At 38.3% G+C, this 72,089-nt stretch overlaps 5 protein-coding genes across 5 annotated transcripts; 1 reads left to right on the forward strand and 4 right to left on the reverse strand.

The window, feature by feature from the left end:
• Window positions 1-31,933: 31,933 nt before the first annotated feature.
• Window positions 31,934-34,784, forward strand: LOC121801591 (mitochondrial substrate carrier family protein B-like). Its single transcript, XM_042201112.1, has 7 exons — window positions 31,934-32,364; window positions 32,632-32,808; window positions 32,901-33,050; window positions 33,395-33,496; window positions 33,592-33,662; window positions 33,746-33,813; window positions 34,163-34,784. Exons 1-7 carry the CDS (start codon window positions 32,188-32,190, stop codon window positions 34,399-34,401), a joined length of 984 nt encoding a protein of 327 aa, XP_042057046.1. The 5' UTR covers window positions 31,934-32,187; the 3' UTR covers window positions 34,402-34,784.
• A 1,983-nt stretch (window positions 34,785-36,767) lies between these two features.
• LOC121798596 lies at window positions 36,768-38,668 on the reverse strand. The gene is made up of 6 exons (XM_042197672.1): window positions 38,526-38,668; window positions 38,395-38,442; window positions 38,261-38,318; window positions 38,060-38,188; window positions 37,289-37,456; window positions 36,768-37,180 (listed from the first exon to the last, which is right to left on the reverse strand). The coding sequence occupies exons 1-6, from the start codon at window positions 38,603-38,605 to the stop codon at window positions 37,100-37,102; spliced, it is 564 nt and encodes a 187-aa protein (XP_042053606.1). The 5' UTR covers window positions 38,606-38,668; the 3' UTR covers window positions 36,768-37,099.
• A 4,918-nt stretch (window positions 38,669-43,586) lies between these two features.
• LOC121799726 (protein MIZU-KUSSEI 1-like) lies at window positions 43,587-44,986 on the reverse strand. Its single transcript, XM_042199180.1, has one exon. The coding sequence runs from the start codon at window positions 44,629-44,631 to the stop codon at window positions 43,780-43,782; it is 852 nt and encodes a 283-aa protein (XP_042055114.1). The 5' UTR covers window positions 44,632-44,986; the 3' UTR covers window positions 43,587-43,779.
• A 480-nt stretch (window positions 44,987-45,466) lies between these two features.
• LOC121799169 (protein RETICULATA, chloroplastic-like) lies at window positions 45,467-48,161 on the reverse strand. Its single transcript, XM_042198510.1, has 8 exons — window positions 48,016-48,161; window positions 47,257-47,882; window positions 47,071-47,169; window positions 46,639-46,859; window positions 46,454-46,523; window positions 46,274-46,353; window positions 45,977-46,041; window positions 45,467-45,822 (listed from the first exon to the last, which is right to left on the reverse strand). The coding sequence occupies exons 2-8, from the start codon at window positions 47,812-47,814 to the stop codon at window positions 45,629-45,631; spliced, it is 1,287 nt and encodes a 428-aa protein (XP_042054444.1). The 5' UTR covers window positions 47,815-47,882; window positions 48,016-48,161; the 3' UTR covers window positions 45,467-45,628.
• A 1,406-nt stretch (window positions 48,162-49,567) lies between these two features.
• LOC121799170 (uracil phosphoribosyltransferase) lies at window positions 49,568-52,696 on the reverse strand. Its single transcript, XM_042198511.1, has 13 exons — window positions 52,442-52,696; window positions 52,251-52,343; window positions 52,080-52,158; window positions 51,923-51,981; window positions 51,593-51,670; window positions 51,381-51,462; window positions 51,054-51,102; window positions 50,762-50,823; window positions 50,342-50,409; window positions 50,181-50,236; window positions 50,057-50,104; window positions 49,850-49,958; window positions 49,568-49,739 (listed from the first exon to the last, which is right to left on the reverse strand). Exons 1-12 carry the CDS (start codon window positions 52,511-52,513, stop codon window positions 49,907-49,909), a joined length of 798 nt encoding a protein of 265 aa, XP_042054445.1. The 5' UTR covers window positions 52,514-52,696; the 3' UTR covers window positions 49,568-49,739; window positions 49,850-49,906.
• Between the last annotated feature and the right edge of the window lie 19,393 nt (window positions 52,697-72,089).

The following is a 72,089-nucleotide window of genomic DNA, read 5'->3' on the forward strand; positions in this document are numbered from 1 at the left end:
TATCGAGCCTCGACTGGTCAGTCGGGTTTCACAACATCCGACGGCGAAGTATATCTGGGATGCGTTGGCCGTTACATATGGGAGCGGAAGAGATAAAATCCAGGTGTATGATCTTCAGTTCAAAGCAACCACACTGAGACAAGGAAGCAGTTCGTTAGAAGAAATATGGAGCCGGTTGGGAGAAATCTGGATCTCAATCGACCAAAAACAGACGAACCCAATGAAATGTCCACAGGATATGGAAATTCACAACAAATTCCTACAAGATCAGAGAGTATGTCAGTTTCTTTATGCAATCGATAGCATATATGAAACAACCAAGAGGGAGATACTGAAAATGGACCCGCTGCCCTCCGTCGACTATACGTACAACCTGATTCAGCAGGAGGAGACACGACTCCAAGTATTACAACAGGCAAACACCGGCGGAGCAATTGCCACAGATGGAATCGGAACAGGCCTCGCCATCCGAGGGTGGCAAAACCCTACCGGCGGCTCTCGAGGTGGCGGTCGCAGCAGCAATGGTCGTGGTCGCGGCGGCGGCAATGGCAGAAATCGGCGAATTGATGAAGAAGACAAGTCAAAAGTGGTGTGTTCTTACTGTAAACGGAAAAGACACACAAAATATTCATGCTTTGAACTTGTTGGGTATCCAGATTGGTGGGAAGAGAAGCACGACAAGCCGCCGAAACCGCAAACACCCTGGAACCATGGCGGGCACGCCGCCGCAGCAGTTGGAGGCGACGGAGGTAACGCCGTGCAGGGAGTTGCGCAAACCGTCGGTGCTGGCCAGCTGGGAGGCAGGACCGGAGGTGAAGCTGCTCAGCTGGCGAACAAAACCGGGGCAGCTAACTTCGTCGCTGGCGGAAGTGGGAGTGTGATTCACGGTTGGAGTGAAGAATTGATGAGGGAAGAGGCGGCGCCCGATTCAGGTAGATTAGGGTTATGGTGCTCTTTTATTAGAGGCCCCCAAATCTTTGGAAAATTGCAGATTTTACCCCACTAAAATTCGCAGCCTCAATTAACCCCAAAAACTTACCCGAAATTGCAAAATGTACCCCACAAAAATATTTTATCCCAATTAGCCCCCAAACCTCCTGAAAATTCCATAATTTCTCAAACTTGCCAAAATCGATTTCAGCCTCTCGAGAAATTTGGAGTTGCGTGTGCAGTACCTAATGGCCATGAAAAAAATAATAAATGGATTTTTGACTGTAGGGCAACCGATACCATAACATATGATGCCTCAGACATTACCGACCTTCAGAACCCTCTAAAATCTCATATCCAAACTGCCAATGGAGAATTTACAGTGGTTGAGGGGGCTGGAACTGTTAACATTTCACCAACTTTGCAGTTATCGAATTGTCTCTATATTCCTTCGATGTCTCATAAGTTATTATTCATTAGTCATGTCACAAAGGAATTGAATTGTACCTTACCAATGCAGCCACAATTTTGTCTGTTGCAGGATATCCGAACCGGGGAGATAATTGGGCGTGGCACTGAACGTGATGGGCTTTACTATGTGGATGAGATAGCTCAAAAAGGGACTGCCATGCTAACTCACGGATCACCTGACCGGAAAGCTTGGCTTTGGCATCGGCGCTTGGGTCATCCATCTATCGGTTACTTAAAATTGTTATTTCCTAGTATTATTCCTAAGCATGACATGTACTGTGAAACTTGCCTTTTATCCAAAAGTCATCGAAGTTCTTACCCATTAAGTAATACTCGTGTAGAAACCCCGTTTGCCTTAGTACACTCTGATGTTTGGGGGCCCGCACCAGTTATTGGGGGACAAGGTTTTCGATATTACCTAGTTTTTGTGGTTAATTGCACTCGCATGACCTGGATATATTTCATGAAACAAAAATCTGAAGTTTTGTCACACTTTACCCATTTCTATAACCTTATCCAAACTCAGTTTCACAAAACCATTCAGGTCCTTCGGTCAGATAATGGGGGGGAGTTCGTCAATTCTAACATGAAACAATTCTTCCAAAACAAGGGCCTTATACACCAAACCACATGTGCTCATACTCCCGAATAAAACGGTGTGGCTGAAAGGAAAAATCAATCTCTCCTCGAAATGACCCGTTCTATGCTTATAGAGTCAAAAGCCCCGAAACACTTCTGGCCAGAAGCCATTGCCACCAAAGCCTATCTCTTAAACCGATTGCCCACAAGCATTCTCAAACACAAAACTCCCCTACAAGTCTTGTCCACCTTCACAAAAATTCCTCCGCCCTTGACTCTTGAACCTCGCGTCTTCGGATGCTCCGTTTTTGTCCACATTCCTAAACATGAAAGAACTAAACTATCCCTATGCGCTATTAAATGCGTATTTGTAGGATATGGGGTAAATCAAAAGGGGTATAGGTGTTTCGATCCAAAATCCAACCGGATGTTCGTTACAATGAACTGCAACTTTCTTGAAACTGAGTACTTCTTTGCCCATCTTAGCGGTCAGGGGAAGAGTAGTGTTAGGGATAACAATGATACAGACCCGCTAAGTTGGATCTCAATGCCACTGCCAAGTAATCCTGATGCAGATCTAACAAAGAAAGCAGTAAGCAATTCCGTTGAGCAAGTCTCTGATGTGGTAGAGTCCATTGTGGAAGGTGACATCGCCTCAAATATTTCTCCGTTAAGGATATTCAATGTAAGTACTCCTGTGGATACAGATAATTGTTTGGCTAACACTATAATTGCAGAAGAAAATTCAATTGAGGTCAAAGAAAGGGAAATCGAGGAAGTCGAGGTCGAAGGAGTTGACTCTGACACTGGGAGATACATACTTTCACCAAGGTCAAACAGAGGAGTTCCACCCAAAAGGTATACACCGGAGAAGATTGACAGGAAAAAGTGATACTCTATTGTGAACATAGCCAAAGGTCATTTATCAGAGATGGCTCGGGCTTTCGAGAATGCACTATATGAGGAAGAAGAAATACCACAGACATGGGAAGAAGCTATGAAATACAAGCATTGGAGGGAAGCAATGAAGAAAGAGATTGATGCACTGATTCGAGAAGGAGCCAAGTTGGCTGACCGTAGTCAATATCAGCGACTAGTTGGAAAACTCATATATCTCTCGCACACTAGGCCAGATATTGCCTATGCAGTTGGGGTCGTAAGCCAGTTCATGCATAAGCCGCAAACAGATCACATGGAGGCAGCACTTAGGATTTGCCGGTATTTGAAGGGAACTCCAGTGCAGGGAGTGTTGTTCGCCAAAAATGGGCATCTTGAGATTCATGGTTATACAGATGCTGACTGGGCAGGAAACCCAAATGATAGAAAGTCTACAACAGGCTACTTTACCTTTGTTGGAGGTAACTTGGTAACATGGAGAAGCAAGAAACAGAAGGTGGTGGCTCTTTCGAGTGCTGAAGCAGAATTTCGTGGGATTAAAAGTGGGTTGACCGAGATTTTATGGTTAAGGAGATTGATGAAAGAGATTAATCTCCCTCCGAGCAAGTGCCAGTTGTACTGTGATAACAAAGCCGCTATAAGCATCTCACAAAATCCTATACAACATGATCGAACGAAGCATGTGGAGGTTGATAGACACTTCATCAAAGAAAACATTGAGAATGGGATTGTTGAACTCCCTTTCGTTCGCTCTGAGGATCAACTTGCCGACATCCTAACTAAAGCAGTCAACTTAAGGTGTTTTGAACATGTGCTTTCCAAATTGAGTTTTGGGGATCCCACCACTCAATTTGAGGGGGAGTGTTGAGAAAAGGAGAAGCATTAAGAATAATAGAGTTCCAATAAGCATTAAAGGAGGATGAAGTTCCAAGAATAGAGTTCCAAGATGCATTGGGGATTTGAATGCCTTGTTCCAATAATAGTGTAGTTCCATGAATATACATTTATTGTAGGATCTCAAAGGTCACCAACATCCCTATAAATATATGGGTGTTGAGTACCATTTCATTATCAAATCCAATACAATTATCTTCTCCTATTGCTTTATTCCCTAAATATGTTGTCTGTATCATTCAACATAACTCACCTAACACAATTTTTCTTAATCTCCGTGCCGAAAAGAAACGTCTCCATTACTATGGAACGGAGGGAGATTTATTTTATCTAAAAAACTAAAGAATACGTATATTTTCTTATACTCATAAAAGAAACAACTTAAATTAAAATATTTAAATCAAATAATTTTGGTGCATGTTTAGCCTGGGGATGGATCCCCTGCTGTGATAAAAAACATAGCAGAGGGTGTTGTGCATAAAACGCATGGCATAACTCTTGAAACACATCAAGGGGATGAAGAGGGGACCCACATACACATTAATCTTTTACTCCCTCCGTCCCAACTTAAGAGTTCTATTTTGCCATTTCCGTCTGTCCCAACTTAAGAGTCATATTTCACTTTTACCATAAATGGTAAGTAGGCCCCACATTCTACCAACTTATTCGACTACATTTTATTATAAAAGTAATATATATATATATATATATATATATATATATATAAATAAGACTCATATTCCACTGACTTATTCAATCCACTTTTCTTTACATTTCTTAAAATCCGTGCCCTAACTAATTAGGACTCTTAAGTTGGGACGGACGGAGTACTATATTTATGAATTAAGAATTGGAATATATGCAAGGAACTCTATGGATAATATATTCAATAAAATTCATGTGATAATTAGGGTTGCAATTTCACGCCCGAATCTAAAATCGGGCTATTTGGGCTGTCCCGGTCGGGTTACGGGTCAACCCGTCGAATTGAAGGCTTCTGGACAGCGTGCAGTCTCTGTAACGGGCATAACTTTCTCTACAAAGCTCTGATTGAGGCGTGCAAGATACTCACGCGAAGCTCATTCGAAAGCGAAGAGAATGATATGCATTAGGGGCTTATCAAACTTCAAAATCACGAGAAACATTGACTCGAAAAGGTTGTTGCACATCAACGTATTTTGTGTGCATTTTTCTAATCCATTTTCTATCAATTCTCAACAAATATGTAAATATACCAAAATATATAAATATAATCAAAATCATCCAAGACAATTCTCTGAAACCATGCAAAATCCAAATACGTCAACCGACTATAACATCCCAAATTTTGTGACATTTATTTAAGATATGTCGATTGGAAATTTCATTTATGAAATTTAAATTGTTGCTACGTAATTGAGTTTGATTATGTGGAATAAATCGTCATGGGGAAATTGGAATGAAGTGCTAGTTATATTTAATGTGGGAAATCAATTTAAATAAAGATCATGCATCTTGTTCTAGCCAAATAAAGTGGCTATTGTCGGCCCCTCCAATTATTGGAAATTTTCTTGGATTTAATTAATTGTTTTGGGATATTCATCCAAATTAATCCAAATCAAATTATCCCTAAATTGTGCTACATGAAACTCGAACTCTAACCTAATATTTTTGTGAGTTTCGGATATCCTCTACTTGAATTAAGATGATGAATTAGTTTCTTTGATAAAATTGGTACCTTGTTGATTCCTTCATTTATTTTAAATCCAATTAAATCTTGCCACATTTTATTCCCTCACCCCAATTAAATTAAGAGTTGCATTATTTCCTTGTGGCTAATTAAGCCAATTTTCACCCCCCTATTTGTAGAGGAGAATATATTTGTTTCCTATTTTGTGGAATTCCCTTTATTCAATACCAAATTAATACCTAAGCCAAATTAACTAGGGATGTGAATATTTTCCTTCTATTGTGTCTCCATCCCACACTTTTTTTAGCTTAATTTCCTTGGGGTAAATCTATTTTATTGCTGCCTATTTTATGAGAGTCTTTTCCTATAAAGAAATTACCAAATTTAAATCTTATTCTATTTAATTGAGGATTTAAATAATTTCCTTATGCACACCATCAAGATTTTCGCCCCTTCCCTCATTATTTCCTACTTGGAGATTTAATTTATTTTGTTCCCTTGTTTATGGAATATTCAATGACTTATTTCCTAAATTGGAAATCTATTGCTCTCCAAGTAAATACCAAATAAATTCCTTATTGAATTTATTAACCTAATTTTTTAAATTTTGCCTTCTTTTTAATTGTGGGATTATATTTATTGGCCTCTATTTTATTCCTCCATAATTAAATAATTAATTAATTAATGGGATTAAACCTAGGACTATATAATCACCTAAACTAAACCCTAGCCCCCATTCTCCCTCATAATTCTCGTGCCTCACCTCTCCTCCCTCTCTTCATCCTCTCCAAAATTTCTTCCATCATTGTTCTTGCATCCATTGAAGTTTGATTTTCAAGAGTTCCCAACGAATCACATCAATCTTTGCTTCTACCGTTTGGTTTTCGATTCAAGAAGGTATAACTAAATATTTTCCTCATCTTCTCCATTGAAACCTTGTTCTTGATTCCTTCATGCATATAGTGAGTGTAGGAATCATAGATCGCAAAACCTTGTTTGTATGAGAAAAACTGTGAATATGCGATTGTGAATTAATATGTGTAAAGTTTGAATGATTCATTGGTGAATGATGTGTGGTTATATGAGAACATGATTGTGAGAACCTTTTGAAGCATGTTTGTGTGTGCGAAGCATGAAAAATTGTGTTTGGTTGAATGAGGAAGAAACCTTAATTTCGAAATTTTGAGACCTGAAAACTGTGGTGTTCGGACAGTGGATTCCGACGTGTGTTTGACTGACCAAAGGATCTTTTTTGGTTCAAATTTTTAACTGACTAAACTTCAAGGTGTTTTCTGTGTTGTGTGTAAATTTCAGCTTCCTTTGAAAAAAGATGAATGTTTAATAAATTTTTGAAGTCGACTGCGCAATTCTGCCAGAAACATATTTTCTCGCCCAAAAAGTTTCGTTTTCTATTTGACCGATCAAATGGCCTCATTTTGATGTGAATTTTGAACTGGATGAAATTCGAATTGTCTTCTGTACTTTGTGAAAATTTCAGCCTCATTGGGCATCGGATGAATTTTTGGTGAATTTTTCAAATGAACTCCGCAGTGCTGCCAGAATTTTTATGTTCCGACCAGAGAGTTTCATTAATGTTTTGACTGAACAATCGACATGATTTGAGTGAGAAATTTTAACTGGATGAACTTGAATGTGTGTACTATGTTGTGACCAAAATTTAGCTTCATATGAGGTCGGATGGATTTTTGGTAATTTTTACAAACAAACCGCGCAGTTCTGCCAGATTTGTTGTTATGTGGAAATATCACTTGTTGCCAAGTTTTAATGAATTATATGATGCATGTATGATTTGGGAAGGTATCCTGTGACGTGATTATGTGTGACACGTTGAAAAATATTATGGCATGTTATTCCTTAGGTTGATGAATGTTAGGATGGGTAAATTAAGGGAATGATAAAAGGAACGATATGACATGCATGGTAATGTGAATTTATGGAAGGCTGATTTGTGTTGTGATGATTGGCAAGGGTTATTGTGAGTACGTTAGCACAAGGAACGAGTGTTGCCTTAAGTGGATATTGAATTGATTAAACCAACGAGGTGGGTTTTCCTTATAAATCTTTTTATTTTCCGAAAATATGACGTGGTGTTATAAGGGTGGTTTAACTTGTTATGTCATGCCATGATTGTTTTGATTGAGATTGTGTGACTGATGCCTAGTTCGTCTGAGTTTACTCCGTTAGGCTATATGGCTGTGTTGTGAAACGAATTCTGGTCTGAGTAGGGCCGCAAACCCTATCAGACTGTGTACACTGGTGAGATCAGGAGCCGTCCTTGCTAGTCGGCCGGTCTCGTGGGCGAATAGTGTGGCCACACTTTTGTCGCACTGTGGATTGATGATTGTGATTGATGGATTGTTGAGAAAATGGGGAGATTATTACACTGGCCAGTCTATGAAACGTTTTTGTGTTCTCGATGATATTTCTTTACTACGTATAAAACTCGAGATCACTGGTATGGATGACATAACTGTATAAATATTTTCGGCATGAGCCCATTGAGTACAACAAGTACTCAGCCCTGCATATGTTTTTCCCTATGTGCAGGTTGAGCGGGATGTTGCGGTGGATGTTGAGTTGGCCTAGGAACTTTGGATGCGTTGTGTCTTCATACATATACGTCATCCTTGACTCTCTTTAAACCTTATTTCCGCTGCTATATTTTTGAACTATGCCTCATGACTTTAATCTGTTTCGTACTGTGCTTGAGCATGTTTGATTGTGTTAGGCGTTAATCTGATGTTTACCCTGTTACTCTGAAATGGTTTTTCGTGAACTAAACCAAATGTTTTCTTTTGGAAGTTAATTGGATTTTAATATTTATTTTCTCCGCTGCTTCTTTTGAAAAATCTTTTGTCATAAGTCGTTGCTAATTAATAATAAATTTATAACATTAAGTTTCTTTAAACTAAAAATTTGTTGTCTAAACTTTTAATGAACTAAAATATTATTCCTTTAAGCTAATTAAGTTTTCATATAAAATGTTATCCTTAAATGTTGTCTTTAATGTTATCCTGTGGTCACGATCGCCTCGTTTGTAGTACCCCTAGTTTGGGCGGTCATGACAGAGTGGTATCAGAGCTTTGTTCTTTCGCTCTGGTCCGAGAGTCTCCTTTCACTTTAAGTCTAGATTAGTGAACCCTTATTGACTAGAAGTGTCACGAAGGCTCAACATCCAAGCATCACGCTCAACCAAGGAAAGTGAGGTATGTTTTAAGTTGTTGATGAAATATGAGAACGATGTATAAGATTGATGATATGATGAGGATGGTTTAGGCAAAAGAATGCATGAGCATGTAATTACGTGATGATGTGATGTGATTCTAAATTCGTGAATAAATGATATGAAAAGGATGTAAATGTGAGCATGATTTGCGTGATGATCTAAACACGTGTTATATGTGTGAAAACGATATTGTGATAGTGTGATTATGTGGAATATGAGCATGATTGGCAATATGATCTAAGCACGTGTTGTATGTGTGAATATGATATTGTTATGGTATGATTATGTGGAACATGAGCAAGATTGGTATGATGACCTAAGTATGTGTTATATGTGTGAAAGTGATGACGTAAGCATGTGAACATAGGAAGATGGAGTGTTTTATACGAAAGATGAATATTGATGAGTTGTTTTGAGAATGTTGTAACTTTTTTTAAAAAAAATGTTTGTTTCAAACATATAGGTGAAGTGCATGGTGTCTGGTTATGTGGGAAAAAAAACTTTGAGGTTGATGTTTTACAATGGTAAGGACTAGTTGTTCATAGTGGAATTTGATTGACAAAACTATAACATGTTATGGGAAATTGTTGAAAATTTTGAAAAATCTTTGAACCTTGAAAGCATGTTAGTTCGTTTCTTTTGGGAAAATTTAGATCTGGAAGTGAATGAGGAATATGACGTAGTTATGCATGGCGATATACGTTTATGCATGTTGAATCTTTTGGTATGTGAATCACGTTTTAAGTGATGAATTATGAACGTAAAGGTGTGAGGTAATTTATGAAAGTGTTGCACTACTAGAAAATTGGCTTTTTATGGCACTTCAAAATGCCACCAGAATTTTATTAACGTTACACTTAATCTATAATGGCACTTAAAGCAAGTGTCAGCCCCAACACATGTAATAATGGATCAAGTGCCATGATAGAGTGTGTGTTACTTCACTGAAAAACAACATAAAATACCTTATGAAATGGCACTTCAACGTGCCATTAAATATCGTCTAAAGCTACACTAACATAATACAAGTGATAATTTACAAAATACCCCTATAAATATTAATAATAACAATAATTCTTATAATTGTTTGTAATGTACATTATAGCCCACAAATTTCTGTAATTTACATATTCATCCTTATTTTATTTATAAATTATAATTTTCTTTAAATTATATAAGTACATAATACATTTTTTATTCCAAAGAACAAAATCATTCAACAAAACTTCATAAAGAACTCATACGTCAAATTTGAACATACAAAAATGTAAAATATCTAATCATAGATCTTATTTTGACTAACTTTGTAAAAAATCTAATGGAATTGTCACTGGATGTATGAGAGAAGACATAATTTGAGGTCTTGATTGCTTGCTTATCAGTGGCTCGATCATTGCAGTGCATGTCATCCAACACTAATGCATAAGGGCCGTTGCTCATTATCACTGACACTCGATGCTGCAATTAATAAAATAAGTTCATAATCATATACACGTTCGATTCAAACATAATCATATGCATCATATACTATAACTCAATCTGCCACATAGAGAGACGTACAAGGGAATTAAAAGCTACGGCGTTGAAGCGGTGGGGATGGGTAGGCCGATTTTCAGTTACATTCATAAGAAGTGGCAGTCTAGTCTGATTATTGCTTCTTCATATTCTTCTTATTATCATTGGTTGCCTGGAATGCAATAGTCAATGAAGAACCATTTGAAAAAGAAACTACGAGAATGCATCATAACATCAAAGATGCAAAATTAGTCTCTGCTCGTACTTTAGTGTAATTGAGAAACTAACAAATAGAAACATGATAAATAAACTTTCTAAATTTTACTAATTTATGGTCAAGATATAATATATTACCTCAAAACGATGAGGTATAGGTCTATCATCTTTGATAGAGTCATCAATTTCAGTTGCCTTCTCGACATTTCTCCTGAATACATCATATTTTCACTGCATATAGAGTGTAATTAAATATGTAGCCATTAGAAGTAAAGTTTGCCAATCAACAATATAGTTCATGTAGAACAAAGTCAGCTGTAGAAGCTAATACAATATTCACTAGAGCCACGAAGTGGTACTACAACAAAGCTTGCTTCGAAGATTCTCAATTGGGTTATCTATATTTGTAAAGTCTAATACAAATTGAATCCATCTTCAATAGATATAAAACTAGCAACAAGTTAAATTTTCAGGCTCATTATGTTAAAAAGAAATATCATCAAATTCCAGAAAGTGCAATAGAAAACGAACCAAATAAAACAACTTCATGGGTAAGATTTGGATCTATGCATTTCAGATACCAAACAGAACCATTAATAGTTCACAGTCCTTAGCATGTCAAACACACTTCTAAAATTTGACACCAAAAACAAAATTCATGAAAAGTAAATTAACCAAATATAATAACCTTGTCTATGTAAGTCTCACTGATATTGGAAGGGTTTGATCCTTAGTCCTTTCCAAACTCATATTGAACTAGATGAACCACATACACAAAAACACCATAAAAATATACTCAGTTAAATTAAATACGAGGAATAAAAGAAGAAGATTAAAGATTGAGCTTAATCCAAATGAGCATATTTACCATAAATTAACCATCTACCAAAGTCAACAATTACACTGCAATATTCAAACAGAGACTAAACTCAGGTAAGACAATGTCAATTACTATTAAACAACAGCCATAGTCACAATAAGAAAACTTGCAAAAGAATAAAAAGAAAGTAAGAAACAAATTACTCTCCCAATTAATGAGGTTTAATCCTTAGAGATAACTTCGACCTCACAATTTTTCAACAATTTTCAACATTTGTAGACAATTTACCTCATGCAAATGCTTGATATCCATAAACATGTCCAACTAAATAATTTATACAACTCCAAGTCCAATTAGATCTAACAGTCTTTAGAAACTTAACCTGCACCAAAATCATCTAAATTTTTAACTTGAAATTGCAACCTAACTAAAATTCTAAAAGAGAACTTCAAAATAAAGGCACCAAGATCTAGAATAAGGAAATGATAATTTTTAGGAGCGTTGTATATAGTGAGAGAATAACGAAGTGAATTCGAGGGTCGTAGTATTTCGCCTTGTTTGGCTACAATATTCACATAAGAATCGAACAGTTGAAAAATATCAATTACACCACAAAAATTAGAGAACTAAAGATAAGATCTATAAATACCTGTAGATAGAAGATGGCATTCTTGACTACACCAACATACACTTCTCACCGTTGTAGATTTATTCGAGTCTTCCATGCTTCTTCGATTTTTTTCCCGATGAGAGAACGCTAGGAGGAAAATGGTTTGTAGGGTAAAGGTGAGGGGATTAGTGGTAAAGTCGTGGGTAAATTACAATAATAGATCTGCATTTTTTATTGTTATTTAATATTATTATTAACTTTTAGTGTGAATTTCGAAATATAATGAATTAAGGTTTTAGTGGGAATGTTTCCGACTCTTCTTATTAATTTGACAAAGTCTAAAAGTGTAAGGAAAGAAGCTTTATTATGGCATCTATTTGAATGCGTAGCATTAATATATGGTAGGAGTGCAGCAACATACTAATGTAATGACAAAGGATTTATGCTGACACCTTTTAAAAAGTGTCAGAAATAAAACGTAGTGAAAGGCCATATTTTTAGTAGTGTTGGTAGAAGAAAGTATGATACTATGAACTTTGTTGCAAACCTAGAATGCCCAAGATGTCTGTTTGATCGAACGATATCGAACTTAGTTGTTACAACTACAATATCACTTTTCTGAGGGATAAGATAAATGGAAATATGTAGTGCGAATTCAAACTCCATTAGATGATTACAAATTCACTATCGTTTTTCCTGAACGATAAGAATAAAGAGAATACGAAGTGACATTACGTACAAAAAGAACTTCAAGAGGAGATGCTAAATGATTTAATCCTACAACGGGGAGAGATCATACTTGTGATCTAAGATGTAAACTCATTCTTGCGTCAAAAGTGGTGGTGCGACGAAGATGACTGTTATAGCACGTTGGGAGCGCGAATATAATTGCGATGTTTTAAGAGAATGGTTTTTATGAGGTGCAAAGAATATTATGAAGATATGGATTCCGACTATCATTATTAGTGGCAACGATATGAAGAATCTCAGCGTGGAACCCACAGCTCCTTGAGCGATGTTACCAGTTTCGGCCCGCGAAAGATGAATGAGGAGGTGCGATTTTAAAAGCTAGAACGAACTTTTTAATCAACAGTTCTTACTTGGATTCTAAGGAGTTGTCTTTCAGGACCTTTCAAATAATCGTGAGCCCCTGTCTATTTAACATCTTGTTTCACTCACTTTTTGCAGGTAACGCTTATTATTTCTTTTCATCCATTGAGTCATAACTCACTTTCAGTTCTTGGAAAGTGGTGTTGCCTTCATAACTTTGGACACTTGGATTGATTGTAGTCTTCCTTGACCTATTATTTACGAACAATATTTTGACCTTGTGAGCCTTTGCTATTAAACTTCATTTCTAAGGCTGCTTGCAGTTATGTCCTTCAACATGTTCACGTTTCACAGACATGTTTTCTATGGGATATTCTTCTTCGAACTATTTTTTCAGCCTTTCATTCTGTAACCATGTCTGTTCAATATCTTTCATACAGAGTGAAATTCTTTTGGTTCTGTTCCACTATACATATCAATTCCATATTATAACTTTTCTTTTTACAAAACAAAGTTAAGGGCTACATTTTGTACCTTGCCTTAACGAATTCAATCCACTAGATTTTCTTTCAAAAGTTCCTTTGACCTTCGTAGCCTACTACGAGACTTGAGATTTAATTCGATTCCACCCTATATTCATGATCTATCTTATGTTCTTTCAAGCTCCGTGGAGATGATCATAACTAATTGTTCCAAGTTAGTGAGACCCCAAAGAGTCGAGCTAGAGACGTTGTTTTCTTGATTAATTCTGCAACCTTTCTGCTTAAGACACTTTCAGCAGTGTAGCTACAATTTTGAAATCAATTCATATCCAAGTAAGACTGCTTGATCAATTTTCGAGTTCTTAATGCTACACTTGGAGGAATGGGTGAGGTTGAGCTTTTCGAATACACTTTATGCGGACGTGTTTGTAGACAGGTTGAATTGGGTTTGAGGTTGTCTTCACCTGGTGGAAGTTTAATTGATATTGTGCGAACTTGCTCGAACATAGAGTTTGTGTTAGGAGAATTAGGAGTAGTGGACTAACTTTTGTACGTTATGCCTTTGGAGAACGTAGTCATAATTTTGGGAATGGATTGGCTTACCGAGAACCACGCAACGAGTCAATGTAAAGAGAGACAGATTTCTTTTCAGGCCTCGGGCAAAGAGCCGACTATCTTATATGAGATCTCCATGAACAGACGAGCCTCCATAATCTCCGCTTTGCAAGCAACCACGATGATAAGAAAAGGGCGTCCGGCGTATCTTGTGTACTTGAATGGAGAGGAAAAGAAGGATTTGAAAGTGGGAGACGTGGCAGTAGTACGAGATTTTCCCGATGTGTTTCCCGAAGCTTTGCCTAGACCGCCACCCGACAGACATGTAGAATTCACTATTGATTTGGAACCAGGGTCTGCGCCAGTATCAGAGGCGCCATACCCCCCCTAAAGAGTTGGCAGAGTTGAAGATCCAGTTGCAAGAACTGTTAGACTTGGGTTTTATTCGACCTAGTGTGTTACCGTGTGGAGCGCCAGTGTTGTTCATTAAGAAGAAGGATGGAACAATGAGGATGTGTATCGACTATCGTGAGCTTAATAAGATGACCTTGAAGAACAAGTACCCACTGCCAAGGATTGATGATTTGTTTGACCAACTTCGAGGAGCGGGCGTATTTTCAAAAATGGACTTGAGATCGGGATATCATCAACTAAAGGTCCGACGAGAGGATGTGCCTAAGACTGCTTTTCGCACTCGTTATGGCCATTAAGAATTCATCGTGATGCCATTAGGGCTGACCAACGCCCCGGCCGTCTTCATGGACTTGATGAACCGAGTTTTCCACGAGTACCTTGACAAGTTTGTGTTAGTCTTCATCGACGATGTTTTAGTACACTCGGAGAACGAGGAGGAACGTGGATGGTACCTGCAAACTGTGTTGGGAACGTTACGAAAAGAGAAGCCTTATGCCAAGTTCAGTAAGAGTGAGTTTGATTGACTCAGGTGAACTTTCTTGGTCCTATCGTGACGGGCTGACGGTTAATGGAATTCAAGAGGGATTCTCCGAGTGAAATCTGTAGTTTCTTGGGATTGGCGGGATACTACCGATGTTTCATCGAGGGATTCTCTAAAATCGCGAGACCAATGACACAACTGTTGAAGAAAGGAATCAAAGTGGTTTGGACGCCGGAGTGCGAGGCGAGTTTCCAACTGTTGAAAGAGAAGTTGACTACAGCACATGTTCTAGCTGTACCGACAGCCGACAAGGACTTCGCCGTCTATACTGATGCATCGAAAGTAGGACTTGGATGCGTGTTGATGCAAGATGGGAAAGTGATAGCATACGCTTCCCGACAGTTGAGACCGAATGAATTGAATTTTCCGACTCACGACTTGGAACTAGCAGCAGTAGTGCATGCACTGAAAATTTGGAGACATCATCTCTATGGAGTGAGATGCGAAATATATACGGATCACAAGAGTCTCAAGTATTTCTTCGAGCAAAATGAGCTAAACATGCGGCAGCGACATTGGTTAGAGATCGTGAAAGATTACGACTGTGGTATTCACTATCATCCGGGCAAGGCAAACGTAGTAGCCGATTCTTTGAGTAGGAAGAACCAACCGCAATTGGCTTATTTCCTAACGCAAGAGGAAGCGTTGATTCGCGAACTCGACAGAATGAGATTGGAGATAATGAAAGCGCCCGAGACAGTAGGAGGAAGAATCGCGACACTAGTGATTGAGCTAGATTTGAGAACCAAGCTCATAGAAGCCCAACGATGTGATGAGAAGTTGGAAGAACGTGTGAAGGTGAGAGCCGAGAAGCTTGATCACTACCTTGAGGAGGCGGATAATGCTTTGACGTACGATGAACGATTGTGTGTGCCGAGCGATGAGGCGCAAAAAGATGAGATTTTGAGTGAAGCGCATGACACGCCTTACACAGCTCACCCCGAAAGCACGAAGATGTATCGAGTTTTGAAGCAACATTTTTGGTGGAATGGAATGAAAGGGGACGTAGCGTCGTATGTGGAGCGATGTCTAGCATGTCAACAATTGAAGGCCTTACACCAACGGCCATATGGGAAATTGCAACCACTTGAAATTCCCGAGTGGAAGTGGGAGCATCTAGCTATGGATTTCGTGACGGGTTTGCCGAAGTCACAAAAGGGCAACACTGCGATATGGGTAATTATCGATCGACTTACTAAAAGCGCGCACTTCTTACCGATTAAGATTACTTATGGAGCGGACAAGTTGGCTAAACTCTACGTGAGTGAGATTGTACGTTTGCATGGAGTGCCAAAGACCGTTGTATTCGACCGCGATACGAAGTTCACATCGAGATTTTGGATGAGTTTGCAACGGGAATTGGGCACACAATTGAACTCCAGCACTGCTTATCACCCGCAATCGGACGGGCAGTCAGAGAGGACGATTCAAACACTTGAGGATATGCTGCGAGCCGTTGTCTTAGATCGAAGGGAAAGTTGGGAAACTGTTCTACCATTGGTTGAATTCGTCTACAACAATAGCTATCAAGCGACGATCGATATGGCTCCGTATGAAGCTTTGTATGGCAGGAAGTGTCAATCCCCACTCTATTGAGATGAAGTTGGCGAGAGGAAGATGTTAGGGCCCGACGCTATAAGGGAAATGACCGAAATTGTACATCAAACCCGGTAAGGATCAAAGAATCTCAAGCTAGGCAGAAGTCGTATGCCGACGTGCGTCGAACGGAAATCAAATTCGATGTTGGTGACAAAGTATTCTTGAAAGTATCCCTGACGAAAGGAGTTGTGAGGTTTGGTGTGAAGGGCAAGCTGAAACCGCGTTTTGTAGGACCGTACGAGATTATTGATGAAGTAGGCCCTGTAGCGTACCGCTTGGCGTTACCTCCCAGTTTTGGAAACGTGCACAACGTGTTCCATGTGTCGCAGTTGCGCAAGTACGTGTTCGACCCCAAGCACGTGATTCATCAAGAAGAAGTGATCTCAACCCCCGACATGAGCTACGAGGAAAGACCCAGGCAATCCTAGATCGGAAGGTGCAAGAGTTGCGAAACAAGTCCTTAGCGTCCGTGAAGGTGTTGTGGAAGCACCATGGTCCCGAGGAAGCCACGTGGGAGTTAGAAGATAAAATGAAAGAAAAGTTTCCTGAGTTGTTTATGTGAGACGATCAAATTTCGGGATGAAATTTCTGTTTAGAGGGGAAGGATGTAACATCCCAAATTTTGTGACATTTATTTAAGATATGTCGATTGGAAATTTCATTTATGAAATTTAAATTGTTGCTACGTAATTGAGTTTGATTATGTGGAATAAATCGTCATGGGGAAATTGAAATGAAGTGCTAGTTATATTTAATGTGAGAAATCAATTTAAATAAAGATCATGCATCTTGTTCTAGCCAAATAAAGTGGCTATTGTCGGCCCCTCCAATTATTGGAAATTTTCTTGGATTTAATTAATTGTTTTGGGATATTCATCCAAATTAAATCCAAATCAAATTATCCCTAAATTGTGCTACATGAAACTCGAACTCTAACCTATTATTTTTGTGAGTTTCGGATATCTTCTACTTGAATTAAGATGATGAATTAGTTTCTTTGATAAAATTGGTACCTTGTTGATTCCTTCATTTATTTTAAATCCAATTAAATCTTGCCACATTTTATTCCCTCACCCCAATTAAATTAAGAGTTGCATTATTTCCTTGTGGCTAATTAAGCCAATTTTCAGCCCCCCCTATTTGTAGAGGAGAATATATTTGTTTCCTATTTTGTGGAATTCCCTTTATTCAATACCAAATTAATACCTAAGACAAATTAACTGGGGATGAGAATATTTTCCTTCTATTGTGTCTCCATCCCACACTTTTTTTAGCTTAATTTCCTTGGGGGAAATCTATTTTATTGCTGCCTATTTTATGGGAGTCTTTTCCTATAAAGAAATTACCAAATTTAAATCATATTCTATTTAATCGAGGATTTAAATAATTTCCTTGTGCACACAATCAAGATTATTGCCCCTTCCCTCGTTATTTCCTACTTGGAGATTTAATTTATTTTGTTCCCTTGTTTATGGAATATTCATTGACTTATTTCCTAAATTGTAAATCTATTGCTCTCCAAGTAAATACCAAATAAATTCCTTATTGAATTTATTAACCTAATTTTCGAAATTTTGCCTTCTTTTTAATTGTGGGATTATATTTATTGGCCTCTATTTTATTCCTCCACAATTAATTAATTAATTAATTAATGGGATTAAACCTAGGACTATATAATCACATAAACTAAACCCTAGCCCCCATTCTCCCTCATAATTTCCGTGCCTCACCTCTCCTCCCTCTCTTCAGCCTCTCCAAAATTTCTTCCATCATTGTTCTTGCATCCATTGAAGTTTGATTTTCAAGAGTTCCCGACGAATCGCATCAATCTTTGCTTCTACCGTTTGGTTTTCGATTCAAGAAGGTATAACTAAATATTTTCCTCATCTTCTCCATTGAAACCTTGTTCTTGATTCCTTCATGCATATAGTGAGTGTAGGAATCATAGATCACAAAACTAATCAGTGGGAATTTGTGTTTGTATGAGAAAAACTGTGAATATGCGATTGTGAATGAATATGTGTAAAGTTTGAATGATTCATTGGTGAATGATGTGTGGTTATATGAGAACATGATTGTGAGAACCTTTTGAAGCATGTTTGTGTGTGCGAAGCATGAAAAATTGTGTTTGGTTGAATGAGGAAGAAACCTTAATTTCGAAATTTTGAGACCTGAAAACTGTGGTGTTCGGACAGTGGATTCCAATGTGTGTTTGACTGACCAAAGGATCTTAATTTGGTTCGAATTTTTAACTGAATAAACTTCAAGGTGTTTTCTGTGTTGTGTGTAAATTTCAGCTTCTTTTGAAGAAAGATGAAATTTTAATAAATTTTTGAAGTCGACTGCGCAATTCTGCCAGAAACATATTTTCTCGCCCAGAAAGTTTCGTTTTCAATTTGACCGATCAAATGGCCTCATTTTGATGTGAATTTTGAACTGGATGAAATTCGAAGTGTCTTCTGTGCTTTGTGAAAATTTCAGCCTCATTGGGCATCGGATGAAGTTTTGGTAAATTTTTCAAATGAACTCCGCAGTGCTGCCAGAATTTTTATGTTCCGACCAGAGAGTTTCATTAATGTTTTGACTGAACAATCGACATGATTTGAGTGATAAATTTTAACTGGATGAACTTGAATCTGTCTACTATGTTGTGACCAAAATTTAGCATCATATGAGGTCGGATGGATTTTTGGTGATTTTTACAAACAAACCGCGCAGTTCTGCCAGATTTGTTGTTATGTGGAAATATCACTTGTTGCCAAGTTTTAATGAATTATATGATGCATGTATGATTTGGGAAGGTATCATGTGACGTGATTATGTGTGACACGTTGAAAAATATTATGGCATGTTGTTCCTTAGGTTGATGAATGTTGGGATGGGTAAATTAAGGGAATGATAAAAGGAACGATAGGACATGCATGGTAATGTGAATTTATGGAAGGCTGATTTGTGTTGTGATGATTGGCAATGGTTATTGTGTGTACGTGAGCACAAGGAACGAGGGTTGCCTTAAGTGGATATTGAATTGAGTAAACCAACGAGGTGAGCTTTCCTTATAAATCTTTTTATTTTCCGAAAATATGACGTGGTGTTATAAGGGTGGTTTAACTTGTTATGTCATGCCATGATTGTTTTGATTGAGATTGTGTGACTGATGCCTAGTTCGTCTGAGTTTACTCCGTTAGGCTATATGGCTGTGTTGTGAAACGCATTCTGGTCTGAGTAGGGCCGCAAACCCTATCAGACTGTGTACACTGGTGAGATCGGGAGTCGTCCTTGCTAGTCGGCCGGTCTCGTGGGCGAATAGTGTGGCCACACTTTTGTCGCACTGTGGATTGATGATTGTGATTGATGGATTGTTGAGAAAATGGAGAGATTATTTGACTGGCCAGTCTATGAAACGTTTTTATGTTCTCGATGATATTTCTTTACTACGTATAAAACTCGAGATCACTGGTATGGATGACATAACTGTATAAATGTTTTCGGCATGAGCCCATTGAGTACAAGTACTCAGCCCTGCATATGTTTTTCCCTATGTGCAGGTTGAGCGGGATGTTGTGGTGGATGTTGAGTTCGCCTAGGAACTTTGGATGCGTTGTGTCTTCATACATAGACGTCATCCTTGACTCTCTTTAAACCTTATTTCCGCTGCTATATTTTTGAACTATGCCTCAAGACTTTATTCTGTTTCGTACTGTGTTTGAGCATGTTTGATTGTGTTAGGCGTTAATCTGATGTTTACCCTGTTACTCTGAAATGGTTTTTCGTGAACTAAACCAAATGTTTTCTTTTGGAAGTTAATTGGATTTTAATATTTATTTTCTCTGCTGCTTCTTTTGAAAAATCATTTGTCATAAGTCGTTGCTAATTAATAATAAATTTATAACATTAAGTTTCTTTAAACTAAAAATTTGTTGTCTAAACTTTTAATGAACTAAAATATTATTCCTTTAAGCTAATTAAGTTTTCATATAAAATGTTATCCTTAAATGTTGTCTTTAATGTTATCCCGTGGTCACGATCGCCTCGTTGGTAGTACCCCTAGTTTGGGCGGTCGTGACATCGACTATATAAGATCACGAAAAAAATCATTATTTGGTTCATGGATTCATAAATACTCATATATAAAAGCTTTCTTTTAGTATATTTTCAATATAATATTGCACAGTGTTTTGGCGCCACTTCATCATTTTATTACGCGTACTTTGATGATTCTGAAAACAAAGATAAATTAATATTTGACTTATTTACAGCTGAAATAAATAAAATTTGATCATAATTCAAGAAAACTTTAGAGTTACTTCAATTAGCTAGCATCTTGATAATTCACTCTTCAACAATTCAAAATATTTATGTTATGTTTGAATATTATTCAATTTTCTAAGAATTGGTTTATGTTTAAATTTTGAAACAAAGTGTTGATTTATGTTTTAAATACATAAAAATAAACATATTGTTGGTAGATGTTTTGTAAATAATTACGTAAATATTTAATAAATAAGTTATTTTAGTTTGAAAAACTTAATCTTTTTTCAAAATTATTAAAGAAAATTAAAAATACATATTTCATTGTTGCATGACTAATTAAAAATATATATATAATTAAAAAAATTTAAAAATACGTACTCCCTCCGTCCCATCTCAAGTTATTGACTGCACGTGTTTGGGAAAATGATAATAAATAGTTACAGTAGAGAGAAAATAAAGTAAGTAAGAGAATAATGTAGATACGACTCTCTTCTATAGTATTCTCTCTCTTCACTTTAACTATGTATTATCATCTTTACAAACAACGACTAAAAGAAATCAATCACTTGAGCTGGGACTAATGAGTATTATTTTTTTGAAAATAATAAAATAACTAAAAATACGCATTGGCCCGTATAACCCGATAGGTAAGCCCAAAACCCGAAGGATTTGGATTAGGATTGAACTTTTATAACTTAAAAAAATCATAACCCGAATAATCCGTACCCGAATGACCCGACAATCCGAATAGATTGACCTGATTGACATCCCTAGCACCGCATCCGGCTGTGTTTTTTATCACAACAGGCAATCCATCCATCCCCCGTTTAGCCAATGGCGACGTCATATTTTCTTAGCTTTTTCAAACTCGTGATGTTACCATCCACTGACACAAACTGCTACTTCACTGGTTGTCTCCACTTTCCTTTCTATGTGTCACCATCTAATGAAGTCTGTTCTTGTTGGGATTCTTCTTCTTACAAGAGATAAAAGTCGGGCGTAATACAACCCAAAGAAAGAATGCGAAAAAAGGAACTGAACTGAAATTACAATGGAAAAAATTGAAACAGTAAGACCGTAAAAGTGTTTAGCCGAGTCGAGGAGGCCTCTTTCCGCAAGACGAGATACGCCCCGGGTAGTGCTCTCTGTTTGGCGTGTCGTCCCCAAAGATAAAACGACTACGTCTCTGGTGAAGCAGCACCGCAATCAACAGAGCTCCGACGAACTGGATGGAGGAGAGGGCAGAGCTTTAGACTGGAAAAACAATGCAGGAGAGGGAGAGAGCTTATGATGCTATATACTTTGTGAATGTTGTGTAGAGATGCATGGAATGGCTAGCCTATTTATAGGCTCAGCCCACTGCTGGGGGTCAACAGCCATGATAGCTGTTATCATTGCGAGATTGTAACTACCGAACGTTACGGGCGTTACAAACTATTACGAGAGCTGCTCCTTGACGCATCGGGACACGCGCGCGTCTAGGTTCGTAATGACGTGGACTTCATCACGTGTCAGCCACGTAGGCTCTTACCGCGTCATACTGACGATGTGTCATCCCACTTGGCTTGCTGGCGTGGAAACGTTGGTGGTCAAAAAAAGAAAAAGAACTACACCAACCAGCCTTGGGGTCGAGCCCCACGACCAGGCCCAAAGAACAGTCCAAAGACCACCCAAAGACCAATTGCCAAGATCCAACTCCAAGTCCACGGGCACGCGGCGCGTGGCTCGTTGCGGGGCGGGCGGCGGCGCGCGTGTGTGAGCGTGTGGGCTCTACAGCCCATCTTAGTCCACTAGAAGTATTACAGTAATAATCCCACTTATTGAATACTTGTTTAATAAGCTTCTAACTTTCAATGTGGGATACTTAATTAATCTCATGGCTTCTCTCATAGCCCATTTAATTAACTAGTAATTATTTCACAACTTTAATCCATTATTTCTCACTCACCGGGAATCGGATTTGAGAAAATGAATATACCACGGCCATCTACTCCGAACGTAGATCGACGCTATATTATTTAATTTCATAAAATTAAATGTCTCATTGGAAGTATTCTTGGTCAAAGTCCTTTGACCGCAACGATTCCAACAATCCCCCACATGAGTGGAAATAGCCAAATGCATATGCATGCAGACACAAACTCAACTCTCGAGATGTATATAAGCATAAGGATAGGTAGTTGTTGGCATTGAACCCTCCATAGTCGACACCATCAGATACACAGGCGGCTTGGTAGCGCGATGCTTTGAACTAATCCCCCACGGCGTGCACCGAGACAATGGTGTTAACGCTTAAACACCTCAATCTCATCTGTTCTCACGTTTTGTGTCCTTTGCGGCCTTGGACACCACTTTGGATTCATAAGTGTGTTATTTGAAGCGGCCTCACTTCACACTTATATAGGTGTTTCCTAAGCGAGTATCTTGCCCTACTCGGTCTCCTTGAGAACTCAATCTCCTCGAGATCCTTAGGAGTCATTAAAAGTTATAGACTTAGCCTCACCACTAGGCAAGTTTTCCAACACTCTATTGTTCTCTGGGGAATAGATATAGTTGAGTGTTTCTCATGAACTCTCATAGCTTAGTTGTCCCTTTGAACCAAGTTCTTGGGATCTCCAGTCATCATGTTTGGGTTACCACTATGATAATTCTTTAGTTTGTGGATTTCAAACTCATTCCCTCTAGCAACTTATTCATTTGATCAGGGTTTAACCCTTTGGTTAGCGGATCCGCTAGATTATCTATTGACTTCACATAGTCAATTGTAATCACCCCTGTTGTGATCAAATGTCTCACGGTGTTATGTCGTCGACGTATATGTCGAGACTTACCATTATAGAAGCCATTGTTTGCCCTTCCAATAGCCGCTTGGCTATCGCAGTGGATCAGCACTGGTGGCACTGGCTTAGACCAACATGGAATATCTTCAAGGAAGTTCTTAAGCCACTCGGCTTCCTCACCAGCCTTATCTAAAGCAATGAACTTCGATTCCATTGTTGATCGGGCTATACATGTCTGTTTTGTGGATTTCCACGATACAGCACCACCCCCAATAGTAAAGACGTATCCACTTGTTGAAAGTGAGTCTCTATTGTTGGATATCCAATTTGCATCACAGTACCCTTCAAGTAACGGGGGATATCTCGAGAAGTGTAGCCCATGATTTTGAGTATGTTTTAAATATCTCAAAACCCTCACAAGAGCTCTCCAATGCTCTTTGCTTGGATGCTCGTGTAACGAATCAACTTGTTCACGGCACAAGCAATGTCAGGTCGAGTTCAATTAGTCATGTACATAATGCATCCGATGACCGTGCATACTCTTCTTATGCAACGGGCTCGCCTTTGTTCTTGCTCAAGTGAACGTCGAGTTCAATTGGAGTCTTAACCGGCGCGCCATTATAGGCTTTGAATTTATTCAATATTTTCTCAACATAATGTGATTGTGTTAAGATGATTCATCAGACGTTCTTAGAATCTTCATTCCAAGAATTACATCGGCTTGACCCATGTCTTTCATGTCAATGTTTCTCTTTAACATGGCCTTTGTATCGTTAATTACTTGAGTGTTACTACCCAAGATTAACATATCATCAACGTATAGACACACTATAACATGGCCGTTATTAGTGCTCTTGATGTAGACACATTTGTCGCACTCGTTGATTTTAAACCCATTTGATAAATCACATTATCAAACTTCAAGCGCCATTGCACTGGCGCTTGTTTCAATCCATATAGAGACTTTACGAGCTTGCATACATTTTTCTCTTGTCCAGGTACTACAAACCCTTCGGGTTGTTCCATATAAATTTCATCTTCTAGTTCACCATTTAGAAATGCGGTCTTTACATCCATTAGATGAATCTCAAGATTGTGCAATGCAGTAATAGCGAGAAGCACTCGGATAGATGTAATCCTTGTAACAGGTGAATAGGTATCGAAGAAGTCATGTCCTTCCTTTTGTTTAAAACCCTTTACTACTAGTCGGGCTTTATACTTATCCACTGTTCATCGGCCTTAAATTTCCTTTTAAGTACCCATTTGCAACCTAGAGATTTCACACCTTCAGGTAGATCTACCAACACCCAAGTGTGGTTTAGCAAAATTGAATCAATTTCGCTTTGAACAGCTTCTCTCCAATGTAGCCCGTCTTGGCCATCGAAGGCTACTTTTATAGATGTCGGTTCTTCATCTAACATTAAAGCAATGTAGTCAGGACCAAATATTTTTGGTGTTCTGACCCTACTACCACGTCTTAGTACTGTATCATTTGGATCAGGCCTTGCACGCTTGCGCGATTTAGGTTCCCCATCCGCTGATTTAGAACTAGTGGCTTCTTCTTCCACTGGTTTAGAACTAGTGCCTTCTTCTTCAATTCTTGTCTCAGAATTGGTTGAGACTTTTTCCTTGTCTTTGCAAGGAAATGTATTTTCGAGAAATACAGCATTCCTTGACTCAATTATTGTTTCTACTGTAATAGTCGATATTTCAGACTTGTGAACAACAAATCGATATGCACTACTGTTAAGTGCATATCCAATGAAGATACAATCAACTGTTTTAGGTTCAATTGTAACTTCTTTGAGCGGGGGAACCATTACTTTTGCCAAACCCCCCCCCCCCCCCCACTTTAAGGTATTTGTAAGATGGTTTCCTTCCTTTCCACGACTCATAAGGAGTGACGTCTTTACCTTTGCGTGGGATTTTGTTTAGGATAGAGTTGGCTGTCGATATAGCCTCCCCCCACATGTTCTGGGGCAATCCAGAACTAAGTAGCAGTGCATTCATCATTTCCTTTAGAGTTCAATTTTTGCGTTCTGCAACACCATTAGATTGTGGTGAATATGGAGCAGTTGTTTGGTGGTCAAAAAATTAAAAAGAACTACACCAACCAGCCTTGGGGTCGAGCCCAAGCACCGAGCCCCACGACCAGGACCAAAGAACAGTCCAAAGACCACCCAAAGACCAATTGCCAAGTCCAAGTCCACGGACACGGGCTCGGGCTCGGGCTCGAGGCTCGCGGGTCGAGGAATGTGGCTCGAGGTGGGGCTGGCGGCGGCGCGCATGTGTACGCGTGTGGGCTCTACAGCCCATCTTAGTCCACTAGAAGTATTACATGTAATAATCTCACTTATTAACTACTTGTTTAATAAGCTTCTAACTTTCAATGTGGGATACTTAATTAATCTCATGGCTTCTCTCATAGCTCATTTAATTAACTAGTAATTATTTCTCCCTCACGGGAATCGGATTTGAGAAAATGAATATACCACGGTCATCTACTCCGAACATAGATCGACGCTATATTATTTAATTTCACAAAATTAAATGTCTCGTTGGAAGTATTCTTGGTCAAAGTCCTTTGACCGCAACGATTCCAACAGTTCTACCCATCCTTGTAGCTCTCCTCATCATTTTCAGCGACCCTGCCTCCGCCGACCTCCCCGGCGGGTGGGAGCTCCACGTCGCCGACGCCGGAATCTCCTACATGCACACGGCGGTGACACGCTTCAACACCGTAGTCCTCCTCGACCGCACCCACATCGGCCCTCCCGCACCAAACCCCTCCCCCACACCACCTGCCTCCGCAACGACTGCACCGCCCATTCCCTCCTCCTCAACCCCAAAACCAACCTCCTCTGCCCCCTCACCATCCTCACCGACCCCTGGTGCTCCTCCGGCCAGTTCCTCCCCGACGGCACCCTCCTCCAGACCGGCGGAGACCTCGATGGTTTTCACAAAATTCGCCCCATGCGAACCGGATTCGGTGTGTGACTGGGAGTTACTGCAGGATGTCCAACTGCACCGGGTCCGGGGACGGAGGTACGCCACCAATCAGATTCTGCCAGATGGCTCCTTCATCATCATCAGAGGGAAGGCGGTCAGCAGCATCGAGTTTTTCCCGCCGCAGAAGGAGATCGGCCTTGTCGATTTCTCATTTTTCAACCAAGTTGAGGATAATCAGATGGATAACCTCTACCCCTACGTCCACTAGCTCCCAAACGGCCAATTGTTTATTTTCGCTAACAACAAAGCGGTGTCGTATGACTACTGTTAGAAAAGGAAAGATTGCAATTAGAATCAATTGTTAGGAAAGGAAAGATTGCAATTAGAATCAATGACTCCAATTAGATGATTGACATAATATTGTAATTAAGGACCTTACCATGTATAATGTCTCCTACACCCTATTTAAAGGGTCTCCTATACAATGGAATAATCATCTGATTCTAAACAACTATTCTCAACTATGTTTTCTACTACGTTTAACATGGTACCAGAGCAGGACTCAAAAAAATTTCGTCATCGTCCCTAAACCTTTCCCGACCCTTTAGCCAAAATCTGCAGAAAACATCCCAAACATGTCAGAAAACGATGAAAAAACAGGTCCATCCCAGTCGGATGAGATTGCTCGGCAAATTGCCGAGATGATGAGCCGAAGCCTCGCCATGATAACATCCAAACCAGAAACCACAGAAAACCCACCAGAAAAACCAGTTGTGTACAAAATTGATACACAACCTCTCCACATCGGAGGTAACAAGCTAAACGGAGACAACTACTCCAAATGGGCGGTACTAATGAAGACGGTCATAAGCGGCAGGGGAATGGTATCTCACGTAACCGGAGTGCCGCCTCCCTCGCCACGAACAGACCCAGCCTTCCCACAATGGCAACAAGTCGATCATTGCGTGTTCACAAGGCTTACACAACATATCGAACCACGGCTGGTGAGCTGAGTGTTAAAGCAACCAACGGTGTTGAAGCAACCAACGGCCAAGCACATATGGGATGCATTGGCGGTCACTTACGGGAGCGGAGGAGACAAACTCCAGATTTACGACCTGCACATCAAAGCCAGTATGGTGAAACAAGGAAGTCAATCATTGGAAGAAGTATGGAGTACCCTGCAAGATCTATGGATGTCGATAGATCAAAAACGAACGAATCCTATGAAGTACCGCGAAGACATGGAAATACACGACAATTGGATTCAAGAGCAGAGATTGTATACTTTCCTAACTGCCATTGACGGAAAATACGAATCAACTAAGAGGGAGATAGTCAAGATGGAACCACTTCCCTCGGTCGATCTTGCGTATAACCTGATCAAGCAAGAAGAAACACGATCTCAAGTATTGCAGTCAGGGACCGCGACCACGATGGATGGCATCGGGGCTGGACTCATCGTCCGAGGAGGGGCAAACCAGTCCAGCGGCGGCTCGAGGAGCGGCGGCAATCGAGGTGAAGGCTGCTGGAACCGGCGAAGTAACGACGAGGATAAATCGAAGCTGGTTTGTTCCTATTGCAAGAAGAAGAAACACACAAAGGATTCCTGCTTCGAATTGATCGGATTTCCCGATTGGTGGGAGGACAAACACGGCAATACCCCAATCGCACCACCACCTGCCCGCACACCCTGGAACCGCAACGGTTACGCGGTTGCAGCCGTCGGAGGAGATGGAGGAGGTTTCCCTTACGCGACCACCGAGGGTAACAGAGAAGTCGCTCAAACTCGGGGCGGCGATAGGGGAACCACTACAATCAGGGCTGCACAACCATGGACTCGCACCGGCACCGCCAATTTCGCCGGAGGGACAGTGATAACAGAATGGAATGGGGCGGAATTTGGAGGAGGGTCGACGGCGGGTGAAGGTAAGTTAGGGTTTGAGGGTACTTTTATTGAAGAACCCCAAACCCTCCGAAAATCACATTTTTTACCCCATGTCTCTGATAAATTACATTATGTACCCCACTTAATCACCAAAGAACCCTGAATTCTTATTTCTTCCAAATCTGACCCCAAATTATGTAATATCCCTGAAAGTGCCCAAATTGTGTGTAAAAATAGGTTTCAACCCCTAGAAAACTTTGGAATTGCGTGTAAAGTGTCTAGTGAATAAGAGAAAAACGATAGATGGATATTTGATTGTGGGGCAACAGATACCATAACTTATGATGCTTCAGATCTTACAGTGATTCATAAGCCTCAGAAATCTCATATTCAGACAGCTAATGGGGAGTTTACAAAAGTGGAAGGGGCGGGAATTTTGAAAATATCACCTAATCTTCAATTATCTAACTGTCTCTACATTCTTTCGATGTCTCACAAATTGTTGTCTATTAGTCATGTCACAAAGGAATTAAACTGCACCTTACTGATGCAACCACACTTTTGTCTATTGCAGGATATCTGAACCGGGGAAATAATTGGACGTGGCACTGAACGTGATGGATTGTACTATGTAGATGAGATGGCTCAAAAAGAGGTCGCTGTGCTAACTCATGGGTCTGCCGATAGGAAAGCTTGGCTTTGGCATCAGCGCTTGGGACATCCGTCTACCGGTTACTTAAAACTATTATTTCCAGATTTCGTTTCTAAACATGATGAGTATTGTGAAACCTGTTTTTTAGCCAAAAGCCACCGAACCTCTTATCCTTTAAATAATACTCGTGTTGATTTTCTGTTTTCCTTAATTCACTCTGATGTTTGGGGGCCCGCACCTTTTACTGGGGACAGGGTCTTAGATACTACTTAGTTTTTGTAGATGATTGCACCCGCATGACTTGGGTATACTTTATGAAGCAAAAATCTGAAGTTTATACACATTTTTCACATTTTTTAACCTTATCAAAACCCAGTACCAGCACTCTATAAAAATCCTGAGATCAGATAATGGGAGGGAATTTGTTATTTCTGCCATGAAACAGTTTTTTCAAGAAAATGGCCTAATTCATCAAACTAGTTGTGCCTATACTCTCGAACAAAATGGTGTAGCCGAAAGAAAAAACCATTCCCTCCTTGAAATAACCCGCTCCATGCTCATTGAATCAAAAGCTCCAAACCACTTCTGGCCCGAAGCTATTGCTACCTTAGCCTATCTTCTAAACAGGTTATCCACAAGTATCCTCAAACATCAAACACCGCTCCATGCCCTATCCTCCTTCACTAAAATTCCACCACCTTTAACTCTTGAACCGCGAGTTTTTGGGTGCTCCGTTTTTGTTCATACCCCAAAATATGAACGGACCAAACTCTCTCCTTGTGCAATTAAGTGTGTCTTCGTGGGATATGGGGTAAACCAAAAAGGGTATAGGTGCCTTGATCCTAAAACCAATCGGATGTTTGTCACAATGAATTGTAATTTCCTGGAAACCGAATACTTCTATACCCACCTTAGCAGTCAGGGGGAGAATAATAGTAGTCAGAACCTGCTAAGCTGGATATCAGCGCCAATGCCAACGCCAAGTCTTCCCGAAGTTGGCCTAAAAGAGGCAGCAGTAAGCGACCCCGCCGAGCAAGTCTCTGAAGTAGGACAGTCCGTTACTGAAGGTGACGCTCAACCAACTACTTCCCTGTTGAGGTTATCCAATGTAAGTATCGATAACTCTGCTCCTCAAGATTCATTTACTACTGTTGATGTAAGTGTAGAGAAAGAAGCAGCAGGCCCTGATATGGAAAACCCTGCTGAAGAAATTATTGAGGAAGAAGGAGTCGAAGGAATTGACCTCGACACGGGGGGTACATTCTTCCACACAGGGCGAACAGGGGAATCCCGCCAAAAAGATATACACCTGAGAGGACCAACAGGAAAGCTCGCTACTCCGTTGCTTGCTTAGTTACGAGTCATCTATCAAAAATGGCTCAAGCATTTGAGAAGGCACTCTATGAAGAGGAAGAGGTCCCACAGTCATGGGAAGAGGCTATGCAGTATAAGCACTGGAGAGAGGCAATGCAAAAAGAAATTGATGCACTGATCTGAAACAACACTTGGGAAACGTGTATCATACCTAAAGAGAAGCGACCTGTAGGGTGTCGATGGGTCTTCACTATCAAGAGGAGACCAGCTGGTTCAATTGAGAGATACAAGGCACGACTAGTCGCGAAGGGCTATACTCAGACATATGGGGTAGATTATTCTGAAACTTTCTCCCCACTAGCCAAGATGAACACAATTCGAGTCTTATTGTCAGTAGCGGCAAATAAAGATTGACCACTGCACCAATTCGATGTGACGGATGCCTTTCTTCATGATGAACTGAAGAAGGAAGAAGAGGTGTACATGGAGGCTCCACCAGGATTTGCAGCAGACTTCAAGGTAGGAGAAGGATGTAGGCTGAGGAAGACTCTATATGGTTTGAAACAATCTCCAAGAGTGTGATTTGGGAAGTTCGCCCGGGCGATGATTAGTTATGGATATAAACAGAGCAACTCTGATCATACTCTGTTTCTGAAAAGGAGAGGAGATAAAATTACTTGCTTAATCATATACGTCGACGACATGATTATCACAGGTGACGACTTGGAAGAGATTGAACACTTGAAGAGGAATTTGTTTTAGGAGTTTGAAATGAAGGACTTAGGGGATCTCAAGTTTTTTCTTGGGATCGAAGTGTTAAGATCACTTGGAGAAGCAAAAAACAGAAAGTGGTGTCACTATCTAGTGCTGAAGCAGAGTTTCGGGGTATCAAAAGTGGACTAACTGAGATAATGTGGTTAAGAAGATTGATGAAGGAACTTGGTCTCTCCCCTAGTAAGAAGTGCCGACTATACTGTGATAACAAGGCTGCCATAAGTATTTCGGAAAATAATTTAATAAAAAATATTTAATTGATTTAATTACTTTAAATAATTAATTTAATTAGGTGTTTTGTTGTTGATCTATATTATGAATGCAGTTAGATGTATGTATAAAACACTAAGAAGAAAGAAGAAAAAGAAGAGAAAAGAAAAAAGAGGAAACATAAACTAAGGAGAAAAAAGAAAGAAGAAATGAAGATAAAATACTAAAAAAAGAAGAAGAAACTAAAGAAGAAAATAAATAAATAAGAAAGAAAGAAAGAAAAGAAAATTCACATGTTTGGTACTCCTACTATTTAATTGAAATTTCAAAAAATAACAAAAAAATCACATGTTTGGTACCTAGAGTTATTTTATCACGAGGTACCAAAAACGATATAAAATTAAGATCAGGTGCTATTTAGTTCACCCAAAATAAAAACACCTGAAGGAGATTTGTTGAATAAAAGGAGTTCCAAAATGAAAAATTGAAAGAGCGTGTAAAGTTGGGAAAGGCAGATTGAGCATCTGGGTTAAATAATGATTTTAGGCCCAGCATCGATTTTTATAAGTCGGGCCCGGCCCAAAAATGCTTACTTTGTGCTTCCACACAAACGTTCAAACCACGCAAAACATATTCAAAGTAATATTCCGCGGAATCAAACCCAAACTAGGGTTTTTCCACAGGGTTTTACAGTATTTCACGCCCTTCTCATGATTCAGAGGTCTCCGCAACGAATAAGGAGTTCGATTGGCTTTGTCGCCGACAATCTGGAATCTGATCTTCCTTTGACACACTGAAGATTTTTCCGGAAGATCTGCGGCGGTGCAGTGGAAAATTACTAGGTGCATTTTTTTAATTTCTTTTTGTGCTGGAACTGATGGAAGCTAGGGTCGGGGTGGATGGCGCCAGGAAGTTTCTACACCAACAACCGCGGCCGCAGCAGTCGCAAATATCGCAGATTGGCACAATTCCGCAGCTCCTTGCCGGCGGAATCGCCGGAGCTTTCAGCAAGACCTGCACTGCTCCCCTAGCCCGCCTCACCATCCTGTTTCAGGTTAGTTACTTGTTTTCCATCCCTTACTCTTCATTTTGTTTTATTCCTGAGAAACATTGTAATCACAAAAGTAAATCGCCGATGGATGATGGTCCACAAATTTGTTAAAATGTTTCTAAAATGAAAATCTTTTGTTTTAGGTAAACTCTTTTCTGGTTAGGTCAATCCTTATTTCTTCATTATTTAGGTAGTTAGGTTAACAGTGTATACTTGAAGCTTGATTTTATGATGGTTGCTAACCAATTCCTTTTTGTAATTTCCTCATAGGTGCAAGGCATGCATTCGGATGTTGCTATAATGAGTAAGCCTTGCATATGGCGCGAGGCATTGCGCATAGTTAATGAAGAAGGTTTTAGAGCCTTCTGGAAAGGGAATTTAGTTACTATAGCTCATCGTCTTCCGTATTCTTCTGTCAACTTCTATTCTTATGAACAATACAAAAGAGTGAGTAAATTTATTAAAAGAGAATGTTGCATTTCTATAATGGATAAAGCTTTTTCACGCGTTGACAATAGATGTATTTTCTCTTCCCCCAGATTTTAAGATCAATACCGGGTCTTGAAGGTCAGGGAGAACATCCACAGGCAGATGCTTTTGTGCATTTTGTTGGTGGTGGCTTGGCAGGAATGACTGCTGCTTCTGCTACATATCCTTTAGATCTTGTCAGAACAAGGCTGGCAGCACAGGTAAGCTATTGCATTACTGAAATTGAAGGTAAAATAGGAAAAAGAACTGGAAAGAGGAGAAATATTTAATAGGTAAAAGAAATGAAGACTTGCATGACTTCACTTTAGACCTCAGATAACTACAAAATGTGTGACTTAATCTTGTTTAAGAGCTTGGTTTGCTGATGTTTTCTTTACTAATAGAGACCTGTCTTCTCATAATTATACCTTGAAGTACTTTAAAACTCTCTTTTGTTTGACATAGTGGTTGAAGCATTATGACCTCTAAACTGCAAATTTTCTCTCGTATGCCCATATTTTGAAATGTTAATGAATTAAAATTTTGCTTCTTTTGAAAATTGTAGAGGAATACCATATATTATCAAGGCATTAGGCATTCAATTCGTACCATCTGCCGAGACGAAGGATTTTTTGGCCTGTACAAAGGGCTAGGGGCAACATTATTGGTACCTTTCTTTCCTTGCATTATGTCTTGTGTTCTATAGCTTTCAAACTATCTGTAGAAATTTTGATTTCATTTAATTTATTCTTTTGGCTGCAGGGAGTTGGGCCCAGTATAGCAATAAGCTTTTCGGTTTATGAGAGTTTGAGATCTTCCTGGCTTTCTCGCAGGTAAGGGTAACTAATTTTACTTTGATTTTGGGCATCCTTTCTTCGTATATAAATGGGCTAAAGTATTCTTTATTTTTAACTAGGCCTGATGATTCTACTGTATTGGTGAGCCTTGCTTGTGGTAGTCTTTCTGGCATTGCATCATCAACAGGTGGGCAGCTTATAATGGTGATCAAGTTATTTATTACGACTAGAAACATTTCTATTTTAATGCTAGTTTTTTGGCATGCAAAATGATTGCCACAGCCTGCTGGATGTGCTGTCTTGTTATCCGAAAAACTAGTTGCCTTTAGGACTGGAGTAATAATTGTGTATCACATATTCAAATTTGAAGCGATGCTACAGAATAGTTTTTAAGCAAGGAAAGAAACCCTCGTGTTCAACACCAGTTAACTTTGTGCAAGAATTAGGGCGTGGAATTTCTAAGTGTTCAGCTTGAGCAATTGTCCGAATCTGAAGGTGAAGAAGTCACTGACCTGATATACTCTTTTTGGCTGCAGTGACATTTCCTTTGGACCTCGTAAGGCGAAGAATGCAATTGGAAGGTGCTGCTGGTCGAGCCCGAGTATACAAAACTGGATTGTTTGGAACTTTGAAACACATAATCCGTTCTGAAGGCCTCGGCGGCATGTATAGAGGGATAATGCCTGAATACTACAAGGTTGTTCCAGGAGTCGGCATTGTTTTCATGACATATGAAGCATTGAAGAAGCTTCTAGCACAAGGGCCTTTCAGTTAGGTCGAGCGCGTACTGATTTGGTTATCAATGTCCTAAACCCTTGTCCCTAAGGGCAACGCGAGGGCCAGTTTTGATTTAAATTGTAAGAAATGTTACTAAATATAGGTAGATAGCTCTCATTTATAGCGGTAAATTGTGTTGCTGCCAAGGACGACGATGTCTGAGTGTAAAGTCTACAGATATTGTTGATTTAGCAATCGATGCATTTCCATAGTGTTTAGGTCTTCTATCTCATTGATGATTTAGGTCATCGGTAGGTTTAGCTATAATTTTTTTCAGATGTCATCACACAGATAGTTTCATGTGAACTGAGCTCTTCAGCTCTGTTGCTTTGTATTATTGCTTGTGAGATAATTTAATTCATTACATTTATTTAATTGTTATACTATTATTCAATTTCTTCCGTGAAATTCATGAGAAGTTCATGGATGTATTCTGTCCCATTTGTAGTTGAGTTCTGTTAGATTACTGCAAGCCGTTTACGATTGTATAATAAGCTTTTGCCACTATCGTATTTTTTATAAAGTTTTTACTAATAAGATCGCACTTTGAAAATAGAGACCACATTTGTCCCTTAAAAATAAACCAACTATATTTATGAAAAAAAAAATTCTCTCTAATAGGAAGGGTTTCATTCTTCACTAATAATACTTCATTTCTTTTTGTATGTCTCTTACTTTAATTCATTACATTTATTTAATTGTTATACTATCATTCAATTTCTTCCGTGAAATTCATGAGAAGATCATGGATGTATTCAGTCCCATTTGTTGTTGAGCTCTGTTAGATTACTGCGAGCTGTTTACGATTGTATAATAAGTTTTTGGCACGATCATTTCTTTGGTAGAGTTTTTACTATTATTCACTTATAAGACCACATTTGTCCCTTAAAAATAGGCCAATTGTATTTATAGAAAAAAATTTCCAAAAAATTAGGGTGGGTCTCATTCTTATACTTCATTTCTATTTATGTCTCTCTTATTTACCAATCGTGCATTAAAACCTTTGCTGTTTCAAATATTGTCTATTTTTTAGGGATGGAGGGAGTCGTATTTTTTCTCTTTCTGCACACTTTCAGATAAAACATGAATCTTTGCCACTACAATCTAAAAATATAGATCGAATCACAGAATACCATTATATTAAAAATAAAACTTGTCTCCCGTTTAGTTTTCTTCCACAGTACTTTTTTTGGTTAGGATAATAAACAATATCAAGTCTTGTATTATTCCCTTTTTTGGGTAGCAAGAACATTTCTTCACCATTTTTAGCACCTTTGTTGCTTTACACAAGATCGAAATGCAACAAGAATGTTGTTTTGGTGGAGCAGCATGCAAATCATCAACCTAATGAAAATGGAATAAGCTTCCACATATTCCCTTCTGAAGCTGAGAATTTTGAATTTTCTAATCACAATTCGACTTTGATGTGAAAGTCCGATTTGTATCCTTCTATCAAATGTTGATGTGTGTCTGTGACCTGATCGAGTTGCATCAGATTCTGCAATTAACTTTGGCCCTCTAAAGATGACAACACTTGTTTGATACACAAGGCTTTTTCGCATCAAAACAGAAATGGAGATGGAAGGGCTTATTGTGATGGCGATCTCTAGCTGACAACGAAAGATGAGAGAGGTGTTGAGCGTCTGAGGGTGCAACATGTTCAAACAAATCCTCCTCTGTAGCCATAGGCAGAGTCGATTTCCTGTGGTGGTTACGTTACAAGTGTGCAAAGTATGAGGAAATCATTGAGCAAGTTTTGATTCTTGAAATGCTTCCAAAATTCTACACACTCTTGATTTTCTTCGTCATTGAAGCTAAAGTTCGAAGAAGCATCCTAGTGCAAATTAACATGTGTAAGCGATCGACACTCAGAAAATAGAAACTCAAGAAGCTTGTCGATTACTTAACCACCTCGGTTTTAAGCCGTGATAAGAAGTGTGGCCATTTCTTGAGAAAGCAGTCAAGGATGAATATCGCTGTCTGAATAAAGGAAAGGTTCCCTTGTGTGTGATTGGTGATGAGAGAACAGAATCCAACATGATTAAGGTGACAGAACCTTATCACTTCTTATTTTAATAATCCTAAATTTCTTTGCATCGTATCAGTTATCACACCCCTGTCCAAGTTCAATATCATGCGGAGCTCTATATATATTCCTCTCGCCATGCATACAATTCATTATTTGCATGAAACCTACTCTCAAATCTCTTCACTACTGATGGAATTTTGTGTGTGAGGATCAGGTAATCTGCATCCTGAGGTTTGGATGATCTCTCATCTCATCTAGCCCTCGGGTTGTAGATTACCCCGTCCTCGCATCCACCAAAACACACCACAAATGCCTCACATATTTATTCTTTGAGGTAACACAATTATTTCTCACATTTCATGGTGCAAGTTGATATGTCTGAGGTGATAATCTGAATGAAGTTACATGTTGACAAAGCTAATTTCATAGCATAAACTATCTTTACATTCAAATAGATCATGCTACTGGTTTTAGTCAGTTACATATACTGAATAAATACCATTACTAGGGTTACCTGTTGAGGAATTCAAATGCAATCAAGATTATTAGTCCTTTTAGCTTCAGACTCCGTTTTATACTTCCATTAATTTGATCACGTTCTTCTCCATCTCTCCGCCATCAGGCGCTAGAGAAGAACATCAGCTGATGAAGGAAGGCCCTCCTAACTTTATGCTTCCTCTTCAGTGCTATTGATCTTGTTGTTAGTTAGGGCTTCTTTTATTAGTTGATTGATAGCATTTCCTTTAGCCTGCATGTGTTACAAGATTATTACTAAAGGGATCTGAAAGAAAACACAGTTGAAGGAGACTCGAGCAATTAGAAATAGACATAAGTTCTCAGATCAATGGCTACTCACCTTTACTCCAATGGCGATTGCTGTTTTCACCTTTATCAGCTCGCCTAATCTTAAAGAACCTTCTTTTCTATCTCTTACAGAGATAAGTGGAACATTTCTTGAAGCGGCCAATGCTGGTAGATGCTTTGTCAAGGTTCGAGGATTGCAGTCTGACGCTACCAATATCACCTACATTCATTCCACAAGACGAAGAGTAGCTAATGATGCTAGTGAAACATGAAATCCATCAAGAGAATTCTTTCGAAATCGAAGACATGAATAACAGAAGAAGAATACTTCTTCCATATACATGACTATTAGTAAATCATAAAACTTGAGGCCTACACAGATGAGAATACGATGAAAGTTGAACGCGAGCTGTTTAAATTCCTAAAGGATAATTTATCATCTAACATTTTGTAAGACAGTCTAGCAGCCGGTTTAGGCCATCTGAGTCGAAAAGTGAAACACACCATGTCTAAAGTTTTCTCCAATAAAATCCAGCTAAAACTTATAGAAGCAATCTTAAACAAGCAAACACACCAGTCTTCATCTATATAACAAGATTAAAGCATCGTGTTTACCCTTCTCCGATACATCCCAGCACAAATAACAAAATTGTGCAAGCTATTCTCAAACACGTTTTTTAAACCTCTTTATCCCTCTCGAAGGTACCTACTATTTACGCGATAACTCTGAACCACATAAATCAAATCAAAGCAAGCATAATTAACTATGAAACAAACACTCTTCCTACAAGAGACAAAGTAGAGATTTTACAGAGCAACCAACCTGAAAGTAGCCACACCTGGCTTCACCATCATCCACATTCTTCCCAACCGGGGATTTTTCATCTCCACGATTAGGAGGCATTCGCTCAAGTCCTCGCGTGACTTCATTCACCCCCACAGCAAATTGTTGCTGATAAACCCAAAATTGTGTAACAAATCAATCTCCTTACCTTTCATAATGGAAAAGGGACGAAAAACTGACCTTAATCCAAATCTTAAGAGGCAGAGTTTCGTCTACGATTCTAGCCGATTCGATCTCCCTGATCAAACAAACAAAACAGCTTGCCATAAAGCAATACAATCAATCGAAAAATAGGACGCATTAGAATTTGGTACCTCTGCACCGATTTGAGGAAACGAGCAAGGGTTTCACCTTCAAAACAACTGCAAGTATTCAATTAACAAAGTTTAGCAAAGAAACAAAAACGCCAATTAGGGAAAGACGAAAAAAGAAGGGTGTAGTATACAGTTGGGGCGGGAGAGGAAGAGTATTTTGAATGGTCAGCGACGGCGCCGGCGCTCCGGGGATTCTCTTTTTGCTTCGCATGCTGAAAATAACTTATGCATATACCGCCCTAGTCTTATTTCAATTTTTAAGGCACAAAATATATGATTAGTATCAAGTAATTACAAAATTATTACTATGACTTTTAATTCTAACTAATAAAGTAAGATAAACAGGGAAAAATATGGGGAATACTAATGTTAAAGAATGTAAAATCCACATTATATGGACCATAAATATTATTCCCTCCTTCCGACGAAAAATAATTTTATATATAAATGAGAAATTCATCAAATAGCTGAAGGGAAGGAAAAATAAATAAAGTAGGAAAGAAATTAGCAAAATATGGATAAAGTATGATATTTTTTTTTGTGAGACTATTTTTTTAACACCAAAAAATGAGACTATTTTTTATAGATAAAAAGTACATTATTAATTTTAATATTATAAGTAAATAGTAAATAAAACAATGTATAAAGATCATATATTTTTCAAGAGTTTTCTAAATTAGAATTGCATAATTTTAAAGGAAAATAGTTGTAATTATTTTAATGAATATTTTAAATTTTTATACTTTATGAATTACTCTTATAAAATGCCACGCACGCGTAGACCTGCCCACGGTTCATGAACCGGCGGTTTCGATTCGGAACCGCCGGTTCCGGATTAGGGAAATATGAAACCGGAACCGAACCGCGAGGCTGTTTCACGGTTCCGGTTTCGGTTCTAAAACCGGCGGTTTCGGTTTCGGTTCCGAATCGCCGGTTTTCGGACGGTTCGTAGCGGTTTAGGTTCGGTTTCGCGATTTTTTTCCTTAAATTTTTTTTGCCATAGTTTGAAATTATAAAATAAATTGGAATAAGGAAATGATAGTTTAAATTGAATTAAGACGAGTAAGGTGAAAATGATATCAAATTTACAATTTACATATACAAATTACAATATGATAAAATTTATAAACAAATTACGATGTGATATAATTTACAAACAAATTACAAAGTGATATAAATAGGGGGAAATGAGATCCAACTTGAATTTAAAATTAGCATTTAAATATATATATATAAATAAATAAATAAATGAAATGGTGTTTTGTGCAATCAATTTTGAATAGTGCAGTCATCACCCACCCACCGCCAACCAATCAATTTTGAAGACTCAACTAATCAATTTTGAAGACTACAAATTCATTAACCAATGTTAATTAGAGTATTATGCTTTATTTAAAGTAATCAATTTTTCTAAGTTTTATTAAACAATGTTCAATAAATATTTATTAATAATGATCCATACTCCATAGACTCCATATGTAAAAAATTGTGTTAATTAATAAAATCTGAAATAGTATTATAAAGTTATTACCATAATCAATGGTTCATACTCCATGTACTCCATCTTGTAATCTAGTCTATTTTTTTATTATCTTTTCTCTTATGTTTACCAAATTACCATCCAATTTTACCAAATAGTAGTATTATAAAGTTATTTTAGCTACAAAATTTTGTCTCACATTATTGTTTCCACATATATTACCAAATCCAAAAATGAAAGTTACTTATAAAAGTATAAAATTCAAAAACCGAATCATTCAACAATGTTTTATTTAATGTAGTATAGTTTTAATATAAGGATTAGCTATGTTTAAATTTATCATTGCATTGGCAGTTTGGAACCGTGAAACCGTCGGCTAACCAACGGTTCCGGCGGTTCAGTCGCGGTTTCGGTTCGAAAAATTTGGAACCTGAACCGAACCACGGTTCTAAAATTCACGGTTTCGGTTTGGGATATTTCTCGCGGTTTCGGTTCGGAACCGTAACCGGCGGTTACAGTTTCGGTTTTAATCACCGGTTCGGTAAACCTTGGGCTGCTCTACCCACGCGTGTGTATTGCTATTATTTAATTAATACTAATATGGAGTATTTATTCCAAATAAATTAATTGAAAAATTAATGATATCGTTGCTGGTGTAACACTAATTCTTGATGAAATTGCATCATTAGAAAGGCAAAACTTTTATGCCAGGGATGATTATCAAATCCTCCGTTGGCATATTCTTTTAGGAAAAATATTGAACATCAGTGATTAGACATTTAAGCAGTGAGAGTTCATAGTTATATCAACTCATCATTTAGAATATGTCTGATTTCTGTGACCCAAGTGAACCTTAATACCGAAAGTAAAGGGAATATGTGAGTACTATTTGCTTTTGTGCTAAAGAGAATAAACAAGATTCCTTTCTTGGTATCTCAAGAGCAAATGGAACATTATAAGTTTATCTAACTTGATTTAAAACATTAAAAATTTGCAACTTTTACTTGAAAAGACTGGTTCTCGTAAATCTTTTTGTAGGCAACTTGTAGCAATATAGGATACATTCTATCTTACTATAATTTTATTTGCCATATCTTAGTGACTTTCCTGATATAATTAAAAGGCTAAGGCTGTAAGTAGTATAGTGGAGGAGTCCAAAATAAATAACTATAACTACCTTTCTTTCACCATAGGTGAGGCGTATTCCTTTTCAGGTTGTTTCACTATAAGTGAGACATTTTCCTTTGGCAAAAAAACAACACTCCCTCTCTCTTACTTTATCCACTCTCTTACTTTTTCTCTTTATTTTTTTCTCACTCCTACTTTATTTATTTTCATTTAATCTCTAAGACCATTCACAATAGGCGCCCAGCGACCGCCCAGCCGAGCGCCGGCGCTGGGGGTTCGCTGGGCGGTCTATTGCAGTCGCCCAGCGGACGATTGGAGAGAGAAACCGCGCAGCGCTGGGCGGTTTCGTGGCGCTGGGCGATCCGCTCGGCGCTATTGCAGCGCCCGGATCGCCCAGCGCGATTTTTTTTTTAAAATTCGAATTTTTGAAATTCGAATTTTAAAAAAAAATCAAATATAAAAAAATATTATTTATTTATAAAAATTGTTTTCTATATATTAAAATCAATTTTTATAAATAAATTTATACTAGAAATTCGTTATAGCCCATATATATTTAATGGGCTTGCGAATTTATGAAACTCATTCTTGGTTGTCTCTCTTTTATAGAGACATCCTTGAATGTTTTATGTTCCACTTTCGATGTGGGACAATCTCATTCTTGGTTGCCTCTATTTTATAGAGACATCCTTGAATGTTTTATGTTCCACTTTCGATGTGGGACAATCTCATTCTTGGTTGCCTCTATTTTATAGAGACATCCTTGAATGTTTTATGTTCCACTTTCGATGTGGGACAAACTCATTCAAGGATGTTTCTCTTTTATAGAGAGATATCCATGAATGTTTTATGTTCCACTTTCGATGTGGGACAAACTCATTCAAGGATGTTTCTCTTTTATAGAGAGATATCCTTGAATGTTTTATGTTCCACTTTCGATGTGGGACAAACTCATTCAAGGATGTTTCTCTTTTATAGAGAGATATCCATGAATGTTTTATGTTCCACTTTCGATGTGGGACAAACTCATTCAAGGATGTTTCTCTTTTATAGAGAGATATCCATGAATGTTTTATGTTCCACTTTCGATGTGGGGCAAACTCATTCAAGGATGTTTCTCTTTTATAGAGAGATATCCATGAATGTTTTATGTTCCACTTTCGATGTGGGACAATCTCATTCAAGGATGTTTCTCTTTTATAGAGAGATATCCATGAATGTTTTATGTTCCACTTTCGATGTGGGACAAACTCATTCAAGGATGTTTCTCTTTTATAGAGAGATATCCATGAATGTTTTATGTTCCACTTTCGATGTGGGGCAAACTCATTCAAGGATGTTTCTCTTTTATAGAGAGATATCCATGAATGTTTTATGTTCCACTTTCGATGTGGGACAATCTCATTCAAGGATGTTTCTCTTTTATAGAGAGATATCCTTGAATGTTTTATGTTCCACTTTCGATGTGGGACAATCTCATTCAAGGATTTTCTATAAAATTGTATTTTAAAATATGTCATTTTTATTTTTTTAAGATTTTAATTATGTCTTTTTTTTTATTTTTAAACTTTAAGTTGTAATGTTATTTTAAATTTTCATTTGTAAATTTAATTAATGTAATTTTTTTTAATTATGTAATTTTTTTTAATTATGTACTTTTTAAATTTTATTAATATTAGTGAATTTTCCCGTATATGTCTCGTAAATTAAATTTCGTATATTGCGTTATTGTTAATTATTGCATTTTGTATATATTTGTTAATAGTGATGTGGATAGTATGTGGCTAGGCTATGGCTGGGCTATTGCTGGGCTATTTGCTTGTTTTGATGATGTGGCAGGAGGATTTTTAGTGCTGATGATGTGGCAGTGGCTAGGCTATGGCTGGGCTATTGCTGGACTATTTCTATTGTGGATGGCCTAAACACCACTATCTAAAAATATGTGTCCAAAAGAAATGCTGAGTATTTGTTGGAACATTTAATTTAGAATGTCATTTTTTACACTAACTCACTAATAGCCTAAATGAAGATAAAATTATTATACCTATCTATTTTACGGATCCCAAGTATTTAATCAGTAAATGCTCCTTACTCATTTGGAATGCAATGGAAAACACCAGTTTAGTAATTAATACTTATAACAGTTTTTCATCAATAAAGCTCATGAACTGGAAAATTATGTTTATGACGACGTAGTACTACTACTATTTTGATTCAGGCCAATCTTTTCAGGCTTAAATATTTTGTTACAGAATCACAGGCTCATATCATATGTGATACCTTCAAATGTACATAACATATGGATTAGGAAAAGAAGTTAACCAAAAATAACATACTATGTACATCCCAGAATCAATAGAAATAGTAAGAATATATAGATGATTTGTAAAGTAGGCCGAGCTAATCATCAAACACTATATTCCGCTTTAACTTTAAGCAATAGACATCACAAAAATAAAAATAAAAATAAAAAATATTGCTTAAAAGGGCTTTTTTCAGAGTGAGGGAACAAAAATATGATACAGCAACAACTGTCACACAGATTGACAACTCATTAAGTAAGAATCTTGAAATGCCAGAAAAAGAAAAAGTATGATTCACGGATAGGAAGTAGTAACTGAAATTATTGTGCTTCTCCAATTACAAAAGATTCCTACTGAAATCAACAAAGAACAATTTAACCTACAACTAGCTAGCCTTTCCCTCTCTCAAAAACTAAAAAGAAAAAAAAAAATAGTTTAACTCAAGAAAACCTGGATTTTCTCGAAAATTAGATTTTATCTTGTTCGTAGCAAGAAAACGCTGAGTTCTTGACCCGGGAGCTGATCCGGGTTGATCAAGTGGAAAGACTCTGAATCGGCGCTCCCCAAAACGCACTCGTAGTTAGCCCGCATGTACATGACCTCCTTCTCGTCGTGGAATTTGCAGGGGATGACGCCCGCCCCGACGGTGACGTTCTGCATGGTCTTGAGCATCATCTTGGTCTGCTGCGTGGCCTTCCGCCTGACCGCGAACCCGAGCTTCCTCCCGTTGCAGAAGAGCGTCCACAGCGGCACGGACCGCAGCGGGCACCGCGCCAGCTCGGGGTCGTCCGACTCGGCCGCGTTGAACTCGAGCGCGATCCGCACGAGGCCGCACTGCATCTCCTGGATGAGGCCCGAGGTCGGGATGGAGAGCTCCAGGAGGAGGGCGGGCTTCGTGGCGAGGCGGTCCTGCTGCACGCAGAACCACACGTGCCCGCCGCGCCCGTGCCCGAATATGGTGCCGATCACCATTGTTCGGGACGGCCGTGGCGGGGCCAGATTGGCCGCCGGGGTCGCCGGGGAGGAACAGCATGACGGGGGCTCTGCTTCTTGTGGCTGCGGCTGGATCAGGTGGTGGTGCTTCTCGTCGAGGTCGTCGCGGAGGGAGGTGCTGAGGCGTTTCTTGGCGGCGGGGGGAGGGCTCGGGGAGGTGCGGGAGTTGCCGATGCAGGGGACGAGGAATCGGCGCAGAGACTCCAGCTTGGTCATTGAAGGGATCAAGAAAGGGGTTTGGGGGAAAATTTTATTTGGGAAAGGGATGGGGGTGTGGATATAAATAGCAAACTTTGGGAAATGGCGGGAAGGGGCGATGAATTCAAAGGGCATTTGTTTTTCTTCTGGAATTAGTTGCAATGGTGATGAATCGACATTTTCAGTATGTTTGACCTTTGACTGGAGAATCCTTCACGTTTTTCTGGCGTTGCATTTCTGCACATACTATGCTCTTATCAGTTTATCATCATTATCATTATGTTTGCTTCCATCTCGACACCTGAATTATAGAATCGAATTACTCATTTTTATTATTTTTTTTAAAGAAGTACTTCCTCACTCCCTATTTAGTTGTGGGCTTTTTTTAGCATAAGATTTAACAAAATTGTTTTAGGTGATTTAAGGAGAATAAAATATTCTCACCTTCGTTTGCAATAAAACGTTTCTTTTCAACACGAGTTTTAAGAAAATTTATTTTAAATAAGTTAAGTAAAAAGAAAATAAAATAGAAAGGAAAAAAAGATAAAGGAGATAATATAAAGTAAGAAAGAAGAAATGTTTGCCAAAAAAATTAATTCAGTTACAGTGAGACAACCGAGGGACAGAGGGAGTATAAATGATAAAGGTAGAGAGATTAAGAAGGGAATAAAGTAAGATAAAGTAAAGTAAGAAGGAAGAAATATATTGGTTTATTTGCAAAAAAAAATGACTGAGACTCAGCTACATACAGAGTACTTACACATTCATAAATTAACATGTATAATAATTCTGGCTCCTAACTCCTAAGTCCTACCGAACCTCATTAATTAATCGCAACTTTATATGATTTTGATTTTGGATAGATACATGTTACCACACAACGTGAATTTCACCAATCACACAATCCCAAATTAGTTTGTAGTTGTAATAAACCTTGAAGACACGAGCAAAACATGTAGAAGATCAAGGATGAAGGCAAAGTCTGGTAAATCAAAAAGTTAGAGCAATAGAAAGTACAATTTATTCCAATATGTGGACTAATATTGATATGAATATAGTGGTGGGAGGGGAGGATTCTATGCCAGTTCAGAACACAGCAACGAGAGGAGGAGGAGGAGGAGGAGGAGAATGGTCACTGAGCACCAGCCAACCTAGCCCAATCCACAAACTGCATCCCACCATACACATTGTTGGCAAATCGAACACCAACAGTGAACGCCATTGCAACAGGTGGAACCTTCGTCCCCATCGGAGAAGCTTCCACTATGCGTTCCAACCCGTTGATTATCTGATACCGAGTGTTGGAAGACACAGCCAGAAAAACTCCTGCACAGTGGGAAAGGATCATAGTTTATATAACATTCTAATCGTAGATTCTCTTCTCTTGGATGTAACAAGGAGTGTAATACAAAGAAATGGGTTTCAAAGGTAAGAAAACAAGGAATTTAAACAAAGACGAGGGAAATAAAGCAAGGCGTACCCCACACTGCTGCGCTCTTCAAAAGGGGTGGAACTGGAATATCATCCTCTGATTTCTTAATGCTCCTGAGGAATGTGGAAAATGCTTTTTATGAGAAACACTGTCATAAAAAGAACTTCCAGAGTTCATGACAAACAAGAATTTTGGTCAAAACATATTCATGTTTAGATCAAAACACAACCAAGTTTTTGAACTCGAATTGAATATGAGTGCTTCAGGTGTGTGGCATTATAATGCAAACATTGCAGTTTCGATTAATACAATTATTTCTGATGTATCTCTCCAAACAAAACATACCGCTTGGCTGTCATTATTAAGTTGGCGATTCCTTGGCCAACGATACCACATCCAAAACCAACCAATCCATATAGAATTCCCTGAAAATTGCAGAGTAAAGAATTAACTCATCATTTACCGTATCAAAAAGAAAATGCATATCTATGCTATTCTGTAAGACCATTCAGATGCAGTTGTTACCTTGTAGAAATATGTAGCAATTCTCTGATTTACCGAAAATCTAGACCCTGGCCTTTCTGCTTCAAATACACTGTTTCATGGCAATTCAAAGTTACACAGTTCAAAGATGAGGCAAACAAAAGTAAGAAAAGACGTTAGATAATGAAGTTTCCCTTAAACAATTAAGCTGGTGTTTCTGTAGTTACCTGCTAGGCAACGCTGCATAACCTCTCTGCATCCGCCCAAGAAATCCTTGAGAAGCAGATATCTGTCCTATTCGGGCATATGGGGCTAGCATACCAACTAGAGCAACATTAACAACCACCCCCACTAGAAGATCAGCAGTGTACAATTCAAACTCTGCCCAGAAATCTTTCCCTCTCTTTTTCACTTCGGCAAATGTTGCACAACAAGAATCAATCACTATCTACAGAGGATAAACCAATCAGACGTCGTATGAGTATAATGCTAAAACACCAACTTCTCTAACCAAGGACTAAAATTGCACACATATCTCAGATATCGGACATCTACAGCAACACAAACTCCAAAATATCACACACCTAGTATAAGTACATACAGCAAAAAAGAATGTGCGTTGCAAATGGCAAAGGGATAAGGCACAAAGTTTAATAGACCTCAGTTCCAATCTTGAAGAGAAACGACGGATCAGCTAACATCCTATTCCTAAGCATGGAGGATGACCTCATCAGAAATCCAAGGGGCCAAGCTGAACCCTGCAACCTCAAATGACAAGAATCATTATCACTAAACCATCAATCAAAACTATAAAATTTGAATACGAACAAATAAAAAAGTTCAACCTGCAAGTCTAAATATCTTTGCAGAAGCAATTTCCTTAATCCCACAGTCTTGGCAGCCTCCAACATATCAGCTGGAAGGCTTGCCCCTCTAGCCTCCGTCTCTCTAATCACCTCCTCAAACTTGAGTATCGGCCCAAACTCCTTCTCTTCGTAATCATCAGCACCATCGTCTCCGCCTCCACCTCCACCACCCGAAAACTTCCCATTTCCACCACTCCCATCAATGAAACCCCCACCCCCACCACCAACATCAGTCTTGCTATCAGGAGCGGAAAGATAGCTCTTATCCACAACATTAGCAGCATAATTTTCAATCTCAATCGTGCTAGTGAGTGGTGGAGTTGAATTAGACTCGGCCTCTGGATTGATTGCATTAACAACCACGAGCGTCTGCCTTTTATTCTTACAAATCAATCTCAAATTAGTTCTACTTCCATTAGTACTAAACCACAGGAATCGAGATGTCAAAAGACTCTTGGAGCTGAAGCAGTCAAGCGCAACGACGCCGTTTTCTAAGCTCTTAAAATGGGCTATTCCAATCGACGAACAACCCGCCATCTTTAATAAACAGTTTCGACAAATTGTAGAGTTTCCTAGCACCAATTAGGTACTTGGTAGCAGAAATGCTGCAGAAAATAGTATCAAAGAGATTCATTTTTACAGCAATAGAAGTGAGAAAATAGTGAAGTTTACAAATTGCGATGATGGAAGTAGAAAAGATGGAAATTTGAAGCAGGAAAGGTTAACGTAAGAGGATACCTGCGAGGGTGAAATGATATTTGTAGAAGGCAACAATGGCAGATAGAGAGGGAGTCGTATTTGCGCGGAGGCAGTGAAAGCGAATGAGAGAAATGCAAGCTTGATTGGAAGTGGCGGCTCGCCAGCAGCCAGGGGTATTCAGCACGTGGGAAAGTCCACACAGTAGTAGGGTTTTTCAATATTTCTTTTTATTTATTTTCTGTAAACCTCGAATTATTTTGGCTTTCAAGATAAATTGAAATAATTAAATTGACTGATTATTTTTTATTTAAATATCTCCTCTAAATCCATATTTGATAATGCAAATGTTCAGCAATCAAGTGATTCAAGTCTATGTTGTTATTGATTACGAAGTCTAAATGACTGAAATCACCTTCATCACTCATCACTGTTGGCGGTTGGATTGAATCAAAACTAAATCAAATTGTATGTATAATTTTATTTTCGATTGGGATATTGGTCTTTAAAATATCACAAGCTTTACATTTTATTTTTTTATTTCTCAGGGTAGGTTAGTCACCATATCCGACCAATTCTGTGCATTTTTTTTATCTTATTTGATACTACTAAATCAACGTGGTTTTCTATGTAGCTTTTTATCCTACTTGTCACGAACTTAAAGAGTAATCTAAATATCATAAACATTTAATGGTTGTCCACATCTAATAAGATTTTTGTCGAAGATATCTTATTTGGTGGGAAGGATTGGGAAATAACAAACAAAATGTAAAATTTGAGATATTTTCGACCAATTTTAAAGCTTATGAAAACACCAAAATTTGGTCAAAGTTCATGATTTTAGGGACCAATAGATGATCCAAACAAAAATGCATCTAAATCCAGAAATACGACTTAAATCTTGACCTTATGATTAAATGATCTAATGGTCAACAATTAACCAAAAACACGGAGGGTCATTATTAAGCAGTTTTAGGTCATAGTATAAAATTTGTGTTTGATGTCAAGTTAAGATCATTTTAGGTCATGCTTTGTTAGAATGACCTAAAAATAGACTAACAATGACCTAAAAATGCTCTACATCTAATTTTGCTCAGCGGTTTTATATTTGAATCTAGTTTTGTATAGATCAAAACCCGATATATAGATATATATAAATCCAATGATATGGTGTGAAATCCCTCGTCACTTAAAAATGGAACTAGAAAGGCAAAAGCCAAAAAGGTGCAAGAATATATGTAGAAAACAACAATCGGGAGATTCTTTATTTCATTAAACAACATTAAATTCTTTATTTCATTAAACAACATTATTATAAGCTCTTTCGAAGACGATATCATGGCGTTAAAGCATGAATTAACCAAATATGCAGTTAACGAGAAGTGGGATTTTTTCAAGATTTAATTTAAAGTTCTGCTTTTTGTTTAGTTCAACTAGTGCAAGAAAATCCAACTCTTTCAAATTTATTCAACATTTTCTATTTGTTTATGCAATAATATCAGAAACAAAGATTTTCTATTCCAAAAACATATTGACCTAAATTTTATTCAGCATTTTCTATGAACAGAACGAAACTCGGAAAACGATTTACGAATTTGCAATAATGTAGTAATTTCATTGAAAATAACACCAAAAAATAAAACTAATACAATGTCAAATAATTGAAGCCAGATACAAACTGACATATAGAACAAAATGATACTTCATTTGTAATGGTAGAGAAGAAAGAAGTGCCCTCATCGCCATTGGGCTTTGATTTGAATTGCCTGAGTTCAACTAACTTAAGTCAGTAACAAAATTGAAAAATTACTTGATTGAATGCTTTTGAGGTTTCAATGAACATCAACTCGCGAATCGTAGGCAGAGAATGGCGTACCTTGTCTTATAGTCGTAACAAAATTGGGGGTAACAAGGAAAGAACACTTTGCCAGATTTATGTGCCAAAGCTACGATCGCCTGCATCTCCAAGTCCAGGAATTATGAACCTGAAAAATGACCAACAATTAAGAAATCTACCAAAAAACCAAAAAGTTTAATGCAAGCCAAGCAACCATTGATAAACTCGCTTGAATTAGTAGCCTACCCTTTCTCGTTAACAGTGGGGTCGAGGATTCCAGCATACACATGAAGCCTGAGATTCAATAAGATATAGTTACTTATACCATACTTCGCAAAAGCTTATCACCACAATCATCAGATATATTTACCCTGGGAACTTCTCGCTTAATTTCTGAAGGGCAGGAGGAGCAGCAACAGCAGCTATCTGAAGCAACAAAATCGACACAGATAAGTGAATCGAACTATAAGCAATGGTGTAGCCACAATGTGAAATAAGATAGAAGCACTTTTTTTAAAATGGAAAACCAACCACTTTTATTTGCTTGTTGTCAACACCTCGATCCTTTATCAATTGTATCGCTGCAACCACAGTACCACCTGAAATATTATGAGAAGAGACATCAAACCATATCACCAATCATCAAACTATATCACCAATCACCATCAGAAGAATGTGCACAATACTTCAATTATAGTACACACTTTCAGCAAGATTGATATAAAATCCTCTATGCTCCTGAAAAGTATTAACCTATCAGCCAATAGCTATACTTTAAAAGGAAGTTTTCCTGTACATGGATTTGCGAACCTCCTGTGGGTATCTACTATCTAAAACTAAAACGACGAGCTTGACGTAGAGAAGGCTTTCTTTCAGCTGAAGAGCAACCCATATTATTGTAACATTGGCAGTAAAAATTGTGTTATGTTAGCAATATCTGAAAATCTTTACCTGTCGCAAGCATGGGATCCACCACAAATACTCGAGAGCCTTCAGGAAATTTATCTGGCAGCCTAATTTAAAGTGAAAAGTTGTTCAGACTCAGACCGTTGGAAAGCCTGACTTTTATAGCAACTATTAAAATCAAGAAGAAACTGGAGGCAATCTAAAACATTTTCTTCAGCTTGCAGTTATAGAAAATAGATTAGTAGTGAAGAGTTCAATGCACAAGACATGATTTGAAACATGTAGAACACATTTAATCCACTTCACCCAATAGACTTAGTTTGCAATCTCTACTTACTTGTTCAAATATACAGATGGCTGAAGTGTTTCTTCATTTCTGCTGATACCTAGCATAATTAGATCCAATAACGCCACAAAGGAAATTTTAGTAGAACAAACATGGTTTAATCATAATATAAACTCAATTAATCAATGAATCAAAGATAATGCTTGAGTAAACAACTATAACAACAAGTGAGTTTGTAAAATGTAGCACCATAGCCAGTGTGCTTAAAAGTTCTGCATTTCATGAGGGAAAACAGTATTTAGTGGTATTCAAAACGTACAACATGCAATGTTTGAAATGTTATCCATTTTAGTCATAAGAAAAACAACATATCCATACCTAAATGATACGTATTTGCCACCGGCAAAACTGATGGTGCATGCTCTACCAAAGCCAGGCCAGCTCTCAATATGGGCACAATCTGTAGGATAATGATTGTCTCAAGTATTAAGCCAAAAACCCAACTACCAAAGTAAAAACTTTAAGACAAAGTATTACAACTTCATTCAGAATAGAGCATGTGTGTGGGTGTGTTTGAGATTGAGACTAACTGCAATGGGTTCCCTTGGATCAATAAATTCCACAGTTGTCACACCCATTGGCGACTGGATCTCTCCGCTGATAGTTGGCTGGCAGTAATTCAAAAAACACCAAACTTTTAACTCAAATGTGTATGCATAGATAGATATTCTAGCAATAAGCTTAAGCCTAGACTAATGTTTAGCATACATCCCTAAATAAACTAAAAGTCTACAAATTGCTTTATCAAGTCCTCCTATTTCAAGATACTAGTGCATTGCTCATCAAAGTTTGCTCTTTTTTTGTTAACATGAAGCATATCAATAAGGAAAAAACACAATGCGAGTTATGAAAGAACTCACTAGCCACTCCCTTGATGCCTCATATATCAGCAATCTCCCAAGCTCAGCCATAGCATTCTCTGAAAAAACATAATCAAACAATTGACATAATTTAAAAAGAAAAATGGGGAGAATATTCCATGGCCTAATTCAATAAAGTAGCAAAAGTTGGAATTACTGAATACGGGGCAAGGCGTCTGCTCATTCCGAAGAACTGAAATCCAGTGCTTAATCAAAGGGTGCGGCGGGACGAACACCTACCAAACCAACAACAGACCTCAATCAACATCATAATCCGCAATTAAATAGCTAAATACAAACATTAATTCGAATTAATCCGAACACTCACCAACATTCTGTTGCCAGACACAACAGATTTCTCCGCCGTCGCTTGGCAATTCATGGAAATGGCGCGGCGTTTACGACAATCCGAGTGCAAACCCTGGTGAGTGCTATAAATATTAAACAATCTGAGCAAATCATTCCTAAAAAGTCAGGATGTAATTAATAGAAAATAAAAATATTAATGATAGCGATTACGCGCGTGAGGAATGACGCCTTAATTAAATGTGATGAGGCTAAGAGTGGAGGATTCATAACGGCGAAACCCATTTTTTATGATAAATAAAAAAAAAAGATTCCAAAGAAACTGGGAACGAATCCAATATCTTGAGCACCGCACGGACTACGGAGGATTGCCTCTTTCTTCTCTCATTTCCATATTTACCACATAAATAATATTTTCGAAAATAAGTGGAACATTGCAGCTATGATTTCATTCAGCAATACGATTAATTAATGGAATGAATGATTCTTACCTAATCAAAATTCATGTAAATCATTTCTATTTAACATAGTCAACATTACCTTTATTCCGTTCAATTATTCCGTTCAAATTAATATCACTCATTATCATATAATTATTAATATGAAATTAAGTAGTAGGATTATTTTATTTGAAGAGGGTAGCTATAATGATTTATTATCATAGAATTATTCGTCTAAGATTAAATTGTGATATCTAATTTCATAAATCAAATACAATACATATTTCATTACTCCTATTAGATATAATCTTGCAAATCGAAAGATGTCCTAAAAATATACTCCCATTGTTCTATGTTAATAGAGTCATTTTTCTATTTTGAGAAGTTCCAATTAACTAAGTTGAGTCATTTGTATTTTTTATTAAAAATAATTTTTTATTTTATTTTATTTTATTCTCTCTTACTTTATTCTCTATTATTCATTTAACACACTATTCTTAAACTGTGTGCCAAAAAGAAATATCTCTATTTACAATGAACGGAGGAAGTAAAATTTTAGAATTCAATAATAACAACCTCGAATGAGAAATATACATAATCCCATTATACATGTAACTAATGATATTTGCATAAAAGAGAATACCGCTAATGAGATACTAGAATATTTCTGTAATTGTTATTAACTTAGACAGTTAAAACACCACATGGTTATATATGTAAATTATTAAAAAAGTTTTACTCTGCAATGGTAATATATCTAAACTATTAAATGTCATATTATCTAAACTATTAATTTTATTACTCTTTATTGTTAAATTCTTTGAATTTTTTAGGTGTTTATCTTTGAATTTGTAAAATGCAAAATGCTATGGCGTGTTCGCTTTACAAATGAGCAGAAATAACACTAATTATAACAATTTCTACTTGTTCAATTTTTTAATATTCTAATATAGATCTTAAAATAGAAACTCAACTAATGCACAAATCTTTATTTTTCAACTTTATTAAATCTTATGCATTTTAAAAAATTTCATTCTTTATTTTTAGAAATATTTAATGCATTTGAAACCTACACAATTCACTACACAATTCACATATATATTTAATTATTCTATTTTTTCAAATCTTTAAGACATTTTTTTACATTTTCATCATTTTAGTTCTTTAAAAAATATTCTAAGCATTAGAAACCTACCCCATTCACACATGTATTTATTTTTTTCTGTTTTTTCAAATCTTTTAAAACATTTTTTATATCTTCACCATATTAGCTTTAATTAAATATTTTAATTCCATATCGTTTTGTCATAATATATAATTAGCTTTTACTCTCGCCGTCCCTCAAGAATATGCACTCTTTCCTTTTTAGTCCGTCCCACAAGAATATGCACCTTCTAATTTTAGAAATGATTTTCTCTCTAACGAGGTGAGACCCATTATCCACTAACAATGCTTTATTTACTTTTTTCTCTCTACCTCTCTCTTCCTTTACCAATTTATATTAAAACCCGTGCCGACCCCAAAGTGTATATTCTTTGGGGACGGAGGGAGTATTTTCCAATTCCATTCTAATACATATGATGTTTGTAGTGACAAAAATAAAATCAAAATTTTGATTGAGAAAATAAATTAAAAAATATAAAGAATTGGTTATATTTGAAGGTTCAAATCGCTATAATTATTTATCGCACCTCTGAAAGCTCTGGATTTTCCTTATCTTCTTTTGTTGTTCCCCTTTTAGATATTTTGTCGCTATTTATCCTTCGCGCCAACTGAAACGTGAGTTGGTAGTTGCAGATTGATCAAGTCGGAATACCAAATGGATCCAGTCGAACAATGTCTTTTGTCACCTGCATGTGTCCCATGGACGGATCCAATGGATAACCTGGCTGAACAACTTGACAAACTTCTACCTACTCGGGCCTTGTTGAGTGTGTGAACGGAGGAACTCGAAGGCTTTCAAAACCTTAACCCACAATACTATTACTTAGTAAAGGGAAGTAAGGATCGAATCCCACAGGGATGATGTGTTCTACATTTGTTGAGGACAAGTTGGGGATGGCCGCTGCCTCGCTTACAAGTGGGTTAAGTTAAGATTACTAAAGGTCTAAATAAACTGAGAGATTAACTAAACTGAACTGATCAACTCATTCGAGCTGAGGAACTTGTGCGATGGTTTCCTGAAATAGCCAAACAGAATAAAAGTGAGCCGGTGTCAGAGCTCTGCAAAACGTATGATAAAGTGAAACTTTTCTAACTAACTCATCTTCCTCATACAACCAAATTGAAAACAGAGTAAATCAGATCTGCAGATATTTCCATCATAACGAACTTACATAAAGAAACAAACTCACAAAACTAACGCATGACTCCAAATTAAAGCATAAAGAAGACGACTACGCATGTAGATAAACTGACCGACTAGTAATAATACATAAATCATAAATCGACAATCAGATCTACAACTACCGAAGCTAAATCAGACACGATCACATCTTCAATCGAGTAAACATACTCAGATCCACTCTACTATACTCCAATGTACCAGATCTAAGCATCCTAGCTCATTCCATTCAAAATTCCTTCGCAACCAAGCGAAAATCGTAAGTTAACAGCTCAGATCCAACAGATTAAACAATAGAAAAAAAAAACTTAGTTGACAGATGCATCATAAATCAGAAATCAAAGATGAATCAGAAAATTCATGCATGGGAACAGAAGATTTCAACGTGAGTCAAGATCATAACACCAAATCTACTGCATTAGAAACATCCAGAGTTTTGCTACAACATAAGCGTAGACCAAAATGAGACTAAAGCTAAAAATAGAGATTGTTTCATCGTCCCTTCTCGGAACGGAATTACAGATTCAAAATGATGAAAATGTAAAAACCAACACCCAACCATGCTAAAACTAAAACTAAACTAAAGAACCAAGTGTGTGTTGTGACGAAAATCAGGAGTTTGGAGTGTTGGGAGCTCCCATTTCAACCCTAGGAGAGAGCTGAAGTCTAATAAGTGTTGCCTCATTTCTCATTCTCTATTTCCATTTATAGGAAGGCGCAAGGTCTTGATCCCTAGGGTAACTACCCTTTGAAAAGTCTCTCTTGCCCTTGCTTTTGGGGATCTTTCTTGTGTTTCGCTCCATCTCCTAATCGGGTGCTCCTACCGCATGCCATATAGTCTGACTTGAGCCGTTTGCGCAGCAAAGTAACTCCTTCTCCTTGATTCGCTTGTCCGCCCAACTGATCCGTTCATTCTCTAAATATGGCGGACATTTGCACACACCTGGCTCACAATTGCACATTAGATTACAGAATTGTGTGTAGTTTTATCACAGAACACATGCACTTCTGATAAGGCCTATTTCATGCATTGGTTTAAGGGTAAAAAGTACGCTACTTGATATGTTATTGCGCAAAAACAAGTGTTAAAAGTGCTGGAATGCATCTTGACCAATGCATCAAGGCTAAACTGATCAAGTTAGTACAAAGGGCGAAAAAAGGCCATAAATCGGGGGAGTTGATCACAGGGGGTGATCAAGCAGTCAAGGAGGGGCCCACTGAATTCCATAGGAAGGACACGTAAAGCTGACGGTGCGCATCTTTCTGTTATCAAGGACGACACTCTAAGAAGAGGACACGTGCTGATACATGAGATGCAAAGGACAAGTTGGGCCACCATTATGTTATGAAAAGCGTCGAAGAAGGGCACGTGGCAATCATAGAGTTGCTCACTCTCGGTACGAGCGAATATTTCCTGCCAAAAATCGTTATCCAGCTGAAGGACGTGCCGAGCCTATAAATAGAGAATGTGCCACCACATGAAAAGCATCCGCTCCTTAGTTAGTTTTAGCTTAGCTTAGTTAACTTTAAATTCTCCTCCAGTTCTTAGCATAGCTTAGTTTAGAATTCTAGTTAGTGAAGCATAAGATATTCAACGCGACAACAACTTTGGTTCTGCCAGACGTTGTTTCCAGTTTCAATCCGAGAATCGCTCGGTTTACTCGCTTCCAGTTCTTTCAATCTCGCAGCTTAGCTTAGTTAAATTTCAATTAATGCTCGTAGTTAGTTTATGCTTTGTATTTCAATTCGCGCACTCTGTTGAGACTTATTTTGGAATCAAAGTTCTTTTGTTTTCGGAATTTGTGTTAACTGTTTCATTTTAATTTCCGCAGCTTTAATTTTTTCAAGTATTTAGTTATAATGTTCCGGAGCTTGATCAAGTAGTTAGTCAACTTACTTTTCTGCCTTTTATAATCCTGTAGTTTAAAAAACTATCAAGTTAAAGTGTGGCCACAGCCAACCCCCCTGTTCACTAAACACACACTCGCAACAAATTTTTCTCTGTGGGATCGACCCTGAACTTGCCGCTTTACCGTTAAAGTAGTGCGAAATCGGGAGTTATAAATATTTTCTTGCGTGAGTCGGTTTGAGGATTGATTTGATTAAGTGGCAACGACAATTTGCTAACTGATCCGACCGGTTCGGTTATCTTCCATATAACTTGATCCAATTTCAATCCGTCGATCTCGAGCTCACCAAAATGGCGCCGTTGCCGGGGAAAAATGGTGTTGTTTCACAGATGTGTTTAGCTCATAGGTGTAAATAGTTTTGTTCGTTTCTTTTAAATTTGTTTTTCCTTCCGTTTATGAACAGGTACCGTCGCGGAGGACTTTGGACTATTCTATCGTGCCCCGAATTTCACACGCTCAGTGGAGAGTCCAGGAGGCCGGAGTTGTAACAACCCGTTACAAAGCCACCTTAGCAGCAGCTGCGTCGTCATCAATAGGTGAGAACTTATTCAGTGAGGAAAAATGTATTTCCACACCACCACCATCACCACTAATCGGAAGCAGAGAAGAAAATGGAAGGGACAGACAATGATTCGGGGATTGGTTCCCTACATGCTCACGATGAGTAGGAGCCTACGCACGCCATAGCCGTTACCCCAGGAATGCGGGAATTATAGTCAAATCTGGAGTGCTGGCAGTTCTGTCGCATTTTTACGGCCTATCGAAGGAATGCCCCTACGCATTCCTGGAAGAGTTTTGCAGATATTGCGATATCCAGCCAGCCACGGCTGGATCTACATCAGAGGAGTATAGGCTGAAGGCGAACCTCTTCGTCTTGAAAGAAGACGCTGGAGTATGGCTATCAAGGCTCCCAGAGAGCTCAATCAGAACATGGGCGGAGTTTCGTAAGATTTTCCTCTATCGTTTCTTTCCAGCATCAAAGACGAGTGCCCTCATACGGGAGATTACTGAAGCCAGACAGGATTACGATGAGCCCCTCGGTCAATGCTGGGACAGATTCCAAGGGCTGCTTCAAGCATGCCCCAACCACAAGCTGGGGGAGCGGGAGATCTACTCGATATTCTATAGCGGACTTACGGTGGACAGCAAAAACGACCTTAACCTCGCAGCTCAAGGGAATTTCTCGAGAACCCCTTTTAGCCAAGCCAAAAATATACTGGAGAGGCTGATCGAGGGTAAGCGGTCGTATGAGACATCTCGAGGCCAGTATAGAAGATGGGCAGTGCACGTGGCGGAGGCACGTAATGATGAAAAATTGGAGGCTCGATTTGAGCAGATGGAGAAGAAGCTGCTGGAGGCAGTAGAAAGGGCCAGACCATCTCCATCACCTGCACCAAAGGAAATGCAGTATGTGCCGCAACCATCCCCACCACCGGAGCACCACTACTACTATTGCGAGTTCCCCCCTGAAGTCGAACCACAAGCTCAGGTGAATGTCGTCGGCCACTGGAACGCGAATGGTAACCGGATCCAGGGAAAACAAAGAGACGCTCCATGGAGGGACCATCCTAACCTTAGGTGGAGTGACCAGAGCCAAGGCTAGCCACCTCAGTCATCTACACAGCAGACACAGCCTTCTGAAGGACAGCCAAGTTGGCCTGCACGCATTCAAGAGAGACCACACAACGAAGGAAACAGTTGGTCAAGTAACACTCAAGGGAGTTGGCCCAGGGGGCAACAAGGTAACTGGTCAGGCGGAGGCCAACCCAATTGGTCAAGTCGTCAACAAGACAGAAATTGGGGGTACCAGTATCAGGGCCCTCAGTCAAGCAACCAGGGGAGGCAACCAAATAATCAAGTGATAAATTATGCCCCGCCATACCAGAGAGGCAACTAGCAAGAGCAGTATGAGTTTTCCGGTTATCATCAACAAAACCATGGAGGCGGACAGTATAATCCGCGATACAACAGGCAGCAAGGTGAGAGTCCTGGAGATATGATGATCTCACATCAGCCACATGATGTGGTGCGCGAGATGCAAGAAGCCCAGAGAGAGCAAGGGGCTGCACTAGAAATGCTGACTAAGTAGTTATCTCAAGTCACCATGTCACTAGGTGAACTGAGGGGTAATGAAGTGAAGATTCCAGCTACAGCGCATCAGCCTAATGGGCGAGAAAATGTCAACGCAGTCTCTGTGAGATCGGAGGAAGTCTATCGGAGCTCATCTGCGAGTTCTCTAGTGCTGGGGTTTGGAGCCCCTTGCACAGCGGAAGTCATGTATTCACAAATAAATCAGATCTACGGATCTATTTGACCGATTATAGGATTAATTAACTACATGTTAAACACAGAATTGCATCCAAGAACGCACATAATTCATGTAAAAGGAATTAAAACCTAAAACATGAATTCCTACGGTTTAGAATTACCGATCTGATTCTCTAAAGAATCGACGATTGCTTGCGCCTTCTCCACGTGATGTTCTTCGTACTCAACCACGAATCTTCTAATCTGTATCCCGAACTCAGAATCTGACCTTTGGGTGGGCAAAGCTTAACAGAATCGAAAAGGGCTTGATTAGAAAGAAGACAGAATATCAGTTTTCTCAAAAACCGATTTTTCGTCCACTCCCACAGGGGAGCACAAAAATTAATGATAAAAATCTATTTTAATCTCCTTTCTAATCTCCTTTTATAAAGATTTATGATGGGCTAGATTAGGGATCCATGGAGGTTGGACTTGGGCCAAACCTGTTGGACTTCTACTAATTAAATTGAGCCCCAATTTAATACAAGTCCAATAGAATATTATTATCATCCACTATAGTATAATAATATTGACTGCCCGTCCAATCCTAAATTACGAGTAATCCGAGCTTTACCTCTTTAATTTATTATTTCCCGTGTTTAACATATAAATATCCATTAATTAATTTAAGTCTGCTATTTGACTATAGTTAATTAATATCTTTTTTCCAAGAATTGTCTAGTTCAAATTCTTTATTTATTATTCTGGAATAAATACCAACCGACCGGGTTTCTGAATAATAAAACCTTTTTCGAACACCTCTTGAGGATATTATCAAACTGGACTCACCCAGCACACGATTCATTGCAATAACATTACTAGCACCTCTAGACATTAATCACCACTACCCAAGATATCAGGATTCTTGGATTGCGAAAAATCCGCACCATTTGATAAATCAAAGTAGTGCATAATCAATATCGTATGCTCAATGTTATATCAACAATGATTAAGAAATAACAATCACCGAGACCTCGTCTTTCAGTAAATAGCAAGAAAGACTTATCTCAACTGTTAGATCCTTCAGTGCTATACCACACCAGTGTCGTTTATTTCCTAAGGTAAGGAAACATGCGGACTGACACTGCAACCTTTCACGATAGGTAGCCAAAGCCTATCTAGGTTGTGAAATTCTATTTCTCTTCTACAAAGGACCGACTGCGTCACCTTCTGTGAACGTCGTTCACGACCAGTCTACTATGCAGAAGAATTAGGCTTATTTGCTTCTTATACATTTAAATGTTTGAGATACATCTTATAAATGCACAAGCAAACATCAATGCGATAAAATTACTTCTTCTTGCCTTGGGATAAAAGTGGATTGTAGAGTTTATTGTATACAAGCAATTCTATCCGTGCAACATGCTCGAAATATGCTTTTCAGTATACCAATTCTAACAGTCTCCCACTTATACTCAAAATCATGCTTTCGAGTATAACCACTGCCCAAACTCTCCCACTTATACTCTAAGCAGGTCTCGGGCCATGATACATCGAACTACCGTACTTTTCACCTCATGTGTAAAACATGTTGCCATATAGGCTTTTTGTGAAAAGTTCTGTCAGGTTGTTCTCTGATGATATCTTGGAAACCATAACGTCTTGTTGCACACTTAATCCTTAATTAATTTCATACTTCATCTCTATGTGATTGCTTAGCTTTATCAGATCGTGTTTCCCTCGAGTTAGACATATGACTAGAGTAATTATAACAAAATATAATACTCATACACATACTCGGAATCACGGTCAAAGCTATTAGGAAGTTACTGAGATTAACAACTACCTTAGTAGTTTCTGATGAAACCACACTTGTAATTTTCATGATAGAGTCTGTGATGTAATCACACTCCTTCATGACTCAGTTTTCAACTCCTAACGTTAACACATAGTCAGAGGATAACTCGATCATCAATCAATTATAAAATCAAGTCGATGTAACCTAAAGGATATAACATGGATGTCTGGTAAACTAGAGCATACCGTTTAGTCTTCTTCAAGTACTATAGTATATTCTTTACCCAATCCAATGTCCTTGGCCATGGTTAAAATGATATCATGCTTCTATGCCAACGGCAAAGCTAATATCTACTTAATACACATCATATCATATATGAGACTTCCAATTATGGAACTTGTCTCATTTTTCTTGATCTCATTCAATGTCGAAAAACACTTGACTAGAGACAAAATAATTCCATCTAGAAAAAGAAAAACCTTTTCTTAGAATTTTCAATGCTAAAGTGTTTAAGTATTGTGTAGATGTAAGATTCTTTAAGAAAACATACATTCTTTTTCTAGCAATCTAATGACACAGATGCTTAGAATGTAACTAGATTATCTTAAATCCATAATCCTTAAACTGGGTAGACGACCAGTTTCCTACGCTAGATAACCCTCTTAGTTGTTTATCAACTTTTATAGGTGTTATCATCGTAGAGTACCAAGAATACCAAATATAGTGCACTTTCAACTTTCTTGCCCTGTATTACATAATCATTAAGATGTTCAATGCAGATGATCTCCTCAAGACTTCTACTTAAAGAAAACTGTCTTGACAATCATAGTACGTACATCCTAATTTATGTAGGCTACAACAGACAATATACAAATCGACTTAGGCAAAAATGGCAGACGAGAATATAATTCTCTCTGGGTATAACCCTTTGCCATTATTCTAGCCTTTTGAGATCCATGCTTACACTTGCAGGTACACTAGCTCCCACTGACTGAAATAGTCTATGGATAGTATCGCAAGTCTTGCAAACATTCTTGTCTATTTAAGATTGTTATTCAGAATCTATCATCTTATCAAGAATGATTATCTGAAAAAGTCATTGCGTCCTTGTAGTTACAGGGATTATGTCCAAGTTGATCTAAGACTGAGTCTTAAGACTCTTTTAGACCCATGAACTTATTATATTCGCAAAGAACGCTCCCACTACGACACGACTCTTACAATCTTAGGTACAAACATTGATTTTCTTAGTGCATAAGTTTCTAATGGTATGATTTCTTAGTTAAGATGAAAAATAGATATTCTCATTATCTTGAGAATTATCATGTTTGTTAAGCTTGTAGTTTTCCTCATAACCTTCATCAAAGAATCTAGCATTCGTGTAAACAAACACATATCTTGCCGTGAAGATTATAGAACTTGTACCTTTTCTATCATTTGAGACAACCTTAAAACATACCTCAGTACACAACTCCAATTACTTGGATACCTTTTCCAAAACATGTCTTGGAATAACTCCACACCTTGAGATGTGCTGGACTAAACTTACCTCTAGTCCACAACTCGTGTGTTGTAGAAGGTCTGATGTTATGGTAGTTTCTTTAAGGTATAACTCGTTGTTTCCAACGTATATCCCATCAATGATAAGGTGTTATTGAGTAAAACTGTTCACTTATCGAACTTGTCTTCGAGAGACTTCAATATCTTCTTATATGACTATCCCATTCTTTAGAAGAATGCTTGGAGTAGTCAACTAGGATTTAGCTCCCAATACTGATCTTAACTCATTTCTCGTCTCCTATGGTATAAACCATTAAGACTTGCTAGTCTTTCTATGTCGCACCTCTATAAGTATTCTGAATCCCTTGAACCACCAAAAGATTCTAACTTATTGTGCATCAACCAGACGTACTTGACTTTCAAGCTATTTAACAAACAAATGTTAAAATCTCGATAGTCAATTGAGTTAGACAAAATCAGTTTGAACAATTACTAAGTACTTTCTTGGCCTTATGATTAAGTACCATAAATACGTTATCATTCATTGTTTAAGAAGTTGAACTGTGGTGTTAAATTCAATCTTTTTGCAATTATATTGTTTAGATACTATGATGTATAATTTGTTTTTCTATAGTACTATGATAGATATTCGATCCACATTTCTCAATAATGCAAGCATTATCAAATGACATCGAACATCATTTAATCATTAACACGTTTAGAAACTGAAACTGAATTCTTTCCAAACTAAACTGTACCAATAAAACAAAGTCTTATACATCAAAACAAAACAATAAAGTGAGCATAAAAATAGCTCCCACTGCAACAACTGCCCAACTGGATCTAGATCTCTCTTTTAGAAATTGCATTGTTATCTAAGTCAATGTCCTTCTGTAGAAGAGATCAATCCGACTCACAATGCGTCTTCTCTTTTGCCTTTTCACCCAATTTTTCGTGCCTTTATAGCTTTCATTGATGACAATTCAGCTCTTCCCTCTTTCAATTGCTAGTCTTCTGTTCGATTGAACTAAGACATAGGAAAGATGCAGCCTTGATGAATTCGTCAACTATCATGTTATCTTCCTCCAAAAGTAATAGAGTGAATACAATGCTGAAAGTTTCCAACTCTTCAGTAACAACCTTCTTGTACTCACTTCCTATTACATTTGGCGATGAACTGAGTGCAGAAACTATTTGAGTAACTGAATCAGAAGATTCATCAAAACTTTCTATCTCTTTTGGATGTTCCAATAGAATCTGGACAACGTCCTCATTGGATATTCCTTTATCATCGATATAAACCAAGACTTATCTCACTACTTAAAAGAAAGTAGTTTGACCTTCTTCCTCAAAGAACTTATCGAGTACATGCATAAAATGCATTCTCAAACTTTCTTTGTCGAATTTTGTCGAGGAAATGGAGGACATGAATTAGTGAGTACAAACTTTAAGTTTTCAGCAATGAGAATCTTATCCATTTAATATTTCCAGTCTACATAATTTTGGCCTTCGAGTTTGATTTCTTTAAGGTTCGCAGACATTATTAAGAATTTGGCTAAGAAGAAATAAAACTATTTATCACATAATATGCTTAATACATAATCGCAAACAAGCACAAAACAATTTATGTATCTCGCAACCGTGAAAACCAAAATAAGTACGCCTCTAGGGAGGTCATACAAATTTGGATTCCAACAATTTCCTGGTCACAATACCGACGGATAGTCCAGAGACCACTAAGGTGGCATGGCCGCCAAGTATTGCCTAAGCATTTACCATAAATATTTGCATCTAGGAATTTCATTTATGTTTTGATACTCCTTCTAGGGAAGGTCGTACGCCACTAACAAAGTTCCATAGCTATCTTATAAATATATTTAAACACATGAACTTGCAATTTCGTAGGATTACGGCTCCCACTAGGGTGGGTCGCGATAATATTAGAAACATGCTTCCAGTTTAAACAATTTACCATTAAGAAGTCTAATCTTATGAACTTGCTATTTCGTAGGATTATTGCTCCCACTAAGGTGAGTATAATATTAGAAACTGCTTCATATATAGACCAATTTATGGAGACCATATACAACGCACTGTTGTAATTATCGCTTAGTCATTTTAAACATGGTTTTTGCATAATTATCACATAAGTAGATAAGACAGATAATCCACTTAAAACATATTAACACCAAATAAATAGATAAATCCATTTAATTCATGGTGATTAATCACATTGGATAATTATTGAAATTATTTAATAAATCTAGGGAGATTTAAATAAATAATTAATTCCTTATCTTATCCAAAATATGAATTTCGGATTTGATAAATTTATTTGGATAATGACTATCCAAATTAATTTAGGATTTATCTAGATAGAATGGAATCTATCTAAATCCTCTTAGGATTATTCTAGATTTTATATGGATAAAATCAAATCCTAAAATTCAAGATAAAACTGACATTGGATTATCATTATCTAAATCTTACCAGGATATTTCAGGATAAAAACAAATTTCTCCAAATCCATAAGACGAAGATAAAATCCAACCATTCTAAGATTTAAACAATCTTAGATTATTTAGAATAAGAAACTAGAATATATCATATCTATTAGGATTTATTCTAGATAAAATTAACTTTATCAAAATCCAATTAGATTAGGATTATCTTGTATTATCTTTATCCAAATTTATCTAGGATATTTTCTAAATAGAAGTAAATCTATTTATATCCATAAAATTAGGATAAAATAGAATTAATATTAATTAATTCAACTAGGATTTAACTAGATAGAACTAAATCTATCTTAAATCCAAAAGATAATTACAATATTGGATTAACAATTATCTAAATCTTATAAGATATATTCTAGATAGATACAAATCTATCAATATCTATAAGATAGAGATACATTTACTTATCTAAATCTACTAGGACATTTTCTAAATAGAATGAATTCTATAAATATCCACACTATAAAGATAAACATGGATTTTAATTATCCAAATCTACTAAGATATATTCTAGATAGATATAAATCTATCAATATCTACAAGATACGGATAAACTTAATTAAAATTTATTTTAGTTTATCTAGGATTTATTCACATAGAATTAAATCTATACAAATCCATAAGACAAAATAAAATTAATTATTATCCAAATTTATCTAGGATTTATTTAGAGAGAATCAAATCTATCCAAATCCATAAAATAAGGATAAAATCCAAACATAATTAATTATTTATCTAGTCTATCTTGGATTTATTTACATAGAATTAAATCCTACAAAAATCCATAAGACAAAATAAAATTAATTATTATCATCCAAATTTATTTAGGATTTATCTAGATAGAATTTAATCTATCTAATCCACAAAATAAGGATACATATCTAATTAATCCATAATTTAATTAAAAATTAAATTTTAGATAATCCACTTAAGATATATTCAAATATTATTCTAAAATCATATCTTGAATTAAATCCAAAGTTAGTTCCAAGAGTTTAGGAAACCCTAACTAATTTGGAAAGTGATGTCACAGGGCGAAGACCCGCGCAAGCGTCGTCGCTGTCATAACAGCCTGCTCTTGCCTCCGTCGACCGTCTTTCGAGTCCGGGAACTGCCCACGAAAGGGCTCCCACTCGCACCGCTGCTGTCCGTAGTCTCTGGCGCTGCTGCTGCGTTGTTGCTGCAGCTGCCTCTCGGCAGCCGCTGCTGCCCTGTGGGATGCTACGTCGTCATCGCGCAGCCCCTCGAACCCGGACTGACGCTGGCTCGCTGGTGTGCAGCCACCATCGCGGTGCCTGAAGCGATCTGTCACAATTCTCCTCCAGCAACATGCGGTGTTACCGACACGCACCAAGAGAATCGATTTTTATGTACATGAATTGATCAATCCATTGGTGAAATACAAAGCCACAGGCGAAACAACACGGTTTAATCAAAATGATTACAATCGGCAACAAGAATCAATTGATCTAATCATTACGTGAGTACAACATGTAATCATTACAAAGATTAGATATTAAGAATTGGTTCCACTAAAATTCACCAGCAACGGCAAAATCAAAAACAAAATGATTCTTCATTGGTGCCGTCGCACAAATTTTAGGCTGCTGCACTTCGTTCGATCGTTTTAGGGTTTTCAACCGATGCAAATTATAAAACATATAACAAGCAACAGAAAACACAATTGATCATGTAATTCATATAACATGAAATTAATCCACATAATCAGAGCCAAAAATTGGCTCTGATACCAATTGCTGGGGTTTGGAGCCCCTTGCACAGCGGAAGTCATGCATTCACAAATAAATCAGATCTACGGATCTATTTGACCGATTATGGGATTAATTAACTACATATTAAACACAGAATTGCATCCAAGAACGCACATAATTCATGTAAAAGGAATTAAAACCTAAAACATGAATTCCTACGGTTTAGAATTACCGATCTGATTCTCCAAAGAATCGACGATTGCTTGCGCCTTCTCCACGTGATGTTCTTCGTACTCAACCACGAATCTTCTAATCTGTATCCCGAACTCAGAATCTGACCTTTGGGTGGGCAAAGCTTATCAGAATCGAAAAGGGCTTGATTAGAAAGAAGACAGAATATCAGTTTTCTCAAAAACTGGTTTTTCGTCCACTCCCACAGGGGAGCACGAAAATTAATGATAAAAATCTATTTTAATCTCCTTTCTAATCTCCTTTTATAAAGAGTTATGATGGGCCAGATTAGGGATCCATGGAGGTTGGACTTGGGCCAAACCTGTTGGACTTCTACTAATTAAATTGAGCCCCAATTTAATACAAGTCCAATAGAATATTATTATCATCCACTATAGTATAATAATATTGACTGACCGTCCAATCCCAAATTACGAGTAATCCGGGCTTTACCTCTTTAATTTATTATTTCCCGTGTTTAAGATATAAATATCCATTAATTAATTTAAGTATGCTATTTGACTATAATTAATTAATATCTTTTTTCCAAGAGTTGTCTAGTTCAAAATCTTTATTTATTATTCTGGAATAAATTCCAACCGGCCGGGTTTCTGAATAATAAAACCTTTTTCGAACACCTCTTGAGGATATTATCAAACTGGACTTACCCAGCACACGATTCATTGCAATAACAATACTAGCACCTCTAGACATTAATCACCACTACCCAAGATATCAGGATTCTTGGATTGTGAAAAATCCGCACCATTTGATAAATCAAAGTAGTGCATAATCAATATCGTATGCTCAATGTTATATCAACAATGATTAAGAAATAACAATCACCGAGACCTCGTCTTTCAGTAAATAGCAAGAAAGACTTATCTCAACTGTTAGATCCTTCAGTGCTATACCACACCAGTGTCGTTTATTTCATAAGGTAAGGAAACATGCGGACTGACACTGCAACTTTTCACGATAGGTAGCCAAAGCCTATCTAGGTTGTGAAATTCTATTTCTCTTCTACAAAGGACCGACTGCGTCACCTTCTGTGAACGTCGTTCACGACCAGTCTACTATGCAGAAGAATTAGGCTTATTTGCTTCTTATACATTTAAATGTTTGAGATACATCTTATAAATGCACAATCAAACATCAATGCGACAAAATTACTTCTTCTCGCCTTGGGATAAAAGTGGATTGTAGAGTTTATTGTATACAAGCAATTCTATCCGTGCAACATGCTCGAAATATGCTTTTCAGTATACCAATTCTAACATCTAGGTCCCTTGGTCGAGTCTCAAAGGGAGGAGAATCCAGTACCCTTGGCCAAATCGCTGAAGAGGAGAAGATGGTTAAGACAGAAAATGTACCCGAAGAAATCCAGAGGAATAATCTCCCATCAAAGAATGCCGACCTAGGGGTGTTCACGCTCCCGATTTCTGTCAGAAACGTTCAAGTTGGGCACGCACTGTGCGACCTAGGAGCTTCTATAAATATTATGCCGTATTCTATATACGAAAAGTTGGGGGATGCCAAGCTTGTCCATACTGATCTAATCATACAGCTAGCAGATGGGTCTTCTATCTACCCAGAGGGAATTCTAGAAAATGAAATTGTCAAGGTGAACAAATTTGTGTACCCCGCCGACTTCTTCATCATCAAGATGACAGACCCAACAGCGGAGGAGTCCCCTGGAGTCCTTTTGGGAAGGCCCTTTCTATCTACAACCAGCACAGTCATCGACGTTGGCAATGGGACGATGCATCTAGATTTTAATGGAGAACGACTTACATTCGGCATCAATGAAAATGTAAGAAAGCCACAAAATGGTGAGAGCATGCAGTCAGTGGATACAGCCAAGCCTAGGGTGCAGAAGAATTTGGGAGTGGAATTCCCGAGATTTAACAAAGGGGCATCCACTGGCCCAAAGGGACAACTTAAAAAGGAGGTGGATGAATGGTTCGATCAAAGGATAACTGAAGGAATGAATGATGAAGCCATTGAAAAAGCAATCATGGATTTCTGTAAGCCACCACAGTTAGTTGAGCCGAACTGGACAACTAAACCAGCGGGGGTAAAAAAACCACCTGATCAAGACACCCCAGTGGGAAGAATGCTGAAGGAGATCCCTGCACCTGCAGGACAGTTACTGTCATTACCAGCATTACCGGGTACCCTCACGAACCTGTCCATCCAAAGACATAAGGAACCAAACCACCCAGACCTGCAAGGACAGAAGAGAAAATTGCTGGAGGAGCTGGGGCTGAATCAAAAGGCAATTGAAGGAAAAATATCAGACTTGATGGGGATCGACCCAGGTCCATGCTTGCGTTCCACCATGTCTAAAGAAGAAGTGACGCCCCACTGTGATCAGCAGCGCAGACTCGACCCCACTGTGAGAAACGGAGAGCTCACGGTGGGGCAGAAGGAGTTACTTTTCCAGTATCTACCCAAGCTGATGCTCGAGAGGAGGAAATCAAAATGGGTAGACCCTCGTACCACCGCTGGATCAAATGAAGAAATCTGACTCAAGGGGGGCGATCATGACTCGCCACCCTTATTGATGAACGAACATGGGGTGAAACCTTATCGAGATAAAACCAGGGTGGGCATGGTGGAAGATATTCCACCACTCATGCCTAACTATCACCAGAAGCAGAGGTTGACCGGTCAGGAGAACCTGCCTACGAGAAGACGGAGGTGTTGGTCAAGGAAAAACTCTTGAAAGAAATGGCCCGTTTTCCCAACCCGCAGAAGATAAAGATTTATGCGGAACGCGGGGCAAAAGGGAAACAGACTAAGCTAGGAAAGCGCTACCACCCGGAATCTCTTCAGGAGATAGAATCAGAGGATGATTTCCTGTCCTACATACGCACAATCAGGTTCAACTGGTTGCTCAATCACAGCACAACGAAGGTACCGGTTGCCCTGGCGAAAGAGTTTTTCACTTCTTTCACGTTCGAACAAAAGACAAACGTATCTGCTGAGTCTATCTTTTTCCGGTTATTCAATGAGGAGGTATCAATGAGCATTCGAGAATGGTCTATGAGGATGGGGCTATTTACAATGGATGAGGATATCCACGGCCTTTGGGACAAAAGACAGATTGGGCCTCCCGGGGACATGCCGAGATTCACCCCGCAAGCGGCTTGGGACTTGCTTACTGAGGGGCATGGTGGACGTTTCAACAGCATCTCGAAGGGAATCCACATCGCCAACCGACTCCTTCGTTTTTCCCAAACCTTCATCGCCTACAACTTACTGGGGCAGGTAACTGCCACCCTCACCACAGCTGAACTCTATTTCGGCTGGTGCATGTTCAAGGGGGTGAAGGTCCACTTGGGGTACTGGCTGGCCCAAGCCTGCCATTCGCTGACTACCCATACATCCCGCCATCTCTATCTCTGCCATCTGCTGGGTGCCTATCTACAGAGGAATATAACCATGAAAATACCTAAGCCCGCCCCCACCCTTCTAATGTGCAATCCCCCAGAGCTATTCAACTTGATTTTCTTTTTCAACAAGGGACTCTTGTACATGAAGGACGATGCCGTCCACTTCTACGATGTAGAGGATGAAAGGACTGAGGCAACCGTCAGAACTGGAAGAAGGAGCAGAGCCGAAGCAAGTATAGAAGCTGTAGAGTAGGGCAGCCCAGAAGCGACAGCAGAAACTGACAGAGATAGCAGGGCTGAGGCACACTTGGACACGGAGAGGAGAGTCCCGATGGAAACGGCAACGCCAGAGTGGAAGGAGCATGGCAGCACTAGGGAGCGCCTTGAAGGATGAAATGACAGCCATAAGGAGCACCATAACAGAGAAGACGACGACCATGGGGACCAATGTGACGGAGGCACTGACGACCATGAGCGGCGACATTGCAGAGGAAATGGCCGCTATAAAGAGCAACATACAGGAGATTCAATAAGGTATCGCGTCCCTACATTCTGCAATTCACAGCTTTAAGGAACCGCTAGGAATCAATGCCGAAAGGATGGCTGAGGCTCTGCTGCTGATGATGAATATGGTAAAGTTCGTCCAGCAGCAAACGTTTCAAACCCAGTTGAGCACTCCTATAGAGATCCCCGGAGCAACTGCCCAGGGAACTCAGTCAGTCTTTCCTTCCCCAGCGGCCCCTCCAAGCAGCGGCATGCAGCACTCCCCTACCGAAACTGCACAGACGACCATGTCTGATGATCTCCCACTCCCACTTTCCAAGCGCCCGAAGGCGTTACCAAGGAAGTCAGGTCCCCGAGGGACCGAAAAAACAGTTGAAGTACCCCCCGATCTCTACTCATTTCAGTTGAAACAATTTCATTTTATTTTTGGTATGTATAACTGATATTCTGCTCCACCTCACACTTAGACCTGTGATGGGTCTAAGTGTGAGAAGTTATGCATGTTCCTTTTCGTTTTTGTAATATTTGTCTGCCTGCCAGCCAATCTGTGTTTTGTTTTTTTTGTTGTTTTTTCTGTTTGTTGGCATGTTTTGATTAATGGCACTATCTCACACTTAGCCCAGTGTCTGGTCTAAGTGTGAGAAGTTTTCCTTATTTGTTGCCGTTGCCTGTGCCTAACCTTTTTTCCACTGCATCTAGTCCCTCGAGGACGAGTTCATATATAGTGGGGAGGGGGGACGGGTTAGTCCCGGAAATCATACAAGTCAAAATATTGAAAAATTCAAAATATCAGTTAGTAATAAATAGGCAGGATGCTTGAAATTGGATAAATGAAAGACTTGATTACTTTGGGGAAGAATTAGAGAAAGGATTCAGCATGCTTACATGTAGAAACTTGATTACAAACACTTGATCAGTTTGAATGACGCAAGTATGATAGAAACGTTCTTTTAAAACCAACTGTGAGCCTCTCTATATGTGAGTTATAAAGCCAAAGTAGAACACTTTCTACTATTTTTACAAAAGAAATTTTACGAGAGGCCGACTTTTAATATTGAGATGAAAAATTGCACAAGTAGTAAGGACTAAAGGCAATAGGACTTAACCAATTGAGCCTTATTTTTTTCGATCCACAAACCCGCCTCATCAACTAAGGCAACCCCATAGTAAACCCTTTTTTTTAGCCATATACACTCATACCCGTTCTTCTAAAACCAAGACCTACCTCCATATACTTTTTCGTTACACATACGTGAGAAAA

The sequence above is a fragment of the Salvia splendens genome, chromosome 4 (genome assembly GCF_004379255.2).
Source record: "Salvia splendens isolate huo1 chromosome 4, SspV2, whole genome shotgun sequence".
Lineage (NCBI taxonomy): Eukaryota > Viridiplantae > Streptophyta > Magnoliopsida > Lamiales > Lamiaceae > Salvia > Salvia splendens.

Bases quoted from the DNA above. Each gene is read 5' to 3' on its own strand.
- LOC121801591 (XM_042201112.1), top strand. From the start codon at position 32,188: ATGGAAGCTAGGGTCGGGGTGGATGGCGCCAGGAAGTTTCTACACCAA. The intron at 32,809-32,900 runs GTGAGTAAATTT...CTCTTCCCCCAG, and splicing joins CTTATGAACAATACAAAAGA to ATTTTAAGATCAATACCGGG. The intron at 33,814-34,162 runs GTGGGCAGCTTA...TTTTGGCTGCAG, and splicing joins TGGCATTGCATCATCAACAG to TGACATTTCCTTTGGACCTC.
- LOC121798596 (XM_042197672.1), bottom strand. From the start codon at position 38,605: ATGCGAAGCAAAAAGAGAATCCCCGGAGCGCCGGCGCCGTCGCTGACC. The intron at 37,457-38,059 runs GTTGGTTGCTCT...GAATGAATGTAG, and splicing joins CCAGGTGTGGCTACTTTCAG to GTGATATTGGTAGCGTCAGA. The intron at 37,181-37,288 runs GTGAGTAGCCAT...TAACACATGCAG, and splicing joins CAATCGCCATTGGAGTAAAG to GCTAAAGGAAATGCTATCAA.
- LOC121799726 (XM_042199180.1), bottom strand. From the start codon at position 44,631: ATGCCCTTTGAATTCATCGCCCCTTCCCGCCATTTCCCAAAGTTTGCT.
- LOC121799169 (XM_042198510.1), bottom strand. From the start codon at position 47,814: ATGGCGGGTTGTTCGTCGATTGGAATAGCCCATTTTAAGAGCTTAGAA. The intron at 47,170-47,256 runs GTTGAACTTTTT...TTGAGGTTGCAG, and splicing joins AAAGATATTTAGACTTGCAG to GGTTCAGCTTGGCCCCTTGG. The intron at 46,524-46,638 runs GTAACTACAGAA...GCCATGAAACAG, and splicing joins TATGCAGCGTTGCCTAGCAG to TGTATTTGAAGCAGAAAGGC.
- LOC121799170 (XM_042198511.1), bottom strand. From the start codon at position 52,513: ATGGGTTTCGCCGTTATGAATCCTCCACTCTTAGCCTCATCACATTTA. The intron at 52,344-52,441 runs GTAATCGCTATC...AGCACTCACCAG, and splicing joins AGGCGTCATTCCTCACGCGC to GGTTTGCACTCGGATTGTCG. The intron at 49,959-50,056 runs GTAGGCTACTAA...GTCATTTTTCAG, and splicing joins CCCACTGTTAACGAGAAAGG to GTTCATAATTCCTGGACTTG.